This window comes from Marmota monax, unplaced genomic scaffold (assembly GCF_021218885.2).
Source record: "Marmota monax isolate L192 unplaced genomic scaffold, Marmota_monax_Labrador192_F-V1.1 WCK01_AAM20220418_F8-fsc00008, whole genome shotgun sequence".
Classification (NCBI taxonomy): domain Eukaryota; kingdom Metazoa; phylum Chordata; class Mammalia; order Rodentia; family Sciuridae; genus Marmota; species Marmota monax.
The window spans coordinates 17,554,987-17,622,861 of NW_026694432.1; the positions used below are offsets into that span (position 1 = coordinate 17,554,987).

The following is a 67,875-nucleotide window of genomic DNA, read 5'->3' on the forward strand; positions in this document are numbered from 1 at the left end:
CTGTCCTCTGTGGATGTGGGTTGCTTCCAGCTTCCGGGCCACGGTAGTCGTGCTGCCGGGAACGTGGGTGTGAACACGTCAGTTCAAGGCCCTGCCTTCAGTTCTTCTGGGTGTCCACCCAGAATCGGGGTTGCTGGATCCCAGGGCAATTCTATGCTTAATTTTGGGGGGGAGCTGCCGAGCTGCTTTCCACGAGTGCTGCACTGTTTCCCTCCTGCTGGCCAGGCGCGAGGCTCCCGGCTGCTCTGCCTTCCCACCAACACTTGGTTTTTCAGTTTCCTTTTAAACAGCATATAGTAGCCATGTTGGTGGGTATGAGTGCCACCTCTCTGTGCTGCCTGTCTCCCCAGGTATCACAATGTGGAGCATGTGTTCGTTTGCTGTTGGTGTGTGTGTGTGTGGTGTTTTGGACGTTCATCCTGCCACAGTCTGGCTGGGCACAATCAGGAGCCACTTGTCAAAAGAAACTAACTTTATTTTTAGAACCACAGACGCCAAACAAAACAGCCTCTCAGGAAAAATCCTCAGAGCCTCAACTGCCACCACCGGCTTTCCACAAGCCTCTCTCTCCCACACAAGCTTCTCTCCACCTCCCACAATCCTCCTGCTCTTGAGGCCGATTGGCTGGGTCACATGGGCGGAGCCAAAAAAGTCCCCCAATGAGCAGCTCCGTGGTCTGAAAGGGCAGGGAAACAGCCCAATGAGCATCACCGCAGAGGAGCCAATCAGCTAGATGTTGCTGGGGCCGAGGAGCCAATCAGCTAGATGTTGCTGGGGCCGCTGTGAGCCAATCATCAGCTGGCAGCTGGAAGTTTGCTGGCAGCTGGAAGTTTGCTGGGGCCCCTTAGGCTGTGGCTCTCAACATCTCCCCCTCTCTGTTTAAACAACAAGCATGTGGCTTAGGGACCGTGCCTGCCTTAGGTTGTCCAATAGTACATATGGTCCTTAGGTTGGTACCATTGCAATTGGATCTTACCCATCACTGACTACCGGTCCAGTATACAGCCACACCTGTGGAGAGGTCTTTGTACCAGCAGGGGGGTGAGATTCTTTGCCTCACCTCTGTTGGCCCCCAAATTTTAGCTGGACGATCATGACAAGCAGAAGGGAGGAAGATACACCAAGCCAATTGACGGCTCCTTTTGGAAAAATTGTACCACCAATGACATCATCAGCAAAAATACCCCAACACTACCACAAGTCGCTGCACCAACAGATAGTTCACAATGCATACAGGTGAGCTCACAATGTGTCCAGGCAAGTTCTGCAAGCAGTTCAGTGATGGCTATTGTAGAAGCTGTAGATTGGTTTTATCTTTGACTTCACCAGCACTGGGATGAAGATAGGAATTCTGTCAATAATGGCTAAAGAAAAAATTATGTAACATTACAGAAGGCACTAAAAGAAAACAATTTTCTTAACAATTTACATTGTCTTCACCGGCACTGGGATGAAGATAGGAATTCTGGCAATAATGGCTAAAGAAAAAATTATGTAACATTACAGAAGGCACTAAAAGAAAACAATTTTCTTAACAATTTACATTGTCTTTAAGAGAATTATTAAATATAATGAAAAGGAAAGGTGAAAGTAAACAAACAGATCTGTTAACCTTCTTTTTTGTTTACATATTAAAACAATCCTCAACAGTTGTTTACCCAATTTAAATTAAACCATATAAATCACGTGAAAAAAAAATTTGGATCCATTTTATCATGAGCGCTCATCATACATGATATATGGACATACATACATTCAAACATATAACACAAAACACAAGTGTGCACACATAATATAATACATACAACACATAACATTATAGTAAAGGCCTTATAACTTTTTACAGGTGAAATCTCCATTGCAATGTTTAAAAACTCTATAGTCAAAAAATAGAACTGATCAGCAAAACATTAACCTAGGTCTGTATGAGCTCAAAAAACAAAATAGAACTTCATGATATGGCAAAGGGCAATAATAAAATAGATATTGAAAAAAGCATCCTGGTTCTGTTGCAGATGTAAGAATAGCCAAACTGGAGTTTTGGATATCAGTTGTTATGGATTTGAGCCAAATCATCTTCTTTTTGGTCTGTAGAAATCGCTTTAGTTAATCTTTCTGGAATCCAAATCGGCTGCTGTTCTCCCTGTGGAAACACATAAACAGACCCCCGACTCCAGACAATCACTGGGTCAGGACCTTGGTTAATCTCTCTGGAATCCAAATCGGCTGTTGTTCTCCCTGTGGAAACACACAAACAGACCCCCGACTCCAGACAATTACTGGGTCAGGACCTTTCCATTGTCCTGTTAGAATATCCTTCCAAAGTACCTTGGGCTTATGCACATTTTTTGGACACATATGCCTTTCCGCAGCACTAAGTCCTGATGAATCCAAATTTAAAAAGTTTAGAGTAAAAAGGGTTATTTTAAGTTTATCTTTGGGGAATATATACCCCTTCCCAATTCCTTCTTTTTGCTTTAATAAGTACATTTTAATAGTTTGATGAGCTCTTTCAACTATGCTTTGTCCCTGTGGATTGTATGGGATTCCTGTTATATGAGTAATGCCAAATGTTGAGCAAAATTGTTTAAAAGAGGTAGAAGTATAACCAGGGGCATTATCTGTTTTTAACTGTTTTGGAACACCCACAGTGGCAAAATTTTGTAAGCAATGAGCTATAACATCTTTAGTTTTTTCTCCGGCATGAAGGGAGCCCATCAAAAATCCAGAAGAAGTATCAACTGTAACATGCAAATATTTTAATTTTCCAAATTCTGGCAAGTGTGTGACGTCCATCTGCCAAATATGGTTAGGTATCAATCCTCTAGGATTGACTCCAAGATTAACTTGTGGTGAAAAGGTCACACAATTTTGACATTGTTTTATTATTTGTCTAGCTTGTTCCTTAGTTATTTTAAAACGCTTTTGTAAAGTATTAGCATTGACATGGAACTTTTTATGAAAATTTATAGCTTCTTCTAGTGTAGAGAAAATACGTATGTCATGTGTAGTTTTATCTGCTAAATCATTGCCCAAACTAAGGGCTCCAGGCAATCCTGTATGTGCCCTGATATGTCCTATAAAGAATGGATCTTTTCTGTCCCAGATTAGACTTTGTATAGTGGAAAGCAAAGAGAAAACAGTAGAGGAAGGGGAAATCCTACCAGCATCTTCAAGAGATACTATAGCATTAACTACATACTGACTATCAGAAAATAAATTAAATACAGAATCTTTAAACATCAGAAAAGCTTGTAAAACTGCATTAAGCTCTACCTTTTGAGCTGATTGTTTGGGTACTAAAAATGTAAAAGTTTGATCAGGGGTAACTACTGCTGCTGTACCATTATTTGACCCATCAGTGAATATATTTGGAGCATTCATGATAGGTGTTTTTCTTGTCATTTTTGGAAAACTTACAGGATGCAATGACCAAAAAGACAATAAAGGATTAGATGGTAAGTGGTTATCAAATGAAACATTAGATTTGCACATGATTATTGCCCAAGTATTTAACTCATTAGCTAACTCATCAATTTGATTCATAGTATATGGAATAATAATTTTATTGGCAGAAATTCCAAACACTCCCTTTGCTGCTTTTATTCCTTTGAGTATTAATTGTCCTACAGCCTCAGGATACCTAGTAAGAATAGTGTTAGGAGAATAAGATAAATGTATCCATAATAATGGACCTTCTTGCCAAAATACTCCTGTAGGAATATTTTTTGTTGGTAGTACAATAAATAATAAAGGCAAACTTATATCAATTCTATCCAAATGCATATTTTCCATATATGTTTCAATGATTTTTAATGCCTTTCTTGCTTCAGGCGTTAACATTCAGGGTGAATTTGGATCTGATGGACCTTTTAGGATATCAAATAAAGGTCCCAACTCTCCTGTTGGTATACCTAAATAAGGCCTTATCCAATTTATGTCTCCTAATAACTTTTGAAAGTCATTAAGTGATTTGAGTTGATCTACTCGTATTTGAATTTTTGGTGGACGGACCATGGTTGAGGATAATAGAACTCCTAAATAATTAATTGGAAAATTTAATTGTACTTTATCTATTGCTATCTCTAGATTATAATTTTTAAATAAGTTTGTAAGTGTGGCATAACATTCTAGCAATGTGTTTTTATCTTTGCGTGCTAATAATACATCATCCATATAGTGAAATATTTGTAGTTCAGGATTTTGATTTCTAAGTGGCTGGATTACTTTGTTAACATAAATTTGACACATAGTTGGGCTGTTAGCCATCCCTTGAGGGAGTACTTTCCATTCATATCTCTGATCAGGACCTTCAGGATTCAGTGCAGGGACAGTAAATGCAAAACGTGGACTATCCTCAGGATGAATTGGAATTGAAAAAAAACAATCTTTAATATCTATAACTAAAACATACCAGGTTTTTGGCAAAGCAGACAACTGAGGAATCCCTGATTGAGCAGGTCCCATAATAACCATCTCATTATTAATGGCTCTTAAATCTTGCAATAATCTTCATTTACCAGATTTCTTTTTGATGACAAAAATGGGAGTATTATGGGGAGATACAGAAGGTTGTATATGTCCTTCCGCTAATTGTTGTTTGACCAGGTCATGGGCTGCTTGTATCTTTTCTTTAGTCAGGGGCCACTGAGGAACCCATACTGGTCTTTCTGATTTCCAAGTAAATTTTATTGTCTCAGTGGCCCTTTCTGAAAATCCAACCCATGTCTTTCTGTTCCTTGATCTATTTGTATTGGTGCTGGTATAACTTGTTCTTGTTTTTCTAATCTTTTTCCTTTCCTAAAACCTTGTCTAGTCATAATAGTGGGTGCATTTTGGTTGATGTTATTTGTTAATGTCAAACCTAATTGATCTAGGACATCTCCTCCCCATAAATTTACAGGAAGATGATCCAATACATATGGCTGTATAGTTCCTTCACATCCTTCAGGATCCTTCCAATCTAATACCATTGCACTTCTATGGGGATTAGTCGCCACTCCTAGGCCTTGAAGCGTTTGAGTGGCTTGTTGTAATGGCCAATGTTTTGGCCATTCTTGACAAGACATGATGCTAAGGTCTGCACCTGTATCCAGTAGCCCATTAAATTCATGTTCTTGAATATTTAGTTTTAGCATGGGGCAAGAATCTAAATTTAAAGAAAGCATAGCCCAATCTACACCTGTGGAGCCTAATCCCTTGGAACCTCTTTCTACAGTATGACTGGAAAATTTATCATGTAGGCTGGGTATTATTAGTAACTGTGCTATTCTATCTCCTGGTGAAATTACTGATATACCCTTTGGAGAACGGGCTATAATTTTTATTTCAACTTCATAATCGGGATCAAATACCCCAGGACTTATCATAAGTCCTTTTAGAGTAGAAGAGCTGCATCCCAATAATAAGCCTACTGTTCCTTTGGGAAGAGGTCCTTTCACCTCTGTGGGAATGATTTGAACTCCCATCTCTGGAGTTAGTACTGCTCTGGCGGAGGCACAGATGTCCAACCCTGCGCTCCCTCTGGTATGTCTGATGAGGGATCTGATGGACAATGTGTCCTGGGCACTACCCTGATGGGGTTGCTGGGTTCCTCCAGTGCTCCATATATTTGTGGTTTTGGGCCCCGGAGCATTGGGCCCCCCTGTCCATTTTTTGGCAATGGAGCCCGATGCCTTTCTCCACGATATCGTGGATAAACACCTGGTCCTTGTTCGTTTTTTGATAATGGAGTACCCTCTATGGTGGTTTGAGAACAGCATTCATTAGCCCAATGTCTCCCTCTACGGCATCGTGGGCAAATACCTGGTATTCTACTCCTTTGATACCTAGTTTTGTTAAACCCTCCTCCAATGGGGCAATTCCTTTTAAAATGTCCTGTTTTTTCACAATTGTAGCATGTTCTTGGCCTGGCATCTAAAGCCTGTTTTACTGCAGCTGCCACAATTTGCCCTTGTTCATTAATGTCTCTGGCATCTAAAGCCTGTTTTACTGCAGCTGCCAGGACTTGCTCTTGTTCATTAATGTCTCTACATAATTTAATATATGTGTTTAAATCTTCATGTTTCCATGGTCTAATGATATCTCTGCACCAACGATTCGCTTGCTCATAAGCCAGGTGTTTTAGTAATGGCATTGCTTGTTCTGTATTCCCAAAAACTCTGGTAGCTGTTTGAATAAGCCTATCTACAAATTCAGCATAAGGTTCATTAGCTCCTTGTATTACCTTAGATAATTGACCTTGTAAACCTCCATGTCCTTGTAAAGTCTTCCATGCCTTAATTGCATCTACAGCAATTTGTGCATATACACCAGGATCATCTGCAATTTGTTGCTGCTGATCCTCATAAGGTCCCTTTCCTAACAACATATCTAGATTTCTCTGAGGATAACCAGCTGCTGCATTTCGCCTAGCCGTCTCCTTGCAAAATTCCTCATTGGCAACCTTCCATAACAGGTATTGTCCTCCATTTAGCACAGCTTTACACATATTAGCCCAATCTGCTGGCGTCATGTTCAAGTTGTTAATGGATTCGACCATGCTTACAGTGAAGGGTGCTTGAGGACCATAGGTTGTTACAGCCTCTTTTAGCTGCTTCACTGTTTTGAAATTTAAAACTTGGTAAAATCGCTGCCCTCCTGCCTCAAATACAGGGCATGTTAATATTTGAGATCTTGTCTCAGGATCCCAACTATCAACTGCGGGGGTTGGGGACCTCCCAGCATATGGAGGTGGCCTTGTTAGTTGGACACTTACGTCCTCTGGTGATAGAAAGGTGTTAGTAGCAGTCTCCTGTTGTAACTTTCCCCCTGATGGCTTTTTCTGTTGTACACTTTCTTCCTCTGACTAGCTTGAGAGGCCTTCTCTTTTACTTGAATCTTTTCCTCTGTCTGACTAACTTGAGAGACCTTCTCTTTTACTTGAATCAATATGTCTTCTCCTTCCTCTACCATTGTCTGAACTGAAGGCTTTGGACTAAGCAAACAAGATATGAACGTCCACAATGGCAATGTGCCAACTGGCAGAGTCCCTGTGCTTTTCTTTTCTATTCTTTTTAAATCTTCACCATGATGGTTCCATTGTGATATATTTAACAACTCCTCCTTAAAAAGCCATGGGCTACATTTTTGTATTGTATCAACGTATGCCCTGATTGTTCTTGATTTTACTGAGATGCCTCCTTCCTCTAACAATTTACTTAACACTCTTTCAGTTTGTTTTTTACTAATTTCTGATCCCGTATTTCTACTATAATACAACCCAACAAGATGACGCCTAACAAAACTGAAACTGAGTGAAACAAAATTGGAACAACACAAAATCATTATAATAGCCTCCTGAAATGTCCATCCGTCCTTTCTCCCTATCTGTTCCTCAGATGTGAGCGGTTTTTCTTCCATCTTACACATCTCCAGGGACAGGCAACTTAAAACAAAAGTGAAACAAAATAACAAAAGAAGAATCTTAAAATGGCTACCCATCCTCTCGCCCTGCCCTCAGGGGCGAGCAGTTCACTTACCCTCAGTCGCTCCCCGTGCGAGCCACCAAATGCCGCAGTCTGGCTGGGCACAATCAGGAGCCACTTGTCAAAAGAAACTAACTTTATTTTTAGAACCACACACACCAAACAAAACAGCCTCTCAGGAAAAACCCTCAGAGCCTCAACTGCCACCACCGGCTTTCCACAAGCCTCTCTCTCCCCCACAAGCTTCTCCCCACCTCCCACAATCCTCCTGCTCTTGAGGCCGATTGGCTGGGTCACATGGGCGGAGCCAAAAAAGTCCCCCAATGAGCAGCTCCGTGGTCTGAAAGGGCAGGGAAACAGCCCAATGAGCATCACCGCAGAGGAGCCAATCAGCTAGATGTTGCTGGGGCCGAGGAGCCAATCAGCTAGATGTTGCTGGGGCCGCTGTGAGCCAATCATCAGCTGGCAGCTGGAAGTTTGCTGGCAGCTGGAAGTTTGCTGGGGCCCCTTAGGCTGTGGCTCTCAACACATCCTCCCCTGTGCCCTCCAGCAGCGTCGCTCTTGTTGGGAGCTTGTCAGTCCTTTCCAGAGGTCAGCTGGCTTGGCACCCCTGGGCCAGGGTCCGGCAGTCAGGTGGTCCCCATGTGGTCACAGAGGGGAGCCGTGGGTCTGGGTGTTGTGTCAGGTGCTCTGCGGTGTCGTGTCACCAGTATTATACCCACGTGGCAGGTGAGGAGACTGAAGCTCAGGAGGTAGAGTCACTTACCCAGAATCACACCAGTCAGAGCTCCGAGCCCCATCCCACCTCTGTGGTGTTTTTCCTGGGCTCATCAGGGCCTGCATGGCCAGGAGGGGGCGTCTTAGACTCAGGACTCAAAGTCTCTTCTGGGCTTGAAGGGAGTGGGGGACTCACGAGAGCTCTGGGCCTGGCAGGACTCCCAGGGCTCACGTGCAGCCCACATGGCGAGGCTTAGTCTCCTCTCCTCCCCGGCTCTGAGCTCCTGACTACAGGGAACGCGGGGGCAGAGACTCAGGACAACTTGATGGAAGTTTGGGAGGTTCCATTAACAAGCTGTGTGACCTTGGGCATGTTGCTGAACCTCTCTGTGCCTCAGTTTCCCCATCTCTGCCTTGAGGGTCCACTGGGGCACGCTCCTGAAAGGTGCTTCTAGTCAGGCGTTTTGCCTTCCTGGAGGGTCAAGGCGAAGGGTGCTTTGGTAGGGGGGATGGAAAGTGGGCATTTATTTGATGCTGCCTATGTGCCGGGTGCTTTCAATGTGACATTTTGTCATATGTCAACATAGTGAAATGAGGGTATCAACCCCATCTTACAGCTGAGGAAACTGGGGTCAGAGGAGTGATTGTGCAAAGCCCACCGAGTTAGAAAGTGACAGAACTGGAATTCAAAGCCAGGTCCTCTTTCTTCTGGCTGCCACCAGAACCACGGGCGAATGTGCAGCCTGTGGAGGGAGTCCCCGCGTGGACTCCGAGGCCAGCCTGCTGGCCGCACCCAGAGCAGCTCCCTCCACCTCCTGGAGCCTCAGCTTTCTCGCAGTACCACAGAGATGATGAGCCTTTGGGTATCCATGATTCTAACGGTGAAAGGCAGCGTCCAGGACACAGCATGAGATGGAAACCATGGTGGTGGGGCTGTCTCCGTCAGTTATCTGCCCTTCCGTCTCCGCTTCCCTTGCTTTCTCCACCCTCGTCTCCATCTCCACTCCACTTGCCTCTGGAGGGTGGCCTGACTTTCTCCTACTGCACTGGGGCTTCTTTGGGTGAGGGCTGGAGGGCAGGGCCACAGGCAGCCCTGGGTTTGCTCTGCCCAAGGCCACCATCTCAAAAGGAGAACAGCTCCTCCCACGTCCCAATATAAAATCCCAGAGGAAGAGTCTGATTGGCTGGGCTCAGCTACTCCTGGGCCAATCATGGTGGCCCACGGGAGACGAGACATCCCTGTTGGCCAGATCCAGGTCACATGCATACTCGTGATTGGGAGTGGGTCAGGACCATCAGTGACAGCTAACATGTCTCCACCATGCCCACACTGTCCTCAGCACCCTGTGAGCCTCATTCATCTAATTTTCACAGCCATGACTGTGTGACAGGGGAGGGAACCGAGGCTGACAGGTGCACAGCTGGGGATTCCCACCTGGCCTGGTCACAGAATGCTTGGACTTAGTTTACCTGAAGGGAGGTTGTGGGGCTCTGTGAAATGGGGGGCGGGCCCGTTGGCAGAGGAACACAATCCCTGTCCCTTCTGCCCTCCCCTTCTTTGGCAATGGGGAAGGCACCCAGCCTGGTGGGCACGCAGCGGCCCTGTGGAATGCTATTCCTCTCCCCTTGGGGAACCCATGGAGCTGCCCAGCTGGGAGGCCTTGTGACCCAGCTCCTGCCTGGAAAGCTCTAGACAACTAATGCTCCCCAGAGGGAAGACTGGAAGAGGCCATTTGGTCCATCCCCCTGCCCCCTACCACCCTGGACAGAGGACTCTCAAACGAGGAGGGAGCCCCAGTAAGGGGTGCTGGTGGGAGCAGGGGTGGAGTCTGGCCCTGTTCCCCCAGCACCATGTTCCTGCCCCAATGTTATCCTTGGAGCTGGGGGCTCCGGGGCTGGGGTGGGCCTCCACTGTACACAAACACAGAACTGCTGTCCAGCTGGTGAACAAGGCGGGCCCTCAGCAGGACTCCATAAGGCTTCCAAAAACAAGACTGGGCCTCCAGTGCCGCATTCCTCCCTCCTGCTGGCAGCTGCTAATTTATGCTAATCAGATGCACAAAAACCCCAAGTCCCCTGTGGGTCTCTGGGGGACAGGGGGGTCCAGCTGGCTGAGCGGAGGATGAAGTGGTCCTGTGTCCTGCAGCTGCCTGCTCCCTGCCCCTGCCTGAGCCCCAGAACAGCCCCAGTGCCCTGAGCCCTTGCCATGTTGGGCCAGAGGGGTTGGGGCCTTGTCCTTCGTGTGGGGACCCTGAGGAAGGTTGAGGGCTGGACTCCTCCTGTCCAGGAAAGGGCAGGTGGCTGGCGACAGACCAGGTACTGAGCCAGGTCCTCCTGTACCCCCAGGGTGGGAGTCGCTGTGTCTGTGAGGAAACTGGGGTGTGGGGTGGCTGAGACCTGCTCCAGGTCACCTGGAAGGGGAAACATTTGGTGACAAGGAGGTGCTTACCCTTTGTGCTTCAGTTTCCTTTGTCTGTACAACAGAGACAATGGTACTTGCTTCAGGGGACGTGTGGGTCATTAAAAGAGATGCTGGCACCTGGTAGGCAAGAGCTGAGTGGAGTTGCCCTGGCCCGAGAGCAAACCGTGGGCTCGGCAGGAGCCTGGCCATCTGCCTGCCTTGGAGGCCAAGTTGGTTCTTCCATTGCCCGGCTCTCCTCTCCTGAGGAGGCTGCCCAGGCCCACACCCTTCTATCCAAGGCCCCTGCGTCAGGTGGAGTGACCGAGTGCAGAGCGGATGGCAGGAGGCCTGGGCCTGTGCTCAGGCCCCAGCCTCTGTGGGCAGTGGGCAGCCTCAGCTTTGCCTCTTTACCACCCCGCCCCAGGGCGGCCTTGCTGCAGAGGAGGCCCCTGCTGGGCTGGGCTGGGGCTGTGGGGGCCACCTTTGTCCCTCCTCTTGTCCTCTCCTGTGTTGGTTCTGCCACCACAAGTGCCTTCTGGCTCCCTTTCCATCTCCTGTGTCAGCCCTGCCCCTCGCCCCATCCAGGCAGATTCCTTCTGCCTCCTTGACCTCTGTGCTGGCCACTTGACCTCTGTGTCCCTTGCCCCAGGCCTCCCCACCCCCAGCTCTTCGTTCAGCTGCTCTGTCAGCAGGACTTTGCAGCTCACCAGTTGTCACTCAGGTGCTGACTTGGGGGTGGGTGGTGCTGGAGACCACTCAGCTCAGAAGGGCTAGCCCAGCTCTGCCTACGAGGTGGGCTGTGCCTGCCACGGCCTGAGGGGTTGGCAGCGCCATCCTCCTCTGGCTTGTCCTGACTGCCGCTCCTGCAGGAGCCCAGAGGCAGAGCTATGGCTTCCTTGGGCTTCCAGAACTTCTTGGGCTCCTGGAAGCATCAGAGCCACAGCAATCAGGTGGTTCTAGGGGAGCCATTTGGGGCCTGGGCTTCACATTCATAAAGAATTCATTTAAATTTTCCATGGAGGACCCATTCCCAGTTGTGGTCATCTGAGTTATTTTGAGATGCCCTGGCCATGGCACTGCACCCTCTTCCAAATAAATTGGCCCCAACAAGTGGGCCTACAAATCCCCACCCACCATCGTCCATAGCCCTGCAAGGCTCTGTGGCCGGTCAGTGGCCAGCATCCAGGACACTAACCCCAGGCTGGGTGGAGTGGGCGCAGGGTTGAAAGCACCCCAGCCTGTTAAGGCCAGTGTGGTCTCTGGGCCAAACAGGGCCATCCTGAACTGAGGAAAACAAAAATAACACAGCACCCCAGTGTCCGCCCTCTGAGCCCTCTCCAGCGAGTGACAGTGACACAGGGAAAACCACCGACTTGCCAGCTGGTCATGGACGCGCAGCCATGGGGTGACAGAATAGCCCTGCAGGGTTTGTCCTGAGAAGAGCGGCAGTGGAGTGGCAGGTATCCAGTCCCTCCTCTCCCCACTGCTCTGTCGGCCCCCGCCAGCGCTCTGCACCGTGTTCCCCAGGTCCCCGCCGGGGAGGCCTGTGTCTTTCTAAACCTAGTGAGGCACCCTCCAGATAAGGCCTCAGGGCAGCTGACACAGGGCTTAAAGAACCCCTCCACCAGCAGTGGGGTCAGAGGAGAAGCTTCAAGGGGGACAGACCTCGCTGTCTTTCTCAGAGGACAATAGCAGGGGAAGCAACTGCTGTTCACTGAACATCTACTATGTGCCAGGCACAATCTCTGTAAATGTCCACGACAGGCTGGGATGGAGCTCGGTGGTGGAGCACGTGCCTAGCATGTGCGAGGCCCTGGTGCCATCCTAGCACTGCCAAAAAACGAAAAGCCCTTGGCAACCCTGTGGGGCAGGGTATTCATGGGGTGGGCAGACTCCAAGCCCATGGCAGAAGTGCTCCCACTGAGGCCCAGGAGGCAGAGGGCGGAGGACAGGGTGGCAGGCTCCTAGGCCTGAGCACCTGTGCCAGCGTGCTGTCGGCCCTGGTCTCGCTCCTGCCCAGGATGTGCTGCTGGCAGCCCCACCACAGGCTCAGCAGGGTGAGCAGAGTAGCCTCCTCCTGTCCCCTGAACTGACCCGATGTCTCTTTTACACTTTTGTCCCGTCAAACGGCAGGTTGTCATCTAGTCCTTCAGGATCCCCCTGGCCCTGCCCCGGGCTTGTCTGAGATGGTGTGGAGACAGGTGGGGAGGGACACTCGGACCCTGAGCATTGTCACCCCTCAGTTCCCCATGTTGACCTTCTTCTCACCTCGTTCTCACTTTTGGGTCCTCCCTTGCTCCTGATCATGTCCCTGCAGAGTCACCGGCTCCCTGGGACCCATGGCTGTGACCATGACACTGTGGGTCCAGGGCACCTTTGGTGGCACCTGCCTTTCCCATGTGTTCTGGCCCGCTCTGCCCCTTTGGCACCTCGCCAGGCGCAGGGCATGGTCTGCTGGGTCTGGGCTCCTGTGCCAGGTGGAAGCTGCCCCCACTGTCAGGGGCTCAGAGCCCCCGGCAGCCCAGCCCTTCCGCTGCTCCTCGTCCTCCCGCATCCCTGGGACCCGCCTGGTCTCGACGGTGAGGAGGAGTTCTCTGCTTCGTTCGGTGAGTGTCTTCGTTTCCTCTGGATGGCGTTGGGACTCTTGAAGTCAGTGGCCCCCTCCTGCTGGGCACAGTCTTTCACTCCTGTTCAGCTGCCATGCCAGGGGAATGGGTGGCAAGTGCAGAGCGGGACAACCAGTGGCACATTCTCCGGATGAAGAAAGCAAAGGCAGAGGGGTGAGGGACAGGTTAGGCCATCCCGCAGGTCAGAGCCAGAACAAGCTGTCGCCTGAACCCCAGCTTCAAAGAAAGAAGCCACAGGGAGCACTGGGTTGAGCTTGTCTGCGTTGAGCATCTGGGGTCGGAGCCCAGAGAGGGGAGGTGACTTACCTGAGTGAAGGTGGAACTCTGCACTTCTGTGTTTGGTGGCTTTTGGCTCCAGGGGATCATTGTTGCCCAGAATCCCTGGGACACATGGGAGGGCCTGTGGGAGGAGAGGGAAACCCAGAAGGACCTGCTGCACTTGCTGTGTAGCCTCAGGTAGGGCTTTGCCCTCTCTGGATGTCCACTCCTTGCCTTACTTGCCAGGGAGCTTTGCAAGGAGAGGACCTGAGGATGTGGGAGGAGCCTGCTCTGCGTGGAGCCCTCCTCACATCTCAGGGTCACCTTTAGATTGGAGAAGCCCCTGCCCCCAACAATCTCTAACATTCAGGGAAGCGGCAAGTTTTGACCTTTTGAGAATGAGTTTCTTCCATAGTGCTCCAGCCTCCCCCCACAACTTTTGGGGTCTTTTCCCTACAGTCCTTGGTGTGAGGATCCCCACACAGCCTGATGAGTCACTGCGCCATCCTCACGGTCCATCCAGGTCCTTCTGAGGTTCCAGGACTGTCCTTGCATGGAGCTGGGCCGGGTCTTTGGGCTCTTTCAGCCTAGCGGCCCCAGTGCTACTTCACGCAGTGTCCTTGACCCTTGAAGACTGCAGGCCAGTTGTTTTGTGAATGATCCTTGAACTGGGCTTGTTTTCTTGGTGACGTTTGGGTCCTGTGACTTGAGGGGGACCATCAGGAAGTGCTGCTCCTGTGTCCCAGGTGGTACTGGGTTTGGATTTGCCCTGCTACTGATGACATTCTTCTGGGTCCTTGGGGCCTGGCCTGCACCCTTCACCTTTCTTTGTAGTGAGAAGGGCTTTGGTGACAGTATGGATAGCTCATCTGTCCCCGACTCCCTAGTGGTTTATTCATTTATTCACATCTGTATGGACTTAAGGTTTTGTGTTTTTTCAGTGTGTTACTGTCATTATCTTTTTTTTTTTTTTTAATGCTTCAAAGGAGCTTGGGGGAGCCTTTTCACATTGGCTCCTTGTCCCCAAAGATGTCTCTGTTATTCTTTGGCTCCTTCCTTACTCTCTGACACAAAAGGATGTTCTGGGCTTATCCTGTCCTTTTTCTGGCTCATCCCTGGAATCAGCCCTGTCTCCAGGGTCAGGGCTCATACTAAGTTTTCCATCTGATTCCCAAATGAGCTCGAACACACAGTCATTGTATCATGCGTGTGTGTGTGTTGTGTGTGTGTGTGTTTAAAAAGTCTGTTTAGGAACTATGATATTAAAGAAAAAAGTTTCATTACTGTGGTTGGGCAGTTCTTATTTTTAAAACACACTGGACGCCTTGGGAGGGTGGGTGGCACGGGAGAGCGCCTGGGCCCCTGCGGTTTCCGCCTCGCCCCTCAGCCTGCAAATCGCACGTTCCTGACCCGGCCTCTCCCGCCTGGGCCAGCACAGCTGAGGCCCAGAGGGGTGCAGGTGAGGCTGGGGTCCCGCCAGAGCAAACACCACCGCTGTGCTCCGCCAAAGGAAACAGCCCGCATCAATATTAGCTCGTGGGGAACAGGCCCAAGGAATGTGTGGCTTGTCCCCTGAGGTCTTCCGGGGGACGGGGAATCAGGAGCTCACCGGAGCCTTCCATCTTCTGGTCCATCTGTCCTCGGTATGGATAGGGACCACGCCCTGGGTCACAGTGAGCGAGGGGGCTAGCAGAACACTCTTGTTTTCTCTGTTCTTTTCCTTGGGAATGTTTCTGTTTTCTCCTGCAGATTCTGGAGGCAGGAGAAGGCAGGTCAGCAAGCCCTAGACCGAGGGGCAGGAATCCCGAGTTCCGGTTCTGTCTCTGAGTCGTGAGGGACTCGGGATGCTCACGGCCATGACTTCTCTCCCTGCAGACTACCAGCTCACATCTTCTGATGCATATGCCCTGCCAAGTCGGGTCCGGGGACCGTGGCGAGCTGGGAGGGGTGTGCCTGCCTGTAGACACTCAAAGTCAAAACAAGGTCACAGCCCTTTGGGTCCAGGCAGCGGTGTCCCACACCCTGCTGGTTGTTTCTGTGTGCAGCTGGTATGAGGCAGGACAGCCCGCCTGCCCCCTCTCCATGCCACACGGCCTCCCATGCCTGACTGAGCCTGGAAGAGGGGGGCCTGCCAGGCCTGGAGCACAAAGTCCCCTCTGTGGCCTTTTTGCTGCCCGTCCCAGATCTCACCTGGACTCCAGCGGCAGAGTGTGTGCCAGGTGACCGGCTCCGTGGACAGACTCTTTTTTTATTTTATTTTTTAAAATATTTTTTTCATTGTAGATGGACCATATCTTTAGTTATCTCTTTATTTTTATGTGGGGCTGAGGATCGAACCCAGTGCCTCACTCATGCAAGGCAAGTGCTCTGCCACCAGCCCCAGCCCCAGCCCCGTGGACATACTCTTTACTTATAAGAAGAGTATGTCTGCCATGCTGACCATTTTGCCCAGCGTGTCGGCAAGTTGAAAAGGTTGGTCACTCTGTGTTGGTGGGCCTGTGGGAGACGGGCGTCCTCCTGCGTGGCTTGTGGCCACATAAATTGGCCATAACTCTGTGAAGAGCAGTTTGCCCATGTCGATGAGGGTGGGAGCACCTGTACCCTTAACCCAGGGAGCGCACTCTTAGGAACCCAGTTTACACATGCACTCAGACAGCTGGAAACGACACACAGACAATATTTTTGCGGTAGTACTCACAATTGGGAATACTCTAATGTCCTGCTGTGATTGGAATGTGTTCCCCCAGTTTCCTGTATTGGAGACTTAATCCCCCAATTTGTATCTCAGTGGCTTTTGGAGGTGGGGCCTTAGGGACGTACTTAGGGTTAGATGAGGTCATGATGGTGGGGACTCCATAATGCAATTAGTGGCTTCATAAGAAAAGGAAGAGAGACCCCACTACAGTGCTTGCCTGGTCTCTCCACGCCCTGCCCTCTGCCTCGTTACCATGCGGTAGAAGGGTCTCGCCACATGCCAACACCCTGCTCTTGGACTTCTGGCCTCCGGAACCCTGAGCCAAATCAACCTCTATTCTTTATAAATTACCCATCTGTGGTATTCAGTGATAGCAACAAAAAAGGACATGTTGACTGGTTGCAGATTGTTTAATTAGAGATAGCTGCTCAAAGGAACACTTTGTTCTTAAAGAAACAAAGACCGGCCTGCTCTTCATCTAAAGGAACAATCTCCAAATGTTAGGTGAAGAACACCTGGCTTGGAACAGGCCTAAGGGATGCCGCCATTTTCAATAATGGAAATCTCTAGAAGAAATATCAGAAACCAAGTAATAGGTCTGCCCCAGGTAGCTCGACAGCCCAGCTGTGAGGAGCCGGGTGGTGGCTTATTTTTATTGTATGTTCTTTGATTCAGTTTCAATTTTGTACCTCATTCATTTGTACTCTATTCAAAAATCCATTTTTATTATGTATTTGTTTGTTTTGGTGCTGGGGGATGAACCTGCGAGTGCTCTACCCCTGAACTGCATCCCCAGTTCTTTTCATTTTTTATTTTGAGACAGAGTTTTGCTAAGTTGATGAGGCTGGCCTTGAACTTGCGATCCTCCTGCCTCAGCCTCCTGAGTTGCTGGGATTATAGGTGCCCCCCCCACCCCCACTTGCCTGGCCAGAAAATGATTTTAAAGAGCAAGTGGCTGAGGTGCGACTCCCTGGAGGGAGAAGGGCGAATGGGACCACCTCGGGCCTCAATAAGGGCTGGTGGTGAGGCAGGGAAAGCAGAGAAGGTCTACACCCCATCCATGGCTCAAAGTCCCTTTGGTGCTGAGCAGCAATGGGAGGACACACAGTGTGGTGGCGCGTGCAGGATTCCAAGCATGAGCCCCAATCTGAACCACCCCCCCACACCAAGCCTGGCAGCCTTTGCAGCTCATTCTGTAAAACGGGGCAAACCGCTCTCCATCTCTCCTTGCAAGAGATGATGCCCAAGAGAGGCCAGCTCCCTGTAGGCTGTGGACATCCTTGCTACCTTCTATCATCCCTGGGAACCCTCTCTGGGGCAAGCACAGCCCCCCCACCACCCCAGGAGCACAAGGCTACATCACTCAGCAAAGCAGCTGGGGTGGGTGTGGAAAATGTCAACATCAGATGGCCCCAGTGGGAAATGGCTGCTTCTCCAACCACAAACACCCCCACATTTCCCTCTAGCGTATGGAGGTTTGGGGGAGTGGGGTGGGGCCGATGCTTGTGATACCAGTGCCAACTTCAGGCCTTGTACTCTCAAGCCCCCTTGACCAAGGCTTCCTGGGGGTGGGGAGCATACCTGCAGGGGCCCTGGGCCTGACTGTCCTGCTCTGTAGGACCTGGGACAGGAGCTCGATCAGGACTGTGCCTCAGAGAAGGTGTTGGCTCCACCAGGAAGCCGCCGACAGTGGCAGCCCCTGCCTAGTGGGAACAACTCGGGCTCAGTTGTCTGGTTGTGGAAAAAAATTGAATCCCACAGGCCACGGGGAGCCACAGAGAGCGTCCGAGCTGGTCGGGGCTTGTTGAGAAGCAGCCCGGAGGACGCATGGTCACAGGAGAACCTGTGACAGTCTGAGAGAGGGATGGGCCTCAGAGGCCACAGGCCCAACCCAGTCTCCTCGTCATCACCTCAGTCTTCACAGTAATTCTGCAAGAAGGACTGGCTGTTGTCTCCATTTTACGGATGAGGAAGCGGGGGCCCCAGAGAGGCAGTGAGACGGACACTTGTCACACAGCTTGTGAGGGCAGATCCGGGATGTGAACCAGGTTGGTCCCCTTCCAGGATCTGTGGACTTCCCCCACACCTGACACCTCTCTAAGGAGGTATTTTTAGACAGCTGGTGTCATCTCGGTCATGGCTTTTACTAAGAGGTGGTATTGTCCCCCTCCTGCGACACTCTTACTCATGCTGGGACTGTTACCGACCCCCTGCACCTGCCTTCCCCAACTGAGCTTTTGCTGGGGTCACTGGGTCTAGCACCTGCGGCCCGGGCCTCCAGGCAGCCCCATCTGGCTAGGAGTGATGGAGGCCCTCGCCCCACACGGACACCCTGCTTCCAGGGCGGCCCCCTGCGGGCAGGGGCCTGTGTCGCTATTGCCATATGAGTGCACCTCACTCCTGCCCTGGGCGGGGTCAGTGGCACAGGCGAGCTCCTTGACAGTGAGGCTGGTGTGAGCCTGGCTAACGGGTCCCCTGTGCATCTGGGTGGGTCCCCATCCTCATAGGCATGTGTGGTGGACTTCAGGCCCCTCCGTGGAGTGGCTCTGGGGGTGGGGTGGCCTTTCAGTCAGACATGTCCTAGCCGGTCTCCTCATGTGTCAAGTGCTCTCCGTTGTCTGTCTCTAGGGATTGTGAATTGGTGGCCAGGCCCACGCGCCCTTCAGACACTTCTTGACAAGAGGGCCCTGGCCTGGGGCCTGACAGCTGCCCTGCCTGGAGGAGCCTGCTCTCTGCCCCAGCCTTGCTCCACAGCCAAGGCCAGGGGGGTGGCAGCTGGACCCTGGCTGTGGGGATGGAGAAAAGCAGAGAGACTTGGGAGCTGAGGGGGAGCAGAACCACAGGCCTGGGCAAGGGGAGGAAGTGAGCCGAGGGGGAGGACCCGGCGGAGGTCAGCCCTGCTGGGCAGTGGGGAGGACGGTGGTGTCATCCTGGATGGAGCATTGAAACGGATTAAGCAGAGGTGGTGGCAGGCCTGTGGGTACATCGTGGAGCAGGGTGCTCAGCGGCCAGCTGGGCAGGGCCAGCGGGGGTACTGCTGGGCCTGGCCCCCTTGGCGGGGTGGCCCTTCATGGATGGCCCTCCCAGCCTGCTAACGGCTGCGCCAAGCACTGCCCGGGAGAGGCCTGGGGCACCATCAGGCTCCTCAGCTTGCAGGGGGCTGGGGTTTGATCTTTCAGCACTTGCTTGAGATTTATTGGCGGCCCTGAAAGGGCTGCAGTCAGGAGGCCTGGGATGGCCGACGGGGCCTCCTGGCTGTTTACCCAGTGCCGAGGAATTTGAGGGCTCAGTCCTGCTGGAGGGCGTCTAACCTGGGAATAGCTGCTTAGAGTAGTTCACCTGGCCCCAGAGCCTGGCCGAGGGGGACAGGGCTCAGAGATGGTGGATTTGGACACCTCCTTGATGTTACAGACAGGAAAACAGAGGTTGGAGTGGGAGAGTGACCAGCCCCAAGTCGGGTGGCAAAGCTGTGCTCTAGTTAAGACCCGAAGCCAAGCTAGGACAGCACGACTGAGAATCGTCACTTTATATGAATGTCCTCGTGTACTGACTCCCCACTAGGGTGCTCACTCCGTGAGAGGAGGGGCCTTGGGTGTGTGATAACACGTCCTGGACACCTGTAGCAAGCCTCTTGTTGAATTGTGAATGAAGTCAGGGGACCCGGACAGGGCTTCCTTTTCTCACATTATAAGGCATTTTTGTCCTCATGATCCCAAAATGACTTCTGTTCCTCCGGCCACTGTAACTATGTCTCTGGCTGGAGTTTCGAAAGGCGTGAGGACCATGAGTAGACATGAAGTCTGTCCCTTTCAAATGAAAAAGATTGTAGGTTTCCTAGAAGTGCCTAATAGCACGTTGGCCAAAGCATAAATAGTAGTCCTTTGTCTTGTTTTTTATTTTTAATTCTCCACCCTTACCCTGGACGAGACCTATCACTTTGTTGTGTGGTGGTGTTATTTTTGTTTGATTAGATAAAAATCCCCTATCTGGGGGAAATGCCCTCACAGGCTCTTCTTTCTGGGGTGTTAGTAGCAGGTGTGCCCTGACCTGCCTACTTTCTAGGGGCCTGAGACCCCAAGCTCAGTGCTAGTTGACAGACACTGAGGAGACAGGGATCACCCCCCGGCACCCCAGCACCCCTGGGAGGCAAGAGGGGAGCCCGCTCCCCCAGCTCCAAAGCCAGTGTTCTGCTGCCCTCAACTGCACTGTGCCCACGGCCCGAAGTGCTGCACCCCGGGGAGTGCTCGGAGCTGAGCTTCAGCCGGAGGACACCGGCATGGCTGCCCTGGGTACTTAGGGCCAGCGTTCCTCCTGGCCTCCGGGGCTATTACCCTGGGTCTCGGCCTGCAGAACCTGAGGCAGTATCATGCCTAAACTGCCTAGCTGAAGAGCAGAGTGTGGGCCACATGGCCTCAAGTCAGGGTCTCCTGCTGCCCGATGGTCACTGTAGGAAGCTGACCTTCCTTGGAGCTGCCCTTCGCTGTTCCCTCCCTGGCATGCCTCCTAAGCAGCAGTCCCCAGGAAGACCTGCTTTCTAGAGGTTCTGCTGCTATTGCTCTGCAGTAGGTCACTGTCCCCTGGGTCTGCCAGGAGCACACAACAGCTCTCCCTGCCTTCCTCACCCCTCTGGGGCTCAAGAGGCGCCCCCCAGTCAGGGTTAACTGAGAACAGAGATAATCATAGTAACAATTGTAATCAAAAAAGCCCCCACCGTGACACTTGCTGTGACCCAAGAGCTCCTAAGTGCTTCATCTAGAGTAATTGAAAGGACACATGACTCGCAAAAGCTTTGTTTAAGTTTGAAACCTGGCAGCATCAAGGAGTTTATTTTTACCTCCAGGCCTGTGGGTGGAGAGGGAAGTTCCAATAATGTTCTTCTTACTTAACAAAGAAAGCTCGAGAGCCATTGTGCCTTTGAGGAAACAGAGATTCTGTGTAAATATTAATAACCGCAGCGGCACTCTACTGAGCAGGATGACCAGCCAGGGCTTCAGGCTTTTGGGGATTAAAGATGACTTTCGGATTCAGGAATAATCTCCGAAGTCAGATTAGAAGCTCTTTTGTCTGAAATAACTTTACCAAGGACAGTTCTATAAGCTGGTTTCAAGGTTCTAATCTGCCCCATGGGGACCATGGGAGTGTGGAACATTCCCCAGCCTTATCTTGGTGAGTTGGGACGGTCTGAGTATCCACGGCTCTGCCCATGGTCGGGGCTGAGCAGGGTGCACTCCTGGAATCCCAGTGGCCTGGGAGGCTGAGGCAGGAGGATCACAAGTTTGAGACCAACCTCAGCCAGTTAGCTAGGCTCTAAGCAACTTAGCAAGACCCTGTCTCAAAATAAAAAAATAAAAGAAGGGCTGGGGATGTGGCTCAGTGGTTAAGTGCCTCTGAGTGCCATCCCTGGTACGGGGGCGGGGGAGGTGGCGAGGAGAAGCTCAGACGCATCTTTTGAGGTGGAAAAAGGCTATAAGGCTGTCTGCAGCACTGGCGCTGTGTGTTCCTCTTCTTGTTTGATCTTCACACATGACGTGGGTGTTCCGTTAGCCCATCTCGCACAGGAAGAAACTGAGGCTCAGAAGTTCACAGCTGGCCAGGCTCACACAGTGAGGAAGTCAAGGGCTGCGCTACTGTGGCTGGGGGCTGTGGCTTCCATGACGGGTGCTTGGAGGCTCCAGTGCCAGAGGGCCCCGGCTGCCTGGGGACTCTGCTGAGCAGCTTTATGGGCTTCCCATGGCTGTTGTCACAAACTGCCATCAACCGTTACCTTATTGTCCTGGAGACCAGGAGACCCACATGGGTCTCCCCAGCCTAGAATCAAGGCACGGAGCCCTAGAGGGGAGTCCATTCCCTGGCCTCTGCCAGCCTCCGGAAGCTGCCTGCCTGCCTTCCTGGCTCGTGGCCCCTTCTGCCATCTTCAGAGCCCACAGCGTAGCACCGTCCAGTCTCTGGCCCTGATATCCCTGTCTGTCTTTCAGTTATGGGACCTGTTGGATGACATTGGGCCACCCATCCAGGAACACACCATGTGGAGTTGCGTCACTTAACGACATCTGCAGAGCCCTTGGCCGTATAAGATAACGTAGGCACAATTCAGGAACGAGGAGGTGGTGTCTGTGTGTGTCGTGGCGGGAGAGCTTGCTCGGTCCTCAGGTGGGTAGAAAAAATCAAGAGGGTCAGGCTGGCATTGCACTGGGAGTGACTGAGAACCCCACCCAGGACCTGCATGTGTGGGACCAGGCAAGGAACGAAGGTCTCTATCAGAACTCCAGTGCTCTGGAAGGAGACAGTGGCCAGTGGGGAACACTGCTTGTGATCAGCTCAGGACTGGGATCCACAGGTCAGGTTCAAATCCTACCCCTTCCTCCTCCCAGGGACCAGAGTATGGTTGTGACGGGGAGCAGGGAGGGACTGGAAAGGAGGAAATAAACAGACGCATTCACGTGACCCGATTTCATCTCTACCACAGCCTGCCAAGCAAACTCCTGCCTCATTTTGCAAATGTGAAAACAACAGCTCAGAGAGATCAAGCACTTTTCCTGAGATCACACAGCCACTTAGGGAGCTCGGATTTCCCAGGCCCTGGGATTTCCACTCCAGCTACTTGGCTGTCTGCTACATCTGTGTGCATGTTAGACTTTTAACATATTTTCTTTAAATCAGCTTACTGCTTTTTAATTTAAATGCATCTGTTTTTAAATGAAACTATGTTTCTCCCATAAGTGGAATTCATGGGCTAGTTATGTACATTTTTGTACTGCACATTAAAATGAGTTTATCACTATAAAAATGAAAAATGTTCATTCATAGATCATAAAATTGTGTCACACACCATCGATGTGCTTCATTCCTCTCTTTGAGAATCGACTCCACACCTATTTTGGTTTCACCAAACCATAGTGTTCCTAACGGTTCTCTTTTATTATGGTATAGAATCTTCCAGAGGCTTCCCAGCACAATCAAATGCAGACACCTCAGAGTGGCCTCAGAGCTCTCTTGACCCCCGCTTTCTGACCCTCTAGTTCCCCTGGCTTTGCAGATTTTCTCGTGGCCTTGGCTACCCAGCCAGAGGAGCCAGCATTCAAGCAAGGGTAATTACTGCTCTGAGTCCCCTGCTGAGATGTTAGGGCTTAGCAAAGCTTGTGAAGGAAAAGAAACAGGCTTGGAAATGAAGTAGGAGAGGGTCTGGCTGCATTTCCCAGGAACCCCAAACTTGCAGAGTCCTCTTGGTCTCATTGGTTGACAGAAAAAAGTTAGATCAAGTCTACCAGCCTAGTTTTATGGGCACGACCGAGCAACTTTTGCCAAGGCAAAGGGGCTTAGAGACTTTTTATAACCTCTCCTGGGGCAGAAATGATGGGCTGCTGTGGTGTCCAATCCAAACTCTGTGATGCCATGGGAGGGCGGGGCTTCCCCGCAGTTGCTCCTGGGCTGTTTGCTATGTTGCGAGTGAGCGGGGCGAATTCCAACTTTTCCTAAGATCCAGGGAGGAAAAGAACCCCCTGATTTCCTGTGTCAGGGAGGCTTGAGGCCCATAAGCGGGTTCCACGAGGTCTTGCAGATTGCCATGAGGAGTTACAGGTGAGTCGGAGGGAGAGCCCGGGTCTGGGTCTGACTCCTGGTGGCTTTGCGTAGGAATTCTCCTCCTGACCTAGTTGGGAGTGATGGGAAGACCCTCAGCTCTAGGAGTGACTTCTGGAAGCAGTCATTCTACTTCAAATCCTGCTCCTTCTTTGACTGGACAAATGACCTTGGACAAGTAATTTTCCCTCTCTGTGCCTCAGTTTCTTCAGTTGTAAAATGGGGATAATAATAGCCCTTCCTTCAAAGGGTTGAGAGGAGGAGTGTGGGAGCTTATGCAGTGCATGCCTAGAACACGGGGCACCGTTGACTGGACGATGGCTTTCTCTACAACAAGACAGACCTAGGTTTGAATCCTGTCACTAACTGCTGTGTGATTTGGGGCAAGTGCCTTGACCTCTCTGGACCTCTTTTTTTTTTTTTAACTAGCAATGGACTTGGCCACCATCCTGGCTTCCAGGGGTGGTGGTGAGCATCCAGGAAGTAGGGTGTGTGCAGCTGCTTGTCTGGATCTGGCAAAGGGCAGGTAGGGAGGGAATAGGGGTCCGCCTTCCCCCAAGGTCCCTGGGAGTGACGAAGGCTGACGGGGTCCTCTGAAGCAGGCTGCTGTCCTTCCCCGCCCACTGCAGAGCTGCCCGCCCCAGTTGTGACGACCTTGCCCCTGCCTGTCTGCGGGCAGGACGGAAGTGAGGCGGGCAGCCTGCAGCTTCCCCTTTTCTGCCCTGCTTTAGGCGCTGGGCTCCTTCCCCCTCAGTGACTCAGAGGAGGGGACAGCGGCATCATGGCCCCACGCGCGGCACCCATCCGCCAGACCTGCTGCTGCTTCAATGTCCGGGTAGTCACCACCGCCCTGGCCATCTACCATGTGGTGAGTGTGTGGTTCCCGGGCGAGGTGTGTGTGCGTGTGCTGTGCGTGTGTGTGTGTGTGTGTGTGTGTGCGTGTGGCGCCTGCTGAGCCCCGCCACCTGCTGCCTGCCCCCTCTCTGCTGGACCCTGGGCATCCCTTCCAGCTCAGGGCCTCAATTCTCCCCGACAAATGGGGACCCTGGAGACTCTGATTCTTGCACTGGGCCTGGACAGGCTGCGCTGCCCCAGGGTCTGGACATGGGCTGGACAAGGGCTGGACACGGACTGTCCCCTTCGTGCTTCTTATGGGAGGGAGCCAAGCCCTCTTGGCCTAGGGCTCAGCCCAGCCATGGCCTCTGCCACCAAAGGGAGATGTTGGCAGGCTCAGCGACTGTGCAGCCAGCGGGAGTGGCACTGGGGGGCTCCTCTCTGGGGGCTGCTGTGTGCTGAGCGGCAGGAAGCCTTTGTCTTTGTCATCTCAGTGTGACTCTGGGCAAGTCACAGCCCCCAGAGTCAAGGCTCTTTCTTGTCTGGGGTGGCTGAAGTTTGGGGTCCTGTTCTGTCCTGTCCCGATCCACACCCTCCCCCGACTCTGGCCACACCCAGCTCCCCCAGACTCAGCACCTTCCTGCCAGGGTGACTCAGGCACGGCCTGTGGCTGATAGTTCTCTCATCAGCCTGAAAGAACTTCCTCAAAATCAGCCTAAATCTGCAAGCCGCTCCGGCCTGCTGCACACCCTGAGACCTGGCTGCTTTAGCTGTGCTTGCAGGCAGCGTGGCCAGGGCTGTGGGAAGAGCTGGCCCTCAGGGCTGGTGCGGTCAAGGGTTAGCAGACAGCCTCGGGGCCAGACCCCTGTGTATACATCTGGCCTCCCTGCTTCTGTACTGTGCAGTCTTGGCCAACTTACTTACCTTCTCTGATTCCATTCTTCATCTAACCAATGGGGATGAAAATAATAAGCAAACAATAATAGGGTCGCCGTGAAGACAAGGAGCTCATTTCTACCGGGTGCTGCACGGTCGCTTGTTTCCTTATGAATGGTGCTCCACAGGGTCTCCCCTTTTGTTCTGAGAGGAGGGCAGAGGTTGTGCTGCTCAGCTCCTGCCCATGCAAGAGCTGGGAGTGGCAGATGACACCTCAACTGTCCCCATGTCTAGTCTTTAGGGCCTTCAGTCTCTGAGACTCTGCAGTATTCTCAGAAGGACGGTGAGGTTTGCAGAGGTGTCCCTACAAGAGGTCCTTGGGTCCTTCCCCAGCTCTGCCACTACCTGGTTGTGTGGCCTCAGGCCACCTGTCTCTGATCTGTTTCCTCTTTAGAAAGTCAGAGGCGAGGGGGTGTTGACGGCGGGGTGCAGACAGCCCATGTGGGGCTCCTGTGGGCAGGTGGGCCTGCGGTGGCCTGGGGGCCCGGCTCCGTGTTCCCTGGCGGCTGCTCTTCATTTCTGCTCATTGTCACCACGGGGGACTGCGGGCACCGGCAGCTGCTCTTCTGACTTTTAGAGAAGCGGGAAGCAGGCTCTTCTGTCGGCCTTCTGAGGTCTCAGTGTTGGTGGCCGTGGCCGGGGAAAGGGCTCACCAGAGGCAGACCTCAGGGCAGCGCGTCTCTTGAGGTTTCTTCTCAACCCTGAGGTCCTCACCTGGAAATGGTCAAGCCGCATCCAGTCCCCACGCACAAACTGGAGAATGTGTGGGTCACTTCTCGGAGGTGGTGGCACTGTGGGAGGCGCAGAGTCTACCTGGACGGACAAGAAGCTGGCGTGTCAGGGTGCGTGTGTGCGTGTGTGTGTGTGTGTGTGTGTGTCAGTGGGGGGCGGGGCTTGGGCAGGGCTCTATGGAGACCAGCCTGGGGGTTGGGGTGGAGAAGGTGATGAGGGCTGTGAGTGACAAGCTATGAATCTGGACCTTCTCTATGGTGCATCATCGGTGGCTGGGTCTGGAGAGTTCTTTGTTGAGAGGGGTGGATGTGTGCATTGCGTGACCCGATGCCAACAGAGATGCTGCCCTCCCCATCAATCAGGGCCCCAGCCACGGGCAACAGTCACTCCCACTTGAGAACCATGCCTGTAATGTGAGCCACAGGGAGCCATGGAATGTTCCAGAGCCAGAGGAGGCGTGAGAACAGGGGGGTAGCCTGCCGACTGGATGTCCTGTCCAGGAGCTTCATTCTGGCTGAGGTCCTTGGCTGACTCCAGGGGGACGTGCCTTTTGGTCCCTTTCTCTTTCTGGGAAAGGCCAGGGGTCAGGGGCTGTCCTGTGGCCCAGCTGTCGTGGCAGATACGTTGACAGGACCTTGAACATCTGGATGGTAAAAGAGAAACTGTCATCCAGGTGTGCCAATTGCCATGTTGGTCGTCATCTGGAGCCAGCCATGAGTGACGATAGCATACGTTGCAAGCTATTTGTGGACTTGGCCTCTCTGGGGAGAGTTAAATTGGGCCATTGACGTCCTGAGACAGCTTTACTGAGGCCCGGGGTGTCATTACGGGAAGGCTCTCTGGTGTCCAAGGGGGGGGAAGCCAGTGCTGAGCTTCTGAGGGGCAGGGAGGGGGGACGCCTTCTTTGGGAGATTTTGGTTTGTTTAGAGGATTCTCTGGGCACCTGAACTTGCACACATAGAAGTCAGAGAACCTTCTTCAAGTCCAGGCTTGTCATTGACCCTAATGTCCTAAGTCAGTGGCAGGAGGCGAACCCCGGAGGAGACTTTCCTGGTGCCCTCTCTCCTGGCCTCACCCCCCCACCCCTGAACCTGGAATTCCATCCTAACAGAGCACCGTCAGGTGGAGCCCCAGTTCTGCTGTGAGAAGAACCTGCGCGGACTTGACCGTGGGACAGGACGCGGTGCCCGGGGTCTGGCTCCGCTCCCGGGCGCTTCCGAGTTTCCCACGTTTGGTACAATGAGCGCGCGTGGACTCTTAAAGTCGACTTTTTATTTTGCAAGAGTTTTAGATGAAAAACGGTGAATCATAGTGAGAGTTCCCTGTGTCCTGTTCCCCTCTTGTCAGCGTCCCCCAGGGTACAGAGGTTTGTCCCAAGCGACGACCACAGTGGATACAGGTTGTTAGCCAGGGTCCAGGTGTCGGCCACAACCTCTTGGCTTTTCCTGGTCTCCTTTCCTTCCAGGGTCCCCAGAGGGGCCCACCAGGATGGGGCACGCAGCTGGCACACACTCCCACTTCCTCTGGGCCAGGGTGGGTCTCGTTCCTCCTGGTCCTTGATGACCTTGGCTCTGAGGAGCACTGGCAGGCACTTCCTTGACTTGTCTCAACTGGGACTGGCCTGGTGGCTCCCTCACCATGGGCCCAGGGTACCGTGCTTTTGGGAGGAGACCACAGGTGTGAAGAGCCATCAGTGCTTCACACCAAGGGGACGTGTGACGGTGACCTTGACTGCCTGGCCGAGGCAGTGCCGTCAGCTGTCTCCTCCCATTCCGTGCTGCGAGCGTGGGGAGAGAGTCGCTGAGGCCCACCTCGAGGAGCAGGGGTGGGCTCCACCTCCTGGAAGGCCAGGAAGCCATGCCCAGCCCCTGGGATCCCACGGTGCCTGTCCTCCCCACTTGTCATTCACATTAGTGACTTCTTTGTCGGTGTCGGTGGGGACCCAGGGTGTTTACGTTAGACTCTGGGTGGCAATCCAACTGTTCTGCTTTGCTTTGCTGCTCAAGTTCTCGGCTTCTTAAACTGGGAAGAACAGTCAGCAGCCTGTTGTTTAAAGAGGAGTCCAATGCTCTGCCACCTCAGGAGCCCCGCCCAGGCCAGGGGACAGGCAAGGGGACAGGCCCGGCTCCTTCTCGGCCTCTGCCCTCAAGGATTCCACTCTGCCAAGGACAGCTGTGGAGTGGCCAGGGACGGTAGAGGGGTGCAGATGTGTGGGGATCCAGGAAAGACTTCCGGAGGAGGCTGGGTCCCGGGGAGGAGCAGGGCTTTGCCTGGGTGCCGGGACAGGGCACACGGGTGGAGGGAGGGTCTGAGCGGAGGCCTGGTGGTGGACAAGAGGCTGTGGGGTGCTGGAGGAGCCAGGATGTTGGCCAGGCTGGCTGCAGAGGGACAGCCACCGGGTGTGGGAGGAGTGTGAGACACCCTATCCCTCATGCCTGGGGCTTCGCAGCCAGCAGGAAGGGTCTGCTCCTCTTACGGGGGAAGACGCAGGCTCAGCAGGGCCTGACTTGCTCCAGCCACATGGGGGACGTGGGGGCCAGCTGCCTCCTCCAGGCCGCTGTTGCCTGCACACATGTGTGGCCTGAGCCGCAAGCCAGGGAGTAGACAAAAGAGATCCTTGGCCCTCCTGTGGCGGGGACCTGGCTGTCGGGAGGGCCCTCCCCGGCCTCCCCGGCCTCCCCGGCCTCGCCGGCTCATTTCTTCTTTGCCGTCCTCTCCAGGCAGCTCCCTGGAGTCCTCGATGTGTCCTCAAACTCCCAGGCTCCTCCCTCTGCTCCGCTCTGGGGGCTGTGGTCCCTCGGACTGGAAAGCCAAGGCCCTCTCTGTCACTCACTGACCCTAGGCCTCTGGCAGGCAGGTGCCATGGCTGCTGGGGCTGGGTGTTCGTCTGTTGAATGAGGCCAGTGGTTTTGGCCTCCAGGTGACCTTTCCCAAGTGTGGCGCTGAGGCGACCCAGGTGGAGCAGGGTCTGGCCGGTGCGTGTCCTGAGTGGGCTGTGGGAAGCGACTGAGGGCCGCTCCCCTTTGAAAGCTCATCTCCCTGAGGCCTCAAACTCGGCCCCACCTGCCGGCTGGGGTCCCAGTGTGGGGCTGTTGGGGTCTGCCAGCTTCATGCCTGGTGCCACTGGGCTGGACCCCGAGGCCTTGTTTTTGGCCTTCACAGCTCTGAGCCCTTGTGGGGGCGGGGCTGGTGGGGGAGGTCTCCCCAGGGACACAGCTGAGTTTGCACCCATCTCTGGAGCCCCCACCTCCGACCTGCACACAGACCCTCCAGGGGTGAGCACCAGCAGGATCCAAGGGGCTCTGGGGTGATATGCAGCAAGGTCTGCTGCACCAGGCCTGGGGGCCCCAAGTGAAGATGGTCACTTACCTGTGTGACTCTACCTAGGACAGGCCAGACCCAGGCTAGGCCCCTGTCCTCTCCCCACTTCATGGTTCTCAGTCCCAAGGTCAGAGGAAAGGGGAGTCTGGGAATGGGAGGAGGGTGGTGGCCCCAGGGGTTAGGGGTCACCTTAGCTGGAAGAACCCACTGCTGTGAGAGGGGCACAGCTGGAGAGGCATCAGCCCAAGGTGTCCCCCCAGGTGGAGGTGCTGGGCCCACTGAGGTGGCCTGCAGCTGGAGGGCAAGGCTGGTCCCCACGGAGGCTTCTCTATCTTCGCCCCAGTTCTGAGCTCCCCAGGAAATGAGGCTTTTATTTTGAGCCTAGAGCAGCCACCCAGAACCAGGGCCTGGCTCTGAGCTCATGCTGCCTGAGGCAGCGGGTGCAGACACCTCAGGGGGGCAGGAAGCGCGTGCGCAGCCTCAGCCTGCTCAGGCCGCTCAGGACAGGGCCCAGGTCCGTCTCAGGCTCACGTTCCTCCCCTGGTGTCCTACATGTCAGCATAGACATGACAACCACCACCAGCCTCCATTTTATAGAAGAGGAAACAGGTTCAGGGAGGCCAAACAACTTCTCAGCTAATGGTAGATAAAGAACAAGAACCCAGGGGTCCTCTTCTAGAGGGAGACAGGGGAGGGGCAGTCTTCTCAGCAGCAGTGGGGCAGGGTCCCCTGTCACACCCAGGGGGAGTCTTGTTCTTAAAACACAGAGACCACATATAAAGGCTTGGGTTTAATTTCACCTGCAAAGTGGGGGAAAGTGAGAATTTCAGCAGAAACTGCCACGGCGGGAGGAGGGGGGCGAGTCCAGGGCCTGGCGTCCAGCCACCGCTTGGGTGGTCTTGATATGGTTCTTGCCGTTACCGCGGGTCTTTTCTCTGAAGATAAATAGGGAAGCGATGGTTTTAGGCGACTGTTTGTGGGGTGGACTTTGAGGGAGGGGAGGCTTTGGGCCAAGGCTGGAAACTATCTCTGAGCACCCAAATGGCTGCCCCTGGAGGAAGATGTGAGGAACCACCCTCCTCGGGCAGCGGCCTTGCTGCGCAGGGCAGGGCGTGGGCTGGAGCTGGCCGTTTCCTGTGCCCATGCGGTTGGCCTCTGGCCTGTCCAAGCTCATCCAGCCTGTGCTCTGCTGCCCTCAGGGCCTTTGCACCAGCCCTGGGTCCTCCTGCCAGCCCGAGTCCTTACCCCCGTGTCCCCCACCCCACCCCCACACTCCCAGCCACACAGCCAAGGACCTACTGTGCACATGTCTCTCAGTTTCCCGGATGCTCCTCACACTCTGGCCTCTGCTCATGCTGAGCCTCTGCCTGGAAGGCCCCTCTTTTGTGCCTGGGGAGATCTGTGAGACTGGCTTCCTCTGGGGCGCCTTCTGTGGGCCCCTACTCAGACCCTGAGCTCTCCTGGGTCCCCGAGCCCTACATGCTGGGTCCCTGAGCCCTACATGCTGGGTCCCTGTGTGTCCTGTGCTCTGATCCGAGTCTCATCTAAGGCTTGGCTTGATCCGTCTCCTAACCACTGGGGCCAGGCACCTGGTAGGTCCAGCCGATCTAGTTTATTTTCTCATTTTTGTAAACAGTTAATAATTTCCTGGGCAAGCGCGTAGACACCCCAGATGCTATCTTGAAAAACTCACCGAGGTGCGCACGCCTCAGAACTCTGAGAAGTGGCACAGGGTAGCCCCGGGCCCAGGCTCCTCCCGGGCACTGCCCGCCAGCCCACCCTCCACTGAGGCGCGGCCGGTGAACCCAGGGCTCTGGGCTCTGACCAGCCTCAGGCTGCGAGTCCCATTCTGTGCCCTGGCTGTTCCCCAATGCTGCCCTATGTCACGGTGGGAACCAGCCTGACTGGGGGGTGGGGGGTGGCTTGGGGCTGTTTGGGACACATGGAGCTGGCTGGTCCCCAGGGCCTGGTCTGGTGGCTGTACATCAGTGCCCTGGCTCTCAGCCCATCTTTCTGAATCACTGTCTGTGGTGGCAGACAGATGTCACCTCATGTGCCACTCTCCAAGGTGGCGGAGGTGGGGAAACCGAGGCCTGGAGCAGTAAAGTGACTTGGCGAGGACCACACGGGGCATCTGTGGCTGCCTTGGAGTTCTCCCCGTGGTACAGGAGCCCTGGGGTCCGGTAGCGAGGGGACAATCTCAGGAGGGTGGGCCTGGTGAGGAGGCTGCAGAGGGGAGGGCAACGTCCCTGGGGCACCGGGGCCTCTGGTTGAGCTGTCGTTGGTGTGACGCCCTGGACGGGGCAGCGCGATGGTATCTGGGTGGCTGGAGGGGGGCTGGGGAGATAGAGCTCTGGGGGAACGCCTCCACCCCTCCGCCCCTGATGAGCTGCGACAGGAAGCAGGGCATCCCCCCCGGTGGGGAGGGCCACGGTCACCACCCGAGGGCCCAAGTGTGCAGCAGCCCTGGAGGCTGAGGCCCGCCCGGTGCGGACCTGGACCTGGACCCGGGGCGCTGGCAGAGCTGGGCACAGGGGCGTGGCCCTGGGCGCCCTTGGCAGGCTGTGCCCTCTGCAGGTGGGTGGAGCCGGGCCCCTGGCAACTTCCGCCCAGTTGTGCAGGCGGAGTCTGTGGTCCTCCTGCAAAGCTCCTTGTAGGCAGCTGCGGGAGTATCCCCTACCGGTGGCCCAGGGCGAGGGTCCCCTGACAGCTGGGGCCTTGCTCTGCAAGTTTTAGCCCCACCAGTCGCAGGGTCTCTGGCGCCTCCTGTGATACGGTGGGGGTTGGGCCCGGGCAGGACCAGCACAGCGGCCGTCTTCCGTCCTCCGCAGAGGGAACTGGCCCTTGAACCCCAGCATTGGGGAGCTTGATGCCACCACCCCGACCTGCAAGGCTGTCATCACACCATCCCATCACGACGGCAGCTGACATCAGCAGCAATATCTTCCCCACTGACCTGTGGCTACCTACTGCCTCCCAGGATGTCCACAGGCGTTACTACCTCACTGCCACCACCAGTGTCACCGTTACCACCAAACATTCCCAGTGTCCCCTGATGGCCACCAGTGTCCACACGAACTCCAGCAGCATCACTGCAGCCACTGTCACCCCCAGCAGGCCACATCCCAGGCCACCCACCAGCACCTCCCCAGGGGCCCTTGGCCTCTCCACTCGGCCCCTCCTCCCACAGCCTCTTCTTTGGGCTCAAGCTGTGGGTCTCCTGGAGACACCAGGAAGAGAAACAGAGATCTCCTGCCTCCTGGCCACTTCCCCCTGCTCGGCTTAGGGAACGGGAACTGAAACGCGGAGAACAGAGGGAAGAGGTGGAAAGCGGAACAGGGAGTGGAGAGAGAAGGGGCAGCTGGCCAGGTGGGGACAGCAGCCGGAGCCCGGATTTGGAGTCAGGAGGGCTAAGCTCATTGTGACTCAGCAGGCCTTGCTGTGTGACCTTGGCTGGTCACTGTTTCTCTGTGGGCCTCACTTCCCCCCTGGGAACATCCCCCTCTCAGGTAAGAGCCATCTTTCCTGGAAGGATCCAAGTGTCCATACTGCCTGGCCCCTGGGTCTTTGCACATGCTGCTCCATTGCCTGGAATGCTTTCTTGTCTTCTCGGTTGGAAACTCCTACTCTCCTTCAGAGCCTTGCTCAAGGGTTGAGCAAAGAGGGTGGAACTGTCTCTGAGTCATCCCAGCAGCAGTGATCTGTCCCTCACCAGGGACCCTAAGCCCCAGTGTGTCCCTTTTGTGGCTCTTAGAATACTCGTCACCCCTGGGTCCTCTGAGACTGTGACATCTACAGGCTGGGGTGGGTGGATGGAGTTGAGGGTGCTCGGTGCTCAGAGTGCTTACAAGGACTGAATGGATGCCCATGTACAGGATGGCGCTGCCCGCAGTGCCCGCCTGCTGCACCTGCTGTTGACCTCGCAGTGACCCTGGGAGGCCTGGCGGGACCCTCCCACTCCCTGGTGGGAGTTGAGGCCTGGCCTTAGTGGCTTCTCAGGAGCAGAGCCTGGGCTGGGCCCAGGGCCTCCCACGCCGGCATCTCGGATGCTAGGAGCCGGGGGGGGGTGGGGGGCAGCTGCTGTCTGATGGATGTCGTGGGAGAAGAGAAGCTGGTTCCTGCCTCAGGATGACCCGAGGGCCTGGCCCAGCTGCCCCGAGCTCAGGGGAGCATGCTGTGTCCAGTAGACCCCAAGGGCTCCAGGGGAGGGCGAGGGCCGTGGCCTTGGAAATCTAGGCCTGGGACTTCTGGGCCTCCCCGGTCACTGGGGGCCAGCCTGGGGGCCACCCCGGGACGGTGCTTGTCCCCTCAGACCTGCGGACTCCCGTCGGCTCCTCTCCCTTTCTGTCACCAACAGTGAGACCAGGAGGAGGGGACGGGCTCTGTCCTCCCCTGGGGCTCTCCTGCAGGGGCCGGCCACCGCCGTCCCTGCTGTCCATTCGGGGCTGCTCTGGGCCTCCCGACAGGACCCCGCCTTCCTGCTTCCTGCTGCGCCAGGTAGAGCGGCCCCTGGAGTGAGCCCCGCGGCCCCCGGCCCCCGCAGACCCCGCTCAGTGCCCCGCAAACATCACGCGGTGGATCCTCCCTGAGCGCGCCAGGCTTGCTTTGCAGATGAGAGAATTCTGTGAGGGAAAGTGACCTGTCCAAGGTCACATAGTGACTTTCTCAGTCTGGCTTAGGATCGACTCATTGTCACCCTTCTGTGCTGTGTCTTTCGGACCCCCTGAGAGGATGTACTGTGGCAGGAAGACAAATCGAGATCTGTGTCTGAGCTAAAAAAAAACCGCACAGTCAGCAGGGGGAAACAGATGGTGGCTGTCTGGTTGCTGTTGGCTGAGCATGCGTTGCCGGTGCAGGGACACTAGAAAGTCAGTGTAAACTTAGGCTATATTAATAGAGGTAGAGCACCCATTACAATGGAGGGGATAATCTTGTTCTCAGCATGGGCAGATTGCTCCTGGAGAATTGGGTGCTTGTGTGTGTGTGGGGGGGACTGCCAGGACACGGACACAGGGACTGTTGTGAGGCCCCTGGGCTAGAAGCATTATAGTGGAGGTTGTGTGGCGCAGGACCCCTTCATGGGCCCAAGGGCCTTCCAGATTTCAGTTTTGTGGCTGGGCTTCAGCTGCTGGCAGGGCCACCCCGGCACTCAGCCATCGGCTCGGCCCTTTCCTGAGGGGACGGGGTCTCATTCAACAGATGCCACAGCCAGAGCTGTGAGCAGGAGACAGGGGACCTTCCCCGCCTGGGCCTGAGGCTGGTGGCTCGGTGCTGACTGTCTGCCCGCCTGGCCCGCGCAGCCCTTTGGAGCAGATGTTCTTATTGTCCTTATTTTGAAACGGTGGGGCCGCGGGGTCAGGGCTGACCGGGCATCTGGAGATTCAGGGACCAGGCACCCTCCAGGGCTGTCCCAGCCTGTGTCGATGACTCTGGGAACTTGGAGCTCACATGTGACCCCATGATGCCCAGAGCCTCTGGTACCCTCGTCCCCAACCCCCACCCCTGACCTTCAGCCGTGGCAGTGTCCCCGAGAGCAGGGCTGGTCTGAGGGCTGCTCATTTAGGACTCTCAGTGGCCTCTTGAGGTGGCTGCTAGGGTCAGCCCCATTTTGCAGATGGAGAAGCCGAGGCACAGAGAGGTCAAGCAACTTGCCCAAGGTCGCGGATCTGGGAAGAGGAAGGACCAGGATCATGAGCTTGGGCTGTTGCTCCGTGAAGTCCACTCTGCCTGGGCCTCCACCCCAGGACCCCTGCTCAAGGCCCCTGACCGTGCTGCACTGGGGCCAGAGGGGGCGGTGGGGAAGCCATGCCAGCCGGCCTACTGCCCTCTCTTCCGCCCCAGATCATGAGTGTCCTGTTGTTCGTGGAGCACACCGTGGAGGTGGCCCGTGGCAAGGCCTCCTGCAGGTTCTCCAAGACCGTCTACCTCAGGATCGGTAGGTCCAGGACGGGGTGGGCAGAGGAGGGGAGGGGGACTGGCCAGGGGCAGGCGGGGGGGTCTGGGGTCCTGCCACACCCTCTCGGATGACCTTGCCAAACCCCTCCCCGGGAGCCCCTGCCACTCCACCTGCCCTCAGGGATGCCCTCCTGTGGCCGCCGAGTGTGGGGCGCAGGGCAGTGGAGAGCTCCCTGCAGGGGCCGGCGCCTCAGGCCTCGGGCGGTGCTCCCTGCGGCTCATCTCCCGGCCACACCACACCCCGAGCCACCCCTGCACCCCAGCTCGTGGCCCACTCTGTCACTCAGAGTCCCTCTTCAGGGACACCTGCAAGGGCCTCTCCCGACTAAAGGCGACCCCGGCCAGCCCCCAGCCCACCCTGGCTGCATGGTCCTGGCTGTCGGTGTGCCCCCAGTCCTCGAGGTGGGGTGCAGGGAGCAGGCCCCCTGTTCCCGCTCCTGTGCCCTCACCGGTGCACTCCCGAGCCCCGGCCTCACGGCCCCCTCGCCTTGCAGCCGACCTGGTGTCCAGCTTCCTGCTCATCGGCCTGCTCTTCCTCATCAGCCTGAGCCTGCTGCTCGGCGTGGTCAAGGTGAGGGGCGGCGGGAGGGAGGGCGGCTGGGCGCCAGGAGTCCCGTTGCCCGACTGCACCTCTGCTGGGCCGTGCAGCCGGCTGCCCAGTGGGTGGGGGTGCCCCAGGAGCGCCCAGCCTCACTGTGGGGTCCTCCTAGCTGTGGGAGCCCCGGCCCTGTGGGGCTCCCTGGCTGGTCAGGTGCCTGGCTGCTGTGCTGACCTGGCGCTAGGGAGGAACTGCCCGCTGGCCCACATCTGGCTGAGCTGCCAGGGCGGGCAGAGGAGAGGAGGGGTGGCTTTGAGTTGTGGGGAGCAGGAGATGAGCTCGTGACGGCCCAGAGCGGGACCCAGGTGCTGGGACCTCCCAGAGAGCTCCGCGTTTCACTGGGGAGGAAGGAGCGACCCTGTGGCCCAGGGTGGAGCGAGGGGCTCCCAGGCCCTGGCGAGGTTGGGTGGGGGACGGAGGCAGACCACCTCCTGCAGAAGAGGACCCGCCCTGGTCCCCTGGCCCTGGAGAAGCGGGAAGCCCATCTCGCCACAGTGTCCCCAGGAAGAGGGCCCGTCCTGTGCAGGCGGGGGGCTGGGCACTGGGACAAGCAGAGGGGGCCAGTGGCCCTGCCTGAGACGCTGCTGTCCACCCTCATGGACCCGCTCGCTCTCGCAACCCGGGCTCCAGGGGCCTCCTTACCGCACGGGGTGGCTGTGGGGCCTTCGGCAAGAACCGAGTCCCTGCAGGCAGGTGCGAGTCGGGGGTCTTGGTCGCCTCCCAGGCAGTTTGAGACCCCGTGTGAGACTCCAGGAAGCCACTCCTGCTGTGACTTTGTTCCCAGCTGCATCTGCACAGCACGGGGGCAGAGTGGCGGGAATCATCCAGGGAGGAAGGGGCGCAGGGGACATGAGCTGTGTGGGACATGCCGGCTGCATGCCGGGCCACCTGACAGCGCGGGGTCTGCCTTCCAGAGCCGGGAGAAGTACCTGCTGCCCTTCCTGTCCCTGCAAGTCATGGACTTCCTGCTGTGCCTGCTCACCCTGCTGGGCTCCTACATCGAGCTGCCCGCCTACCTCAAGTTCTCCTCGCGGCCCCAGGGGGTGAGTGCCCGCCCCACCCAGAGGCGAAGGCTGAGCTGGCGAGGGCAGGAGCCCCCTTCCTGGTGGTGTCATTGAGCAAGTCCCCAACCCCCTGCCCCCCAAACCCTCGCACCGTGGCCCCGGGTTCTCTCTGGAGGCGAAGCCTGGGTGAAGCCAGTGCGGGTGTTGGGTCTGCACCAGGAGGAGGCACGTGTCCTTCTCAGCCCCAGTCCCATTGTCCCTCCTTTGGGACCAAGTCAGAGAAGGAGAGGACGGTAACCAGTGAATGACACAGGAACGCGGCCATGGCTGGGGCCAGACTTGGTCCTGCCGAGGTTACTCATCACAGTGTCCTTGATTATTGCTCTGGAAGAGGCCGGGGGTCCCTGTCACGGAGGAGCCCTGGTCTGCAGCTGAGAGAGCCTTCTATAGTTCTGGGTCTGCCACCAGCCCTTGCTGTGACCATGGGGGCCTTTCCCTGGGTTCCCTGGGGACTGGAGGGTCACTGGCCTCTCCTACTGAGACAGATCCCTGCAATGATCTGGCCTCTGCTTGCTGGTCTCCATTCTTCCTCTCTGATTTGCCTTCCCAAGGGCCCCTCGAAGGTCCCCCTGATGACCCTGCAGCTGCTGGACTTCTGCCTGAGCATCCTGACCCTCTGCAGCTCCTATATGGAAGTGCCCACCTATCTCAACTTCAAGTCCATGAACCACATGGTGAGTCTGGGGCAGAGGTCCATGCCAGCTCACTGGCTGTGTGGCCTGGGGCAACTTACTTGGCCTCTCTGTGCCTCCATGCTTGGGTTTCCTGGGAGGAAGGTTCTCGTGTGTGATTCACTGAGGGAGCCCACTCAGGAAAAAACTTGGACAAAGTGTGAGAAGCAGGTTCCAGGAAGGACAGGAGCCAGGCAACCGTGTGGCCATGGGAGTGGCCCTGCTGGTCCCAGAGGGAGGCCTGGATTGTTAGTGGCACCACAGAAATAACACTAGTTTTCCTCTTCCTTTTTTTTATTGTCACCTGACAAATGGTCCCCAAACATCCCCGTTTAAAGCACTGACCATTTCCCCTTGGAGGATCAGGAGGTGGGGAGCAGGTTGTTCCGACCCAGGGCCCCTCGAGGTGCAGCCAGATGTAGGTTGGGTTGTGTGGACCCTGAGGACCCGCGCCGAGAGAGCTCCTCATGGCCACTGGCGCTCTGCCCGGTCCCCAGCCGTGGGTCTTGCTAGGCTGCTGTGTGCCCGGATGGCACGGCTGCTGGTTCCCCTCCACTGCGGCCTGGCAGGAGAGCAGCAGGAAGTGGCAACGTCTTCCATGCCTGTGTCAGATGTGGGACAGTCACTTCTGCCACATTCTGCTCATTAGAAGTGAGTCACCAAGTCCAGCCTGCACACCAGGGCAGAGGACGGAGCTCTGCAGGCGGAGGCGAGCACCAGAGTGTGAGAGCAGATCCCGCCCAAGGCGTCTCCCCGGGGCCAGACCCCCGCGCCAGTCGGTCACAAGCCAGGAGTACCAAGGGGCCAGGTGGCTCCTACCCGCCCGGAGGGCACAGGGTGGCCTGCCCGGCTGGGAAGGGGCCAGAGCTGCAGCCGCACCTGCTTCCTAGGTTTGCCGGCCACCACTCAGCCGAGGCCGTCAAGGGGGCCCAGGTGCCCCCGGCTGGGCCGTCCTTGCCCTCCCTCCTTTGTCTAGCCCTCTGGCCCACTTGGCATCCTCGGGGACGTGCCCGCTGCCCCGCTCCTCTGGCTGCCTCGGGGCGTGGCAGACCCCCGTGGGCGTGGCAGACCCCCGTGGGCGAGGTAGACCCCCGAGGGCTCGGGCCTCCCTGTCCCGCCCAGACGGTTCCTGCCGGAGCTCCTGAGGACCTGGGGTGCTGATGGGACCCCAACTCTGTTGCAGAATTACTTCCCGAGCCAGGAGGGCTTGGCCCACAGCCAGTTCATCAGGACGATGATCATCTTCTCCGTCGCCTTCATCGTCGTCTTGGTCCTGAAGGTGCGCGGCGGGGTCTGAGGCTCAGCTGAGGCGTCAAGTGGGCCTGTCCTCACCCTCCCTGCTTTATCTAGCCCTCTGGCCCTCTTGGCGTCCTTGGGGACGTCCCTTTAGAGGACATAGGTCTGCAGGGGCCACCTGTGTCAGATGTCAGGGCCTTATTGTGTAGCCCAGAGCACTCTGCTCCAGCCACCATCTGGGATCAGGCTGGGACAGACTGGCCTGCAGCCGAGGCGGGTCTTCAGCAGGTCGGGCTCTCTGGGGGGTCTCATCTGCAGTAGGGGCATCTGTGTCCTGCTTGACCCATAGCACAGTGTTAAGTGGGTCAGAAGTCACCGTGCAGACGGGACCTGGGGTCATATGAGTAGAGGTTTGGTGAGGAGAAAGAAGGAGGGGAAGGGTCTCCTCAGGGGCAACAGGCCCACGGCAGAGTCTAGCTCTCCCAAAACAGAATTGCACTCCTTTGAACATTCTCTCTGGGAGGGGACAGTGGCTTCCCAGTGGCCTGCAAACAGGTGAGGGGCATGAGTGGCTTCAAGGTGGAGCCGAGTGGGGAGTGACATTGCGCGCCCCACTGGAGACCCGAACTCCAGCCCAGTCCCTCCTTTCTCTCTCTCTTCTTCAGCATGGGCTCGGGGCTCGTTCTCGCCCCATGGTTCCTGGGTGGCTGCTGGCCGCCCGCGGAGCTCCCTGGCCCTTCCCCCTCCTGCTCTCACTCTTCATCATCTCTGTTTATTTCTGTGCCATCCAAGTCCCACCAAGGGACCTGCCAGGTGGCGGGGCTGGTGCTCTTCCATGGGGCAGTTTGGGGTGTCTCTTGTGGCCCAGAATGTCCACCCCAAACCCTTCCTGGTCCTTCCTCCCACGGCTGAGAAGACGCTGAGGCCCCCTCAGCCGATGGATCCGTCCGCACACCTCCCCTCTCTTCCTGGGTCTCCGTGGACGGGCAGGGATGCCTGCTTCCTAACTGCCCTCTCTGGAGTTGGGCTGGTCCTCTGGGGAGTGAGCTCCTTGCCCGGGGTGGTCAGGGACCTGCAGGGCCATCGCTAGTGCGGCTGGAGGGCCCACCCTGCCAGGCCCCTTGCTGTCGGGGAGCGCAGCCTGACCCTGCTCCTGTCCAGGTCTACATGCTCAAGTGCGTGTGGAGATGCTACAGACTCCTGAAGTCCGTGAACTCGGCCGAGGAGAGGGGCGCCCCCAAGACGCTCCCGAAGGTGAGCTGGGCCGAGGGGGGCTCTGCCGCTCTCTCACTGTGCCGTTCGGGGCCAGTACCTTTCCCTCTCTGGGCCTCAGTTTCTGCACTTGAAGATAAGGGTGGGACAGAAGGGTCGTGAAGCTCTCAGTTCTGAAGGTCTGCCCCTGAGCGTCGGTGACCTCTCACCTTGGCTTCATATCCAAACTTGGGGTGCAGAGAAAACCCAGATTCCTGCCCTGGAAGCGGGTGTGGCCCAGAGAGAGCCCGGACTCAGAGACACAGTCACGACTTGGTGTGAAGACAGGGAGAGCAGCAGGCAGCGTCAGGGAGGCTTCCTGCAGAAGGGACCCTGGCTCAGTCTTCCCTGCTTGAAGGGTATAGGGAGCTGGGAAGGGGCTTCAGTGGGGGACCGAGCGTGCTCAGGAGCAGCCGGGTGAGGAGCCGCCATGGGCACGCTCCTCGTGTGCAGCGGGATCACACTAATAAAGACAAGCTTGGTTGCAAGTGGCAGAAACCTAACCCAATCTGACTTAAGTGAAAAAGGGAACTTTCCAGATCAAAGGACTGAGAAGTCCACCGTGGGTCTGGCCCAGGCCTGGTCCTGACGCCAGGATCCTCCATCGTTTGACTCTGCTTTCCTCAGTGCTGGCTTTGTTTCCAGGCAGCGTTTCCCTTGTGGTGGCAAAGTGGCTGCCAGAACCCATAGGCCTACATCCCGCCTTCTTGGTAGTCCAACAGAAAGAGGAGTGTATCTGATTGGACCAGCTTAGGTCACATGCTTTTCTCCAAACCAATGGCCATAGCCAGGGGGATGGCATTCTACTTTGGCCAAGCAAACCCAGGCCACAGACCCACCTCCTGGATCTGGAGGATGGTCCAGTTCTTTGGAAAACGAAGGGAATAAGAATGTTTCCTCAAGGAAAATGGCGCTTTGTCATCAAAACATGGGGAACTCGATGCCGAATGGGCAACAAGTGTATCCGCTGTGGGGACAGAGACCCCATCCCAGGCAGGCAGTGTCTAGCGCAGGGTGAGTGCCGAGACGCGCTGGTCGGGATGAGCAGCGTCATTTGCCAGAGGTGGGGGTTGGGGTCCCTCCACTGCGGTTGGAATCGTGGTCCTTCCTGACCACAGTCAGCCCCCTTCTCTCTGTCCCTCCCAGGTGGTCCTGCCGACCTACGAGGAAGCCCTGTCTCTGCCTTCCAAGTCTCCTGAGGGGGACCCCGCGCCACCCCCGTACTCAGAGGTGTGACCCTCGCCAGGCCCCGGCCCTGATCTGGGCCCAGCTGCCTCATAATCTGCTGCTTTGCTTTGGTGGCCCTGGTGGACCACCAGCCGACTTCAGGACAACTGCTGTGTCCCCTCGCTGGCCTGCTCCCGCTGCGGGCCCCAGGCACTCTCCCTTGGGTCAGGCTGAAGGCCGCAAATCGAGCCCAACAGCTCTGCTTACGTCCACCAGCAAGGAGTCATTTTAGACGACTGGTTGTTCTGAATTTAGTGAGCTTGGCTAAACCACTAGCAGCTCCATCAGTCTAACCCAGCAGCTGTCAGACAGAAGCACATCGGTCAGGTCAACGAAATAAATTGGTCAAACCACAGTCCATTGCGTGGGTGCGTAAAGGGTGGTCATTTATAGGACGGGTCTGTGACCATCCCCAGTGAGGCCCCCGCCTCCCCCCATCTCTGTAAAATCAGTTTCTTCACACAGTTTGCTTAAACCATCAAGCAGCAGCCTAGCTGTCACTCAAAGTCGTGATAGACAGAATAAACAGTGATAAAGTTTGATCAGGTCACTCAGTCCAAACTGACCCAAGGTCAGCGGCCCACTCTGGCCAGTGCAGTCCCCCCCGGCGGTGAATGCTCGTTGATTCAGATGAGAATCCCCGCGGTCTCCCCGTCACCCCGAAGCTGTCAGGAAACAGGCGCTCAGGATCACGACTCTCTTGCTGGAGTTGTCGCTACCTGCAGTCAGACGCTGGCCCCTGGCGTCCCTGGGCCCAGCCTGGTCTCATCGCCTCTGGGGTCCCTGGGCCCAGCCTGGTCACATTGCAGTGGATTCCAAGCAAGGGTCACCTTGACCACAGTCCAGCTATCAGGCTGTCCCGCTGCCAGGCTGGTCCCATCCGGGGACCTGTGGTCCTGCAGAATACAGCCCTGAAATTGTCACATCCACCTGCTGAACTTGGGTGGGACGGGCAAACCCTTGAGGGCCCAGACGTTCCGTGGTGGCAGTAGGAGGTTCCCCGGGAGCTGCCCCACACGGAGACACTGCAGAGGCTGCGGCCACACCACGTGCCATCGCTCAGCATGTGACTCCCAAGAGGTTTCACTAGAGCAGCCAGAAGCTCCGCCCTGCCCCTGTGGCTCCTGGCAGGAGGTGTAGGAGGGGCGAGGGACCCCTGCCTCTGTCACTCAGGCACACACGCACACCTATTCCACTGAGTGGCCACGCCCACTGAGTGCCAGGACCCAGCACCAACACTGACCAGGTGAGAGCCCCATGTCTCCAGGTCAGGTGGGGGCTCCACGCACGCAGAGCACCCTCGAGACCAGGGCCTGTCCTGGGGGTGGCTTGCCTCCAGTGACAGACTGCAGGGGACAGATCCATTAGTCACTGTGACAGCCCAGTGTGGACACCACACATGGAAAGTCTGAGTCTCAGGCTCCTGGGGGCCAGAGCAGCCTCCTGAGAAGGCTCCCAGGCCGAAGGGAGAGCGGGCAGCAGGAAGCCAAACTGTCGTAGGCGGTGGCTACGACATGGCTGTGTGTCCCGAGGACCAGGGGATACAGGATCCGCAGGACCTCCCTGCAGGGCCGCTCCGTGGGGCTGCCAGTGTGGAGGGAAGGGGAGGGCAGGGAGGGCTCAAGCATCCTAAAAGAGAACTCACAGGAGGAAGATGTTTGTAAGCAACAGAAACCTTAGTGAACCAAGTCGATGACCCCAGAAGATGGTGCCGAAAGATGGCCACGATGCTTCTTGGCTCTCACCATACGTGACAAGTCCAGGAATTTGGACTTCAGGCATGGCTGGATCCAAGAGTGAAAAATTTCTGCTGTGTCTTCTCTCTCTTGCCTTCCCCCACTGGGGAAGGGTGGGGAAGGACTGCCTCAGAGAGGAGGGGCTATGTGAGCTCAGACCTGTCCCCCATATCACAGGACACCAAAACAGCCTTGAATGTCATGCCCAGGACCATGTCAAGGAGCCAGTCCTGGGATGGGAGCGTCTTTGCAGGGCTTTGACCAAGGAAGTCCCCGGTTGAGATTTGTTTTAGGAAGGAAGTGATGGAAGGCTGGGGCGCATGCGCAGGCTGGGGCCGGCGTCCTGCAGGGTGGCAGAGGTGGGGGTGGGAGGTGTCGCCAGCCCCCAGCTCTCCTCGGATGGTGGGTGGTAGTTTTCTCCAAGGGCCTCCTCTGTTCTCCATCAGATCCCCGAGCAACTGACAAAGTGTGACTCTAAAAGACACAGAGAACCGGGGCTCAGAGCTATCGAGGGACGTTCCAAGGTCACACAGCTGTCAGAGATTAGACTCAAGGCATCTCCCTGCCCCGGTGGAGGCTGTTGGGAGGCTGGACCTCTCTCTCCTCTGTGAGGCTTTTCGCCTCTTAAAGATCCATACGAGAGGCCCCTGCTCCCAGGGAGCACCCACGAGTGGAGATTCCCAGCAGGGGTCTCAGGAAGAGGGGTATTGGCCTTGTCCCCAACCTTGTGTCCTGTTGAAGGGACCAAGGGGCCTTGGCTGTGTGTCCTGAGGACCAGGAGACCCTGGGCTCCCGGATGTGACTGCCCTGTCCTCCCCCACCCCCACTGCTGGCCGGGAGCCCGGGGGCAGGCTGGGCTCTATGGTGGGATTGTGTCCTGTGGCCAGGCAGCTGGGAGGGGGCCGGCGGGGAGCAGGAAATAGCTGGGTTGGGGGAAGTCCGAGGCGCTGGCCAAGCCAAGCGGGCCTGCGATCGCCTGGGCGGCCCCCGAGGGCCCTATCAATGCCCCGCTTGAGGCTCACACAGGGGCCCTTTGACAGGGACCCCCTGAGGGCCTTTTTGAGATGGATGCCCGGAAAGGCGCTGGCCCCAGGAGAGCGGGGCCTCAGGCTGGCGGGGCGTGCGCGGGCCTGGCTGTCTCAGGGAGGGAAGAGAGTGGCCCAGGTTAACCCGGCTGCTGAGCAGAACCGCAGGTTTTTGGGGGGCTCTGGTGATAACAGGAAGGGGCCCATCAGCAAGGGCCTTCAGACCATTGACCTCCCAGTGGCCTCAGTGGCAGGTGCTGTGCGAGGCTCACTCTTGAGGTCCAGGAGTGGACGGCGCTGGCCTGGGACTCGTGGGCCAAGGGCAGCAGGGGTTTGACCCGTCAGCCCACTGGACCTGAGTCCGTCCCTGGGGCCTCTCTGGCCCCTGTCACCCTCCCCGGGGCCCTCCACCTTGCGAGCTCTCACTTCGCTCCCATCCTGGGCTTTGGGCCCTGGGGAAGCCCTGGCGAGTGGGAGTGGCCTCAGGGCCTGCAGGAGCCCTTGGGTGTCACAGGTCACAGGCACAGGTCATGGGCAGTAGGATCCTGGACGACAGGGGACCTCAGAGATGGCAGGATCTCCCTCTGGGTGCAGGCTCCTTCGACCTGTGCCCTCCCCTCTGGACAGCGGTGGCCGCCGGCAGGCGCTCCACCCTGCTCAGCAGAGGTCTTCCTGAAAAGTGAGTTCTGGCCTCCAGTCTTGACCTCTGCCCTCGTGGGCTCCAGAGGACCTGGCTCCCCCTGCACCCCACAGCAGCCTCCTGAGGATGGACGTGAATGTGGCCATCGAAGCCCGCGTGGGCTCCTCCACGGGACCTCCCTCCACCGCCGCCGACCCCCACCAAGTCCAGCTGTCAGCCACGGGACTTGGAGTCTGGGTCTCCAGAGGGTCTTCATTCATTCATGTGCTCATTCGCCTTTTCCAGAAACTTCCTGGATCTGGGCATGCCAGGGACACAGAGGTGACCAAAGCTCCTCCTGTCCTTGTCCCCATGGGTATGGCAAGAGAAAGAGACAAGAGCGATTGCAAGCTGCCTTGATCAGTGCTGGGCTGGGGGACCCGGAGGGGTCCGAGGACACCAGGGACGGGGCACACTGCTGCCTCCAAGCTGCTGGGGAGGTGGTTCCTGAGCTGGGGTGGGGGACAGCAGGTGGAGGCCAGGGGAGGGACTGCAGTGGGGAGGCTGCTCTCTTCTTTGTCTCTCTCTGAATCTTGGAGAGGCCAAAGACAGATGTCCAGTCGGGCCCCTGGCCATGTCCCCCATTCAGTGGATTCATGTTAAGTGTCAATAAGGGGAGGCCACAGGCAGCCGGGGGGGGGGGGGGACATGCCCTTGGGTTCACCTTGGGTCTCGTGGCAGCACAGCCTCTTCCTGGGCGTGAGAGCGGCTCTGGGTCCCGTGTCCTGCTGCTGGCCTGGACGGCTCAGGGCTCACACGCCAGCCCCGCTCTCAGGATCCAGGAGGAGCTTCCCTCATTAGCCACCAAGTGTCCCGACGGGCAGGGACACAGCCTAGACAGAGGCCCGGGGATCTGACTCAGGTAGGGGACCCAGTCTGGGAGCTCCACGGTCACCTGCGATAACTCAAGACCCAGGCCACCAGGCTGTGACCTTGGCAGCCAGGTGGCTGCACCTTCAGAGGTGGGTGGGGCGAAATTCCAGCCTGAGGTGGGGGAAGCCAAGCATCCAGAGCCCCTCAGGTGGGACAGTGGCGAGGACGGGGCTGTGGGAGGTGCTGTGGACTTGGGGTGTGTCCTGGCGGGGCCCCTGTGGAGGCCTCAGGGGGACAGCGTTGACAGGACAGTGTTTCCTAGTGGCCCACAGTCACCTGCTGGGTCAGCACTGCTCCCAGGCTGCAGACTCTGAGGGTCCCCCAGCATTCTGCATGGCTGAGATGGCACCCCAGGGAAGGCGACTCCAAAGCCGTGGGACAGAGGCAAGAGTGACCTCTGGCTGTCTCTGATGTACCCTTCCCACTGCAGCAGCTCTCCTTGTCCTCGCCGCCCACCCTCTAATCCAGTATCCACACGTAGGATGAGGCAGAAGGAATTCTGGCGGTCCCTGATGGCCCGTGCCCTGAAATGACCCTCTCCCCTTGAGTGTGGGTGACGAGACATTGCTCTTATGCTTACATTACACAACGTGGCACGGTTGACTTTGAGAGGGGGATTAGCCTGAGTGGGCCTGACCAAATCCGGTGATTCCCTCCAAATGGACCCGGCTTTTCCTGAATGGGGGGTGGGGGAGATTCAGAGCATGAGAGGGGCCAGCAGGGGTCACCTCACGAGGAGCCTCATTCCTTCAGCCCTTAGCCTGCAGCCAGTAAGAGATGGGGTGGTGGTGGGGGTGCTGAATGCTACAACTTGCAAGGAGCTGAATTCTGCAATCCCCACGTGAGCCTGACCCTGACCAACGGACACCTGAGTCCAGCTCTGTGAGACACTGACCAGAGTGCCTGGCTTTGTGACCACAGGATGCCCTTCTGGCCCACAGGGATGAAGGGAGTACATTGGTGCTGTTTTGAGATGCTGAGGGTGTGGCCATTTGTCACAGCAACATAAAATGAACGTCCCACCTTTTCCCAGTTGGGAGGAAATGTTTTTTCTCCCTCCTTAAACTTCAAGTGGCAGCAACAACCCTGATGGTTGCTGCTTTGGTTGGCGTAGAGCAAGAGTTTGAAAACTGAAGGATGAAGCGGCCTTTGTTTGCAGGTCTTCACGGGCTCTTCTCAGGGGTCAGAAGCTGTGTTTGGGGGCTGGGTGCAGGTCCCCTGGGCTAACAGTTAGGTACCTTGGAAAAGGAAGTCCAGGTGTCGTCAAGGAGAGGAGGTGCTTCTCAGGAGGGAAGAGTTGGCTCCGGGCTGGGCCGTGAGCGTCAGGTCACTGAACCTGGTACACCAGGGGTGTGCTCCTGCGAGGTCCCGGGCCAAGAGGGGCCACACCCTGGGTGGACAACAGATCTGCAGACACAGCGAGGGCTGAGAGAGCAGCTGGCTGTGGAGAGGAGCCTGGGGCCTGTTTTTCTTCTGGAAAACCTTCTCGAAGCGTCAACAGTGCAAGGGGACAAAGGAAGCACGGAGCGGAGGGTAACGTGCAAAGGCAACATGAGGGGATTCTGCTCAGCCTCGGGGTCCTGACGGTCCCCTCTTCCCCACCTGCCCCACCAACAGGGAGCCCCCAACCTGTCCTTGCCCTGGACTCAGGAGGCGGAGCAAGCCTCGGCCTAGCAGCCCTGAGACGGGGACTTGGGTGTGGCGATTGCTGCTCATCAGCAGGTCCCTCGTGGGCAGGGGGGGCGCACCCCTCCCCAGGCTCTCCGAGGACCCCCCAAGTGCAGTGTCAGAGTCGTTCGGAGGGACGTGGGAGGCTCGGGGGATGCACAGCTCCTAGTCCTGTTGGTTGAGGGTCGCCCTCGGGGACATGGGACCCCAGCCACCTTGCTTCCTGTGCTCATGGGAAGTGCCCGCTGCGGCTGTTGGTGTGCTGACCCCAGAGGTGGGCTGCTGGGACGGGGCGCTCAGCTGTCACCTACCGCTGCCAGGGTCTCCTGAGCATGAGGACAGGGCCATTCCCGGGGGAAGCTCCCCAGCCGCCCCAGGCCTGCGGGTTGTCCTGGGGCCCAAGAAGGTGCCTAACACCGGGCAGGGATCTGCCACTCACCCCAGGGAAGCAGGATGCGCGGCTGGGCTCCAATACACTAGTGACCTTTCTGGTCCTTCGGAGTCTGAGGTCGAGGTGCGGCATCTCCCTGAGTCACCGTCTACACAGACGCTGGCGATTCGCCAGGACGCGGGACTTTGAGTCCCCCTAAGGAAGGTCTGACGGGGACACGTCCGTCGAGGAAGGACCGTGCCGAGAGGCTGCAGAGCGCGGCCCTCCTGGAGCACAGGAGGAGGGGTGCAGGGGGGTGGGCACAGGGACTGCAGTGGCCTGAGAAAGGGATCAGGAGGAGCCTGAGGAGCACAGCTAACTCCTTGCTCTCCTGCCAGGCTGGCCTTGAACTCCTGGGATCAAGCCAGCCTCCTGCCTCAGCCTCCCAAGGATGCAGGACTACAGGTGCATGCTGGAGCTCAGTGTGAAAGCCCGTCTGGAGGGGGAACAGGTGACTTCTCACCAGGGCCAGTGACAGAGGCTGTCAGTGCTCCTGCCCCAGGGCATCTGGGAGAGTCGGGTGATCTGTGCTCCTTGTCTGAGGAGGTTAGGGGACACTGCTCTCTCTCATCCATGGGGCTGGAGACAGGGGACTTGAAATGGTGGGACAGGCAGATGGAGGCTACTTTGGAGAGGCCCCTGCAGGGAGACCTCTGCTGCCTGCAGGACTTTGCCTTCAGAAAAAAGCCATGTGACCAGGGACTTGTTTGTTACTGCGGCCTGCCCTCTCCTGATACAGGAAGGCCTTGGAAGGACCGCGAACACTGCCGCGACGGTAGGGGCGTTGCTTTCTCTTGGCCTGCGACATTGGTACAGGGACCCCAGCTTCACAGGCATGAAACAGAAGAGCAGGAAAGGGAGGGGTTTACCTGAAGTCACCAGAGCTGGCATGTGACAGAACAGGGGAGCCAATCCAGCTCTGTCTGGTTCCAAAGCTTTACCCACCTCTCGGGCTCCCTCCAGGTGTGGCTTGCAGAACACAGGGTGACTTTGGAGATTTGTGGACAAAATGTTAAATTGAATTAACTGGAACTCATTGAAATGTGTTTTGGAGTAAACATCTGAGCTCACCTCGACCACTGATTTCAGGGTCATTACTCCTCAGAGGAAAATTAACAACAACAACAACAAGACGACGGGTTGGCTCAGAGCCGCTGAACGATGAAACAGCCGGGACAGTAAAGGTCCACGTGGGCCAGTGCGGACGGTGGGTGACGATGAAGGGGAGCTGCCACGGGAGGTGCCATCGTTTGTCACAGGGTGTGAGATGACCCGGCTCGCTCTGTGGGACAAGAGCCGAGCCTGGAGCAGCGGGAGCCCGGCTGGGGAGTCCTGCGCACTACCCACCGGGCCACACTGCCCCGGCCTCTCGGGCCCCGCGCACACCGAAACTCTGGGGGCAGGAGAGGGACCGCCGAGACCGGGGAGGGGGGCTCCAGCAGGCCCCTCCGTGCCCCCGGTCTATAGCGGACACACTGTTCCCGATTTTGAGTCCCGGGGAAAACGTTTCAGTTTTACAAACACAAATATTGACTTTCTTTCCTCAATGTCCACGCTCAGCTTCCAGGTCCGCCCTCCCGCCCGCCTCCCCTTGAACCCGGCTGTCCCTGCAAGCCTACCTGCCGCATATTTCTGTGGCTCTGCTAATGAGCGGAGAAGCGACAGAGAGGGGCCTGTGCCCCTCCGGGAGCTCACAGAACTGCCATTCAGAGCCCGGCTGAAAGAGCCACTTCATGCGCCAGCTGCCGCCCGCCAGCTCAGCCTGCACCGGGACGCGGCCCTTCGTTGGGAGGGGGCCTTTGGCCAGGAGACTCGGGCTCACGTGCCCCTCGTCCGTCTTCGGCATGGCCCCGGGACAGCACGGTGCCTCCCTTGCCAGGGGTCACCATGGCCGACCCTGATGTGACCCTTGATGGCCGACAGGGCAACGGGGCTGTTCATCATGATTTCCTTCTGCTTCACCAAGGCAGCGCCATGCTGGGTCCCAGGGATGCTGTGGGGAGTGAGGCAGGAAAGAGCCCTGGGGAGGCAGGTGACACGCTGCAACTCAATCTGGGAAAGGGATACACACCATAGGGTGATCTCTGGAGCTCCTGCAGCCCTTCTGGAGAACAGAAGAGGTCAATGTCAACTTGGAGAGGGGAAGGGCCGCAGTGGCCGCTGCTGGCTTTCAGGTTGGGGAGCAGGAAAGGGCAGGGAAAGCTTCCAACATCTGTTTCCTCTAACATGGGCCCAAAGGGGAGCCAGCCTGGGCTGTCAGCTGGGACCGCTCCCAAACTGGCTGGGCGGCTTCGGCTACCCAGCAGACTTCTCTGGGCCTCAGTTTCCCTATCTGACAAACAGGCTAACAGACTCTGCCCTGTGTGTGGACCTCATAGGTTTGTTGGGGAAACAAAGGAGACGGAGGGACAGCGTGAGTGACAAGTGTGGACAGATGGTCACTGTCACTGCTAAACCTGGCAGTCATTTTCCAACCACTATCTGCTTTTCCCTTTGCTGAGGAACAACTTTCAGTGTGAGTGCTCAGGTCCCCAGGGTCTCGGTTCTGTTCCCTGGAAAGAGGGCAGCCCTTGACCCTGTCTCCAACTCCTGTCCTCTCGTTGCTTCCTCTCCTGGTCCTGTTCCCACTGCACGATGACAAGCTGAGGCTCAGAGAGGGTGTTGCCAGCTCCAGGTCACACAGCCAGTCAGCAGAAGGGGCTTTGAACTGGGTCTTTCAGGTGGCCATGCCCGTGTTCTTTCTGCTCCATCCCATCAACTAGAGGATCTGGATGCAAGACAAGGGACCATTCCTGGGTATGTCCCTGTATTTACAATCTGTGCATTAGCTCATTTTTTGATACTACCATGAAATGTCTGAGGCTAAGTTACTTTATAAAGAAAAAAGGTTTACTGAACTCATAGTTCTAGATATCGAGGGGGCCATGTCTGTCAAAGGACTTGCTGGCTGTGTCCCAAGACGTCACATGGTGAGAATGGTGTGTGTGCCTGGTCCCCTGTCTCCCTCCTCTTACACAGCCATAGGATCAACCGTGGGCTCCACCTGATGACCATGTCTAATCCCCATCACTACCCAAGGCCCAACCTCAAAACTCCACAGCTGGACGAGATAGAATGCCTCATGAACCTTTGGGGACGCTCAGACCACACCCCAAACAGCAGGAGGCTTGATCTCCTCCCCCAGCTTTTCCTGGACAGAGGTGAATTCGCGAATTCTCGGATACTCACCAGCTCAGGGACAGGGCAGGAGGCACGGGGAGTGGGTTCAGGGGAGAGGTCACCAAGCTTCACCTGTGGCTGAGAACACAGGCATGGGACCCGGGGACAGCTCCTGCAACTCTTCCCCTCCAATTAACCCTGGGAGGTGGGCACCAATATCCCCCTAGCTTCCAGATGAGGAATCTGTGGCACAGAGAGGTGAAGGAACTTGTCTGTGGTCACACAGCTGCTCTGGGTCTCTCCCCTACCACCTTACACGCTCTAAGAGCACAGGTACCTGCTGGTCGCTATTCTGATCTTGAAAGATTATGGCAGGCAGAGTCAGGGGACAGAATGTGCCTGGCACGTGCAAAGCCAGCTATGTCTTGAGGAGAATCCTGGGACAGCTGGGACAGGCAGGGACAGCGAGGCTGGAGGAGGGAAAGTGCTTCAGGAGGAAATTGGGTTCGAAGTTGCGGGTACAGAAGGGTTTGGGCGTGGGAAGGAGGAGCAGGGCAGGGCTGGGGCGAGGCAAGGGTCCCTGGGTGGCAGCTTCAAGTCATCACGCCCAGCCCCTTCAGGGCCACCCCGCCCACCTGGGATTTCCTGAATTCCAGCTGCGGCTCCGGCTCCGGCTCCGGTTGCTTCTGCAGGCAAAGGAGCCCTTGTGGCTGGGGCGTGCGGGGCCAGGCCTCCTCCTCCGGCACACACACCTCCATTCAGCACGGCCCCGCCCCGGGGACTTGGGGGCTGGGGCTGCTGTCCCCACCTCAGTGGGGTCCGCCCGGCCGGAAGGCTGGGCGGGCAGCGGGGTTGATAAGACGGGGACCTGCTGGCCCCCACCACTGTGCCGGCCGCTGTCCCTGCTGCCACAACCATGAGGGTCGTCTCCGGCACCAGCCTCGTGCTCTGCGGCCTGCTGCTGCTGCTCCAGCCTCCACGGAACCTCGGCCTCACCCCCCAGTCCAGAGGTGAGGGGGACGTGGGATGGGGGACATGGCCAGGGGCCCTGGGGGACAGCCCGGGGCTGGTGGCGAGATGGCAGAGGCTAATGGGACCCAGGATGGGGAGGGGCAGAGAGCCAGGAGTGGCACGAGGTGGGGATGCTGACGAGGGTCAGGGCAGGCTGGCCGTGAGGGACTGCGCTTCAGGGACCCCCGGCTCCCAGGGCCCGCGGACGTCTGGAGCTGCGCCAGGCCCAGGGCGGGGCTCGGGCTCTTTGATGAATACAGATCCGGGACCAAGAGCCCCTTCCCCTTCTCCCAGCCCCACCCCACCCGGCTCCCATGGGACCACGCCCCTGTGAGTTTCAGCTCTGGGCCCCGCGTCCTAGAACGTGAAGGTCTCCCTGTAAAGATGGGGAGACTGAGGCTGGGAGGGGAGGACCTTCCTGAGACCACAGGAGGCAGCCCCAGAGCCACAGGGGCTGAGCGACTGCTGTGTGGTCTGGCCCACTCACTCTCCCTCTCTGGACCTCCATTTGCCCTGGGAGCCGGATGCTGGGGGTCTCTAAGGTTTCAGGGACCTCTGAGGCCAGGCTCCTAGTCCAGGGCCCCGTGGTTGGGGGTTGGCTCTGCCCCACCCAGCTTCCCCCCTTCTTGATTCTGCACCCCCATCTGGAATCCGCGTGTTCTGCAGACGGGGAGGGAGAGTCCTCTGCACCACTGGCCTGATGCAGGCCCCAAGGCGGTGTGCGCTGACCCCATTCTCCCCCTGGGCAGATGAGGACTGAGGCTCAGAGAGGCTGCCACCTGCCCAGGGCCACGGAGTGGCTGAGCGGGGACCTAAAGCCAGGCGCGCCTCACTCCACATCCCTGAAACTCCGGGGAGTCTGGAGGGACGCGGCTCCTTGGGGTTGTCTCGGGCCCCAGCTGGTCAGGCTGCCAAGGTGGCCACCAGGAATGCCTGCTCCCTTCCCGGCCCTGGAGACCTGAGCCAGCAGGTCCACCCGCTGAGGGGAGCCGGGTCTGCTTTGCCCACTCGCTTTGATGCTCAGGTGAAAGGGGCCGGGTGCCGGGGACGTGTTGGCCCACCCTCAGCGCCCCCTGCCCAGAGTTGAGGAATGGCTGCTCCTGCTGTTGGCCACAAGCCAGGGCTGAAAAGGTGCATTTCAAAGGCTGTGAGCACTCAGGTGACGGCCAGCGCAGGCTGGATTCCCGCTGCACCGCGGCTCATCTTTGGAGGCTCCTGTCAGGAAGGGGTGGTCAGCTCCCTGCCCGGGTAAGGAGTGGGGTAGGAGACGGAGTGGATTGCCCAAGGCTGGATGGCTCCTCCGTCCTTCCTTCGGGCTCCGAGGTGGCCTTTGCACGCCACATGCCAGAGCGTCCACACACGGAGGGACAACAGGACCTGGCCAACCCCGAGGCCTCGGGTCCGGATTCTGGCAGCTCCGATGCCCGCCGCTGGGCCTCTGACCTGCGCCCTCTGCCTTCTCCCTCCCCTCCCAGGGCACCTCTGTCGGACGCGGCCCGCGGACCTGGTGTTCCTGGTCGACAGCTCCCGCAGCGTGAGGCCCGTGGAGTTTGAGAAGGTGAAGGTGTTCCTGTCCCAGGTCATCGAGTCCCTGGATGTGGGGCCCAATGCCACCCGGGTGGGCGTGGTCAACTACGCCAGCACCGTCAAGCAGGAGTTCCCGCTGAGGGCCCACAGCTCCAAGGCCGCGCTGCTGCAGGCGGTGCGCCGCATCCAGCCGCTGTCCACAGGCACCATGACTGGCCTGGCCCTCCAGTTCGCCATCACCAAGGCCTTCAGCGACGCGGAGGGCGGTCGCTCCAGGTCCCCCGACATCAGCAAGGTGCGTGCACCTGATCTGCGCAGGGGCTCTCGCTGTCTCTGGCACAAGTGTGGCCTGGAACTGAGGTCCCCAGCCTTCTCCTCTGGGCTAAGGGCTTCCACTTTCACCCACATGACATTCCTTTGAGGGGGTCCCCTCACAGTGGGGGGAACTGAGGGACACGGGAGATCATTAGGCAGAGGTCTCCAGCTGAGCGACAGAGCTGGGGTGGGGACCCACCACTCCCCGGCCTTTCCAGCCCAGCATGGGATCATTTCAGTTCCCATGACCTTGGCCCCAGGCAGTCCGAGCTCCTTGCAGGCACGACAGGGAAGGCGTGGACTCTGCCACCTCCTGCCTGGGTGCCAGCCCACTCCCTGGTGCTATCTGTACCCCCCTGAGCCAGGTACTTCCTCTCATGGGCCCCAGTTTCCTCACTTGTGAAATGGGGGTCATGATGCTGCTCTAAGGACCAAGGCCACAGGCATAAGATGCTCAGGAGACACCTGGCACCCAACCAGCCCCATCGCATCAACTGATTTTTATTTGATAATCCTTTGAGGGAAGGGTCTCAGAAAGGGGAATGCACCCCATGTTGCCATCAGCAAGGGTCCCAGGAGGGTGCTGAGCGTTTCAAGGGCTTTGTACCCAACTGTCATTATTTCAGGGCTCAGCACTGGGCCTGCAGGGTTGGGCCAGGTGTTCTTTCCCTGATGATGTCCCCACAGGCCCCTGCACTTCTCCATTTGCAGCCCTCCTTGGCATGAGTCGTCACTGATCACATGCCCAGGGCTTTCACACCCTCCAGAGACCCCCCTCAGCACAGGTCCGATCCACAGCCCCGCAGGAGTGGGATCCCCATCTCACGGAAGGCAGCCGAGACATGAGCCCTACAGCAGCTCGCCTTGCTCATGAGCGGTGGCAGCCCAGCCCCAGCCACCACCCGCCTTGAGAAACGACACAGCAGCCGCCTGTTGGTCTCATTTTGTGGGGCCACTCACAAGCTCTAAGGAGGTGCTGTAGCTGTGGCTGAGAGTCACGGCTAAGGATGCGGTGGCCCCAGGTGTCCTAATGGAGAGGTGGTGAGGCTGTTGGTGGTGACACCCTGTGGCAGGCACAGCTCCAGAGTTGACTGTTTTCCCCAGGTCAGAGCAGTGGCCTGGGGCAGGCAGGGACCCAAGACAAAGGAGGCTCTGAGCTTGGCTGCAGCTCAAAGGCAGGAGCTGAGATAAACATGGCCCCTTCCTGGCTCCCTAGCCCTGCCACCCCTGTGGGGCAGCAATTCTCACCCTGCCGGACTCCGCAGGGTACCGAGGCCGAGGTCGGGCCAGGGCAGGGGGAGGGGGGGACCCGACCTCTTGGAGCTCCAGCCAGCTCAGCACCACCCTCTTCAGGGTGCGGAACCCAGGAACCTTGGGGAAGCCTGGGTTCTTTTACCCTGGGGGAGGACCACGGACCCTCCTGGGAATGGGGAAGACAGGGGCACCACTTCCTTCCGGATATTGGTTCCTTGGGTGGCTGCGGTCGGGCTCCCTCCCGGATCTCAGGGGTCCACTCCACAGACTGGAGGCAGCAACCCCATTTGTTAGCCTCGGCTGCCCTCCGGTGGCCACAGCGCAGGACCGCACCGTGCTGAGTGCGCTAGCTTGGCCCCCAAAGGGAGCCGCTGGGAATGGCCTGGAGATTCCTTCCACACTGAGACTCTAGTTACAAGGCCCTCATGGAGGGCACCGGGGACATAACCCAGGCTGCGCCCACTCGGGTATGGCTCTCAGCAGTCTGGGGTCTCCACAGCCCCCTGAGGGGGACAGTCCGCAGAGGCTCCACTTTGATGGGAGAGACATGGCCCTACCCTGTCCCACAGAGAAGCCTGGACACTTGAGCCACCTCTCCTGCAGTCAGAGGAGCCTGCCTCCCCTCCAGCCAGCCAGCTTCTCTTTCCCAGACCAAACCCAGGCGGGAGAAGGAGCCCCTGCACCGATAAGCTGTGTGACTCTGGGCCAGTCGCTTTGCTTCTCTGGCCTCCAACTCCTCTTCTGTTAATCCCCACGGCTTCCTGGAGAGCCAAGCCAGGGGAGGGAGGGCTGGTCCTCACATGCCCCCACGTTTCGCAGGTGGTCATCGTGGTGACGGACGGGCGGCCCCAGGACAGCGTGCGCGACGTGTCTGCGAGGGCCCGGGCCAGCGGCATCGAGCTGTTTGCCATTGGCGTGGGCCGCGTGGACAAGGCCACACTGCGGCAGATGGCCAGCGAGCCGCAGGACGAGCACGTGGACTACGTGGAGAGCTACAGCGTCATCGAGAAGCTGTCCAAGAAGTTCCAGGAGGCCTTCTGCCGTACGCAGGGCTGGGGGCTGGGGGCGGCGGGCTGGGGGCGGGGCTGAGGCCAAGCGCGGGGTGGGGCCAGGCTGGAGGGCGGGGCCTGCGCGAGTTGGGGTGGAGCCTAGATCAGACTCAGGTCAGGCGAGTTACTAGGGAGTGCTTGATTCTGGGCCGGTCCCTGTCCTGCCTTTGAGGAGTGCAGAGAGAGGAGGATGCCAGGAGCCCTTTCACACAGTCAGTCCCCGCAGGGACCAAGCAAGTGCCTGAACCCAGCAAGAGTGTTTCTCGTCATGGGTTTTGGGCGACAAAAGTTTGTATGACACAGGAGGGTTCGAGGTACCTGGGAAGGTTGAGGGGGCAGAAGGGTCTGTGTGTGTGTGGGGGTTTCTTGGGGATGCGACCAGCCCAAAGGGGCGGGGTCTGGGGTGGGGCAGGGGCGGGGGGGCCAAGACTGTTCCCACTTGTGAATCGGGTCTAAGGAAAGTGCGTCCTTCGGTGTGAGGATTCGGTGAGATGGTGCAAGGTGTGGAGCGCAACATGTGGCGATTAGCAGCTTTACTGAGTGAGTTTCATGCGCTGTGTTCTTTACCGTGTGGCTTTCTAGTCACTCAGGACACAGGAGCGAACAAAACAGAGTGCAGGCCCCTCTTAGAGGGACTTTCATTTTGATCATCAACATTATGACCCTCTTCACAGATCTTGGCCCTGGTGCGGTGATTCCAGCCCTGGGCTGAGGGTCTGGGGCCTGGACCATCACACACCCCAGTTGAGGTGTCCATTTCCCTGTGTGTGAGGGCCCCGTTCTTTCCTGATCTGGAAGGAGCCTTGTGCTGAGATGTCCGAGGCCTTGTGATTGTGAGATCTGAGTCTCTCCTTGTCCCCCCAGTGGTGTCAGACCTGTGTGCCACAGGGGACCATGACTGTGAGCAGGTGTGCCTCAGTTCCCCGGGCTCCTACACCTGCGCCTGCCACGAGGGCTTCACCCTGAACAGTGATGGCAAGACCTGCAATGGTCAGTAGACAGGTGGACAAGCCCCGGGGCGGGGGCGGTGGGGAGGAGGGGCGGAACCTCGGCTTCTCCCCAGGAAACCCATGCAGGCCTCCCCCACTCTGCCTCTGGACTGGCCTTCCAAGCAGACAGGTGTTTGGTGTCTGCAGAGAGTCATCTCCTGACTCCAGTCCCGTTCTTTCTCACAGTGGGTTTAGTGTGGTGGAAAGAGTCACTTAGTCTTGAGCTCAGACCTTGGTTCCACTACGGCCGACCTGTGGGATGTAGCAGCTGTTTCCAATGCTGTACAAAGGGGCCAGCAACCCTGGCTTTGTGGAGGGGGTTCTGAGGATAAAGGGGCTGATCCCCAGCCTGGAGCTGGCATGTCCAGCCGGTGGCTGGGATAATGGCCTCGCCTCTCAGGCTTCATTGCTTTGCACCCTCCCCAGTCTGCAGTGGAGGCAGTGGCAGCTCGGCCACTGACCTGGTCTTCCTCATTGATGGCTCCAAGAGCGTGCGGCCAGAGAACTTTGAGCTGGTGAAGAAGTTCATCAACCAGATTGTGGACACCCTGGACGTGTCCGACAGGCTGGCCCAGGTGGGGCTGGTGCAGTACTCGAGCTCTGTGCGCCAGGAGTTCCCGCTGGGCCGCTTCCACACCAAGAAGGACATCAAGGCGGCCGTGCGGAACATGTCCTACATGGAGAAGGGCACCATGACCGGCGCTGCCCTCAAGTACCTCATCGACAACTCCTTCACTGTGTCCAGCGGGGCCAGGCCCGGCGCCCAGAAGGTGGGCATTGTCTTCACTGATGGCCGGAGCCAGGACTACATTAACGATGCTGCCAAGAAGGCCAAGGACCTCGGTAGGTGCTGCCCGCCTGGGCCCTGGACACCACTGATGGCCAGGGTTGCGCATGGGCACAGCTCAGCTGTAGTCTATCTTGTCTTCTGCTTAGTGTCCTGAACCCAGGTACATTTGGGCGAGGAAGGATTTGTTGGTCCAGCCCTCTCTTAATACTGATGGCAAAACTGAGGCCCTAGGGAAGCAAGTGATTTGTCTTGATGTCCTTTTGTAGGTGAAACTTGGAACTTTTCCAACTGAACATTTATTCCCCCAAACACACCAGATTCTGGAAGGCAAACCCCCTTTGGAACAAGCCTGACCCTCAGTTTTATCACCTTTGAATGGGGGAAATAGTAACCGCGGGTGGGAAAAAAACTCCCTCCTGCTCTTCTCCCAGGCACTGTGCCTGCAATTCCAGAAGCTGCCACTAGGAGGTGTCTGGTGCTGGCTGCTCAGGCTTTCCTAGGAGGCTCAGCCCTATGGCTGCCGTCCCAGCAGCTAACCTTTCTCTTCTTGTTTCTCTGGCAGGCTTTAAGATGTTTGCGGTGGGAGTGGGCAATGCTGTGGAGGACGAGCTGAGGGAAATCGCCTCGGAACCCGTGGCCGAGCACTACTTCTACACGGCTGACTTCAAGACCATCAACCAGATCGGCAAGAAGTTGCAGAAGAAGATCTGTGTGGGTGAGTGAGGAGGGAGGCAGGGCAGGGGCTCGGTGGGGAATGCAGCCATCCTGGAACAGAGTGGGGGAGGGGAGAGGCAGGGGCCGGGTAGTACCAATGGTTGGCAGCACCAGGAGGCGGGCTGGCCAGGTCAGCTCTTACACCATGAGATGTGGGTGCCGAACGCTCACTACATGAACCGTGCTGTTCTCCAGGTCGTCATTTGGTAGGAGTATAATCCCCATTTCATAGACAGGAAAGCCAAGGCCAGCGGTGGTGGGGGGGGGACAACTGTTAATTACCTGGGACCCAGGATGGAGCCCAGCTCTTCCCCTGGTCCTCCCTGGCTCTCCTGCCAGGTGGCACATCCGGGTAGAGTTTGGGCTCCAGAGCCAAGGGGACTTGTGCATCTGGCTCCGACACTGATGGCCACGGGCAAGTGGATTCCATGAAGCCCAGAGGGTGGGCTGAGGAGTCACACACAGGGGAGGCCGGGAACAGTGTCCTGAACACAGCAGGCGCTCAGCCCAGCTGCTGTAACTGCAGCTCCTCGCAGGCTCTGAGGGGCTGGAAAGCCGTCCAGGGCTGGCTCCCCTGGCTCCCAGCAGGGCTGTGGTGCTGCCACTCCTCCAGATCTCCCAGGCCCCTCAGTCCCTCAAGACTCCAGATGCAGGCCCCGAGCAAGGACTGTCCCCACCCTGGGCAACTACCACACGGCTCCGTTTTCTTCCCCTGTTTCTTGTCCCTTGCAGAGGAAGACCCCTGTGCCTGTGAGTCCATCGTGAGGTTCCAGGCCACAGTGGAGGGGCTGCTGCAGGCCCTGACCAGGAAGCATATCCTTTCCCAGGGGCTGCTGGGAGGCTGGGGCAAGAGCAGCAGGAGGGGCGGGGCGTGGTGGGGCAGGAGGGAGAAGTGGCCCTGGGGGGTTGGTTGGGGCAGGCTCTTCTTGGCCGGCTGCCTCTGAGGATTTGGTCAAAGAGGCTAGCACCTGCCTTGGCACCAGGCCTCTCAGATACAGAGGTTCCTAGAGGGTAAACTGAGGCAGAGGCCAGATTCTAGGGACAGGACCCAACAAGAGTCCAGGACAAATCCCAGAAAGCACGGTCCCTGTGGACTCCCCGCTTCACAGGCTCATGGTGACAACGTGAAGGCCAGCCCGCCCTCAGAGGTGGGGGTGGGTCCCCAGCAGCCCCCTGGCTCAGCCAGGTCGAGGTGGGCATCGTGCAGGGCTGAACCTATGTGGGCACAGCCCAGGGCGCACAGTGGGGCTGCGCTTTTGGAAAGCGCCATCATCAGCAGGACCAGTGGATACCAGTGGATACATTTTGACATGAGGGAGGACCCGTGTGTAGGGGTGAGAGAAAGCTCCGGAAGAGGGACCTCCCTGGGGGAAACAGGAAGTGGGGCCAGGGCCAGCGCCCCTGCTCTGGCCACGCTGCTCCTCTCCTTAACTCCGGGTGCACTGGAAGCCGTCAGTAAGCGGCTGACTGTCCTGGAGAACAGAGTCGTCTAAGGTCGCTGTCCCCACCCTGGCGCCTCCCTCTCCTCACCCCAAGCTTGGCTCAGAGAGTCCTGCTGTGTCCCTGCAGCCCAGTGTCGTCCAGCTTTGCCATTTTAGTGAGGGCGCCAGGAGGGGCCAGGTGCTGGGACAGCTCCGGGCCTCCCAGCCCTGCATCCCCTGGGTGGGGGCTGGAGGGGCATGTCCCCGTGTGCTTGTCAGGAGCGTTTGACGATGTTTGGGAGCCCGTGTGTGTGCCCCAGGGAGGGCGGGTGTGCATGGTGAGCCCTTCGGGAAGGAGTGCCAGAGAGACGGGTGTGCGTTTTCTTCTGATCCAAAGCTTAATATATTCCTGGATTTTGTAGTTGACCCTTTCTTGACTTGGAGTGCTGTGAATCTCTTCTGATGTCCGTAATCCCTGATGAAGAACAATTAAATGTGATTCGACTTAAGCACTGAACGGGGCAGAGATGGTGTGGTTATGGGGGGACCAGGAAGAAGGGCTGATGGCGGTTGTGGGACAGCAAAAGGGGTGGGAATAGTGATGACAAGCCACCTTGTGCTGTCCTGCCTTATTCAGTCACAGATTCACTTCCGTGGTCTCATCTCATCCACCCGGAGCCCCACCAGGACAGGCTGGAGTGCCCCCTTTCACAGATGAGGCTGAGCTGGGCGCCTGGGTGGTGCTCGGCAGGGGTCGGCTGCAGGGCCAGGCCTTGGGTCCAGTGCGGGACGTCGAGAGTTAGAGGGCTCTGGACAGGGCTGATCTGCTCACCGCTGCTCATTCGGTCATCAGAGCGTCCCGGCAGGTGTCTGAGACACAGTCTCTGTCCTTAAGGGACTCACAGGACGCTCCAGTCACCCTGGAGAAGAGTGGGGGTGCCTCCTCTGGTATCTGGGGGTCCGTGGGGGGCATACCTGTGAGCGAGATGAGGTCGGCCTGGGCACCCCCACCCTGTCCTCGCACCCCCATGGAGGCCTGTCTCCTGGTGCATCGGGCCTAGCCCTCCTCCGGCACAGACAGCAGCCCCCTGCAGGGACGCACAGGAAAGACTCCAGACCTCCCTCCCCGACCCCAGGGCTGCCAGCTCACCTGAGCTCCCAGCCTCCTCTCCTGGCTTCGCCTCTCAGAGTGGGAGCTTCCAGGACTTCCCGAAGCCACTCTTGTTCACGGGGGCAGTGTTGGTGTTACTGCTGCCTTCACCCTGAGAGCACGTAAAAGGGCCTTACAAGAAGCCCAGAGCCACCCAGAGTCCCTCCTCAGAGGCAGTTCAAGGAGGCAGAATAACAACACTAACAAAACTCAAGAGCCACGTGGGTACAGCAGCCTGACTGCACAGGGACCTGGCCGTGACGCCACCCGCACTTCACTCACAGCTCTGTCCCTGAGCCAGGCCCTGGGCAAGGTTTCCCTGCTGTCTCAAGAGGTTCCTGCCACAGTGACCCCCCTGTGGCTCAGGCCATGCTTCTTTTTTCTGAGCTCAGCTGCTTCTCTTCCTTCCCCACCCATGGGGCCGGGGGTAGCAGCCACGTCAATGCTGTGGAACTGGACATCCTGGCCTCAGCTGATTGGTCAGTGGGTGGAAACCTGACCCAAGTTGAGCCAATCAGCTTTTCTTTCCTGGAATGTGATCGTGGGAACCCTAGTCCCCTGGCTGGTGGTGCAGGAGGTGGGGAGATCTCCATCTCTTCCAGGTGCCCTAAAAGGCAAGAAAATTGGAGGCCTCCCTCCTCTGGAAAGAGAAAAATAACATTTTCTGGGCTGTCAATAGCATTCCAGTTCAAGAGTGTTTCAGCTAGTTATTCTGTGTAACAAACAGTTCCAAAGCATAGTGGCTCAGAACAACCACCAGTTATTGTTGGGTTGACTGGGCTCATTAGGATGGTTCTTCTGCTCTCAGTGCAGTTGTCTGGGTTTTGGCCAGGCTGAAATATCTCTCCCAGATCACTTACCTGCCTGGTGCCTTGGTGGAGAAGGCTGAAAGTCTGGGTCTTTCTTATTCTCTTTCCGTGTAGTCCTAGGACCTTACCTTCTCTATGTGGGCTCCCCAGCAGAGGAACTGGTCTTCGTACCTGTGGTGGCTCAGGGCTTTCATTTTATTGGTTACAACAGTTGCAGGTGGCCCACATTCAAAGGCTGGGGAGATAAACTCCACCTCTCCAAGGGAGGAGAGTGACAAAGAGTTTTCAGCCATCTTTGATCCACCACACAGGGTCAATCACTGGTCTCTTTCATTGGATCTGATGAACTTGACATTCGTTGGTCAGCTTTGTATCACTATAACAAAATGCTTTAGGAAACCACTTTGTAAAGAAAAAAAGGTTTATTTAGATCATAGTTTTGAGGGTTCAAGTCCAAGATGGGGCAGCCCAATTGGTTTGGGTTCTGGTGAAGGCAGCCCATCATGGTGGGAGCATGTGTAGAAGAGTCATGTTTCAAACTGGATAGGGGACAGACAGACAGACACCAGGTCCCACAATCCCCTTTTGGAGGCCATAACCCCAATGGCCCCAGGATCTCCCTCTGGGTCCTGCCTCCTGAAGCTTCCACCATCTCCCAATCGTGCCACTCTGGGGACCCAGCTTTTACCACATGGGCCTTTGGGACGCACCCCAGCCAATATCCAAACTGCAGCACCCAGGAAGCCTGCTTGGTGGGGCTGAACTTGGCCACACGAGGGCCTGGCTGGACTGTCCTCTGCACCTCCATGACCTTGCAGCCATGTGGTGGCCTTGGTGTCCACATTCTGATCCTTCAGTTCTGGGAGGTGGTCAGTCTGTCCTCAGTTCCAGCCCTGAACCGCTCTGCTTGGAGACTTGGCGGTGTCACTGCTCGGCTGGGGACTGCCCAGTGGGCACCATGGCTCTCTGCAGGTCCACGCCCTGAGCATGGAGCTCGGGGGGCCAGCTTCTCCTGGAGGCGAGGATGAGGGCAGCCCCACCTGTGCCAGGGCTCGGGCCGCGGGTCACAAGTGTGCCAGCCCCAGGACACGCTGTCTCCATCGAAGGACCGTCGCAGCCCAGCTATGCCAGGCGCTGTCCTAGGCACGAGGGAGGGGGGTGTCTTCTCGCAGGGACCCCCAGCCTCACTGCACTCTGATCCTCCCCATGGGCCTTGCTCCCCTTGTTAGGTGGGGAGCTGAGGGAGAAAGGGGAGAAGGTTCCAGAAGGCGTGCGGTGCCTTCTCAAGGATCCCAAGTGTAGAAGCGCCAGGAGCACCCGCTGGGTCTGGGGAGGGCCTGGCTCTGAGGTCCCAGGAGGCTCCCCTGAGAGGTGGTGGCCCAAGGGTCAGGCGCCCTCTCTGGAGTCCCACAGCTCTGGGTGTGAACCCCCACAGCACCCAGGACGGGGACAGACTCCTTCACCCTCTGCCCCCGGTGTCCCTGGCAGTGAGCTCACAGAGGGACGGTGCTAGGGGCTTCTGGGAAGCCGGGGCTTGGCCTCAGTGTGGTCAGTCCTGCCGGCTCCCTGGGGGACACAGCATGGGTGGCTGCAGGAAGAGGGCTGGAGGCCCCCTTGGTGCTGAGCCAAGCTCTCGGGGACACATCTGGACCACGGGGCCGAGGAGGGAGGCAGGGCCGGGGTGGCCGGGCTGCGCAGCTCTGGGGCTCCTTCTCCACGTGTGGGCTCAGTCCTGCAGGCGCCCAGGATTCATGAAGCATTGCCAAAGGCCGAGCACACGCCAGGCGCCGGGGTAAATTAGGAAATGCCCCATGGTCTGTTTATGATGCTGTGGTCCCAGGGAGAAGGCAGACATCGCAGGGAGAATCTCTCCAGAACTGCGGAGGGAGAGCCGGAGGGGCAGGAGCCTGTGGTGGAGGGTCTGCGGTGCCTCGGAAGGTCCTGGGAGGGGTGCATTAAGTGGACCTGGAGGGGAAGGGGGCGCAGGAAGAGTGTGCCGAGTGGGGAAGGAGCAGCAGGTGCCAGGGTCCTGAGGCAGGAATGTGTGCAGCCGTCCCAGGGCCTGGATGCAGCTCCATGCGGCCGGGAACAGCCAGAAACAGGAGGAGGCCAAGACCAGATGGCGCTGGGGCAGACGGGCTGGCTTCAGCCTTTTAACAAACTCTGGGTTTGATTCACAGGATGGCACCAGGCCCTTGAGGGTTTCAGGTGAGGAGGTGACACTGATCTTCCCAACGCACGTGGCCTGGAGGGGTTTCCCCCAGAGGCCAGGTGGGTGTGAGGCTGGCTGAAGGGGCCACAGCTGGACCAGGCGGGGACCCCGCCTCACATCTCTGGCTGCTGCCGTGACTTGGAGGCTGGCCCTGCTGGGTCACCTGCAGGCTGTCAGGACCTGTGTGGGGGGGGCACAGCGAGGAGAGCTGGGAAGCTGCTCGTGAGCGGTGGTCCCCAGGTCTCCGGGGGCCTCCAGAGGGACATCAGTGTCCCCCCTTTTGCAAATGATGGGACTTGTCCAAGGACGGGCAGGGTCGGGTTCCAGGGCTGACCCAGCGCTCAGGCCTTCCTGTCAGCACGTGGGAATGGGCTTGGCCACCTGTGACAGTGACACACAGTGAGCTCAGCAGATCTGGGGGCCTTCCTTCGCCCCATCTTCCTGGGTGGTCAGGAGGCCTGCAGGGCGAGGGCGGCCGAGGTCCTGGAGGACACTCTAGCCTGCAGCTGGGGCCAGTGCCCAGGGGAGAGGCACTGGGGGGGGCTGTGGGCAGGGAGTGGGGACCCCATCCTGCAGGCCGGGAGACAGGCCGCAGGGGACGCTGAGCAGAGCCCAGAGCCAGGGAGGGCCCACACAGGAGGGCTGGAGAGGCCACGGCTCAGAGCCTCCCCTGCTGGCCTCCGCTGCTGGTCAAGCCCTGCTGAGGCCTGTCCAGGCTGAGCTGAGGCGGCTGGGAACCTGGGGCTGCTGGACTGAGCCCAGGATTCTTCGCAAGAGCCGCAAACGGGCAGAGGATGCGGTCAGAGGGGGCCGCGGGCGGTTCCTTCATCTCTGGAGGAATTCCATGGGTGAGAAGCAGGGGCCAGCGGAGTAGTCAAGAGGTCACAGGGACACTAGGAACCTGGATCAGGGTGACAGAAACTCTACAGCAACCAGCTTAAGCATAAGAAAGAAACCAGGGGTCTGGTGTCTGAGGGTCCTTGGTCTCTCATCTGGCTCCGTCCCCACCAGGTGGCCTCACGCCCACGCGGGTCTCTCCCAAGACGCCCCCGAGTGCCCTCTTTGAGCTCCTGGAGCCCCAGGTCCACAGGACTCAGCCTCATTGTCTTGAACTGAGCCTGTGTCTGGCCTTGAGCTATCACCGCGGCCCCGGGGGACACAGGGCTGTGACTGCCAGGCCCCGGCCTCTGCTCGTGCCTAATGTGTGTTGGGGGGACCAGCCACACAAGACCTGGGACTGAGATGGCTGAGCAGGGGTCCTCAAGGAAGCTGTGACCAGGTGCCAGGACCTGGAAGCAACAGGTGTCCTTGCTGGATGGGGCTGGGGACCCTGGATGTCCTGCTCTTCCCCGACAGCGACAGTGGTGGTGGACAGTGACCGGCTCCTTTGAGACCTCAGCTCTAGGCTCAGAGGAGCGCAGGGCTGGCTTCTCGCATCTCTCAGTCCCAGACTCCTGCGCTGACCCCTCCCGATGCTTCCCATGTCCCCTCCTGGTCCTCAGGAAACCCATCCTCTCCAGGTGATTTCCACGTCACTCTGCTCCAGGTTCAAAGGGGACAAACAAACCTCAGAAATAAGGAGAACCAGCCATCTCCCCCAGGCAGCCGCAGTCGGCAGCAGATGCTAAGTTATTTTGTAACCTATAATTTTGTGTTTTTTGAATGTTGTATAAACAGGACTGAACTAATCAGGATGGTCCCCAGCCTTTCCTTCCGCAGGCTTTGGGCTCACAGGGGTCTCCTGGCCCCACCGTGAACTGGTTCTGGGTTTCAATGAGGTTGCTCTTCACTCCTGCAGTGCGTTCATGGACTTCACGGGCGGGAGGTGGTCCTCTGGGGGATTGTTTTGCTTTTTCCTTCGTTTAATTACATGGTTTCTCCTGGACCAAAAAAGGGGGTGGGTGGGGAATCCCAATAGCCTGTGTGTTCCAGACGCTCGTCCAGTGAACATGGGCACTGCCAGGGCTCCCTGGGACCTGAACATGGTCCTGCCATCTCTCAGCTATTGAGATACAGTTTTTTTTTTTCTCTTGATCATCCGTGTGTGCTGTGCAGTAGACACACAATTTCCAATTCCAACTTCCTTTTTTTGGTGTGAGGGGGTACTGGGATTGGCCACTGAGCCGCATCCCCATTCCTATTTCATATTATATTTAGAGACCTTATATTTAGGGCCGCAGTGAGTTGCTTAGTGCTTCACTTTTGCTGAGGCTGGCTTTGAACTTTCGATCCTCCTGTCTCAGCCTCCTGAGCTGCTGGGATGATAGGTATGCGCCACAGCACCTGGCAATTCCAACTTCTTATAAACTTGTTTCTCAGACAGAGGGACCCAAGCTGCTGGAGGTAAAGCGTCACATGACCCATACATGGCAGGGCTGGGATTTGAACCCTGGAATCCCTGGCTGTAAAGTCAGGGCTTTTTCTAGAACATGGCCTCTCTAGGGTTCAGACTTGCTATGACAAATGGGATTCTATTCCTCGCTCCCTAGGTGGGGGGACAGGCTCTTCTGCACACGGATACCAGAGATATGGTGCCACACATGTGCCCATCGGATCAGGTCACAGTTCTGCTCAAGAACCTTCTCCGGCTCCCCACTTCCCCCTGCATAAGTGCAAACTTAGTCCGACATTTTCCGTGCTGTATGGCCTCACCGTTGCCCTACTTTGTCACCCTTCTTATCATTGGGATCTCACAGAGGCTGTGCTCTGGGACCTAGGACTGTATGAGGTTGTCGTCATTGTCCTGTTGTTGAGACAGAGAGACCGAGGCTGAGAGAGCTGAGGTCATTTGTGCAGCCTTGACTCATGGGGCCGGAGGTCCTGAGAGGTGGACATAGACCAGACTGTGAGCCAGGCTGGGACCAGGACATTGGGATGGACCCTCCACTTGGGTCTTGCTCACCCCACAGTGCTCCAGGGGTCCCCGACGTTACCATGGAGGTTGCAAAAGGAGCCTCAGGTGGTTCTTTCAGGATCCAAATGCTTCCTGAGGACCTGCTGGGTGGGAGGTGCGTGCTAGGGGTCCGGGGTGACAGTGCTCAGTGAGATGCTCTTCCTCAGCTCCCGCGGCTCCTGGTCTATTTAAGGCCAGAGATGGAATCTGAACGCACAGGGACAAGACGGGGCGCTTCTGGTCAAGTCTGTAGTGCAGCCGGTGTCCCAGCGAGTGAGCGGTGGGGCGGCACTGAACCTGGTCTCCCAGACTCCTGAGTCAGGTGCGTCACCTGAGGGTGCCTCGACAAGGGAATCGGCACAGTGTTAAAAAGGAACTTAGTAAGGTCAAAGTCACGGTGGAGTCACGGTGCTTGGACGTGGACCACGAGACCTGGGACTAGAGGTTGTATCCGTGCATCACGGAGCAGGGTTCGGCTGAGCTCCTGCTGAGTGCTATGCTGGTCCAGGCTCTGGGGACCCAGCAATAAGGAGGCCGTGTCTGTCACTGCCCTCATGGCCCCACCTGCTAAGCAGAAGCCTGGTGACAGAGCCAGAGAGGTCAA

At 57.5% G+C, this 67,875-nt stretch overlaps 2 protein-coding genes and 1 long non-coding RNA gene across 10 annotated transcripts; all 3 read left to right on the plus strand.

Moving 5' to 3' along the window:
• The first annotated feature begins 17,994 nt into the window (after positions 1–17,994).
• On the plus strand, positions 17,995–22,995 carry LOC124110029 (uncharacterized). 2 transcript variants are annotated; one of them, XR_006857157.2, is made up of 3 exons: positions 18,072–18,212; positions 22,140–22,501; positions 22,631–22,995. It is a non-coding gene; the product is annotated as an uncharacterized LOC124110029 (long non-coding RNA). The 2 variants fall into 2 exon arrangements; XR_009224334.1 differs by having other exon boundaries at positions 17,995–18,212; positions 22,140–22,995.
• A 1,176-nt stretch (positions 22,996–24,171) lies between these two features.
• On the plus strand, positions 24,172–41,922 carry Laptm5 (lysosomal protein transmembrane 5). Of its 2 annotated transcripts, XM_046469076.1 has the most exons (9): positions 24,172–24,268; positions 24,474–24,610; positions 35,407–35,500; positions 36,015–36,091; positions 37,033–37,161; positions 37,734–37,856; positions 39,037–39,132; positions 40,251–40,343; positions 41,487–41,922. In XM_046469076.1, the coding sequence occupies exons 1-9, from the start codon at positions 24,174–24,176 to the stop codon at positions 41,537–41,539; spliced, it is 897 nt and encodes a 298-aa protein (XP_046325032.1). In that variant the 5' UTR covers positions 24,172–24,173; the 3' UTR covers positions 41,540–41,922. The 2 variants fall into 2 exon arrangements, with proteins under 2 accessions (XP_046325032.1, XP_046325033.1); XM_046469077.2 differs by lacking the exon at positions 24,172–24,268 and having other exon boundaries at positions 24,455–24,610.
• Positions 41,923–45,717: 3,795 nt separating this feature from the next.
• Matn1 (matrilin 1) lies at positions 45,718–60,633 on the plus strand. 6 transcript variants are annotated; one of them, XM_058570962.1, is made up of 11 exons: positions 45,718–49,185; positions 49,539–50,493; positions 50,699–50,774; positions 50,997–52,147; positions 53,624–53,970; positions 56,064–56,286; positions 57,158–57,283; positions 57,709–58,125; positions 58,635–58,787; positions 59,519–59,598; positions 60,229–60,633. In XM_058570962.1, exons 4-11 carry the CDS (start codon positions 52,054–52,056, stop codon positions 60,277–60,279), a joined length of 1,491 nt encoding a protein of 496 aa, XP_058426945.1. In that variant the 5' UTR covers positions 45,718–49,185; positions 49,539–50,493; positions 50,699–50,774; positions 50,997–52,053; the 3' UTR covers positions 60,280–60,633. The 6 variants fall into 6 exon arrangements, with proteins under 6 accessions (XP_058426945.1, XP_058426946.1, XP_058426947.1 ...); XM_058570963.1 differs by having other exon boundaries at positions 45,718–45,869; positions 49,068–50,493; XM_058570964.1 differs by having other exon boundaries at positions 45,718–45,869; positions 50,357–50,493.
• Positions 60,634–67,875: the final 7,242 nt, after the last annotated feature.

Excerpts from the sequence above, each read along its gene's own strand:
- Laptm5 (XM_046469076.1), top strand. The coding sequence starts at position 24,174 with ATGGACTTGGCCACCATCCTGGCTTCCAGGGGTGGTGGTGAGCATCCA. Across the intron at positions 36,092-37,032 it reads TGCTGCTCGGCGTGGTCAAG|AGCCGGGAGAAGTACCTGCT; the intron begins GTGAGGGGCGGC and ends TCTGCCTTCCAG. Across the intron at positions 37,857-39,036 it reads TCAAGTCCATGAACCACATG|AATTACTTCCCGAGCCAGGA; the intron begins GTGAGTCTGGGG and ends ACTCTGTTGCAG.
- Matn1 (XM_058570960.1), top strand. The coding sequence starts at position 53,440 with ATGGCTCCTCCGTCCTTCCTTCGGGCTCCGAGGTGGCCTTTGCACGCC. Across the intron at positions 57,284-57,708 it reads TGATGGCAAGACCTGCAATG|TCTGCAGTGGAGGCAGTGGC; the intron begins GTCAGTAGACAG and ends CACCCTCCCCAG. Across the intron at positions 59,599-60,228 it reads TGCAGGCCCTGACCAGGAAG|CTGGAAGCCGTCAGTAAGCG; the intron begins CATATCCTTTCC and ends ACTCCGGGTGCA.